Source organism: Haemaphysalis longicornis, unplaced genomic scaffold, assembly GCF_048455015.1.
Source record: "Haemaphysalis longicornis isolate Haplotype H1 unplaced genomic scaffold, Haemaphysalis longicornis Haplotype H1 scaffold_769, whole genome shotgun sequence".
NCBI classification, from domain to species: Eukaryota; Metazoa; Arthropoda; class Arachnida; order Ixodida; family Ixodidae; genus Haemaphysalis; species Haemaphysalis longicornis.
In genome coordinates, this window is record NW_027526438.1 from 1,340 (window position 1) to 73,428 (window position 72,089).

At 49.4% G+C, this 72,089-nt stretch overlaps 1 protein-coding gene across 2 annotated transcripts; it reads right to left on the bottom strand.

Annotated features, from left to right (window-relative positions):
* Positions 1-5,392: 5,392 nt before the first annotated feature.
* On the bottom strand, positions 5,393-51,110 carry LOC144148103 (uncharacterized). Of its 2 annotated transcripts, XM_077679691.1 has the most exons (5): positions 50,680-51,110; positions 41,779-41,859; positions 16,265-16,556; positions 13,596-13,779; positions 5,393-8,358 (listed from the first exon to the last, which is right to left on the bottom strand). In XM_077679691.1, the coding sequence occupies exons 1-5, from the start codon at positions 50,769-50,771 to the stop codon at positions 7,904-7,906; spliced, it is 1,104 nt and encodes a 367-aa protein (XP_077535817.1). In that variant the 5' UTR covers positions 50,772-51,110; the 3' UTR covers positions 5,393-7,903. The 2 variants fall into 2 exon arrangements, with proteins under 2 accessions (XP_077535817.1, XP_077535818.1); XM_077679692.1 differs by lacking the exons at positions 41,779-41,859; positions 50,680-51,110 and adding an exon at positions 30,924-31,301 and having other exon boundaries at positions 5,395-8,358.
* Positions 51,111-72,089: the final 20,979 nt, after the last annotated feature.

A 72,089-nucleotide genomic window follows, 5' to 3' on the forward strand; every position in this document is an offset into this window, starting at 1 on the left:
TACCTGTATCATCGCTGTTCTCTACTCGCCATGCATCAAACAAGTTAAGTTTCGCTTTTGGCTCTGCGTCGTTGTTCGTAACGGCGGCAATTCCCCTGCAAACCACTCGCCCACCACGCTACCTCGGTATGACGGAGGCGATTCTTGGACTCCTTTAGCCACTGTAACAGAGCTGCAAACAACTCATCACGTGACTCTGGTGTGGGAGAACACAATGCAAAATTATCATCAAAGACGTGGTGTTTCGATCTTGAATATGGCCGTTCCAGCATTTGACAACGGACAAAAACATGCCTCAAAGAAGACAAGGCTCTAATTTCTAAGAAAAATAAAGCACCAAAATGTTTTTGCCCATTTTCCCCCAACCCTACTTGAAACAAATTCAAGTTCCGATCATCGCCAGAATAAGCTTTTGATTGATATCAGAACAATGCAAACACGAGGTACCATCCATCCCTGTGAGCCACTTGCTGGTTTTTTATGCCTTCTACACGCCCGCCGGCTCACGCACGGATGTGCTATATATACGAAAGTAAACTGGAATATTCTTCATCAGGGCGGACTCAAACATCCGTTCCCACGGCTTTAGATTACTGCTTCTTCTTATTGTGGACAACGCTTTAGAACTCCAAGATTCCGCCGTCACCACCTCTAATCAACAACAGCGCCTTCTTGCCTCAGCCCTCTCTTCCCATCATACACTGTGTCGCAAAAACTGAGCACATGGCCACCTATCCTTGGCATTCTGGCGGCCAAATGATGTTATAGCGGCGACCATTACGCAGCCCCGAACGGGGTCTCCCTCCCCTCGAATGCCCCGGCCGCTCTAATGAAGAGCGCAAACGGTGCCTAATTGAAGAGGCGGCTTTTCCCTTTGATCTGAGCCTGCGTCGATGGGGGACTTCGCCTGGATGCCGGCCACCGCAGCGCACGACGCCATGAGCGCCTGCTGCTCACCTGACTCCCCCTCCAGGAGGCGGGGACGCTTCACACTTGCGCCGGGCTGGGGTCAAGGAGATACTTTGCGCTCCCCGACGATCGTTCCGCGCTCTAACCGCGACGCCGAGCTCTAGCGAAGATATAAGCAGGGCGGAGGAATCGTATTGTTGCGGCGCGTCGGCTACCGCACTCGCCGCAGCACTGGGCGAGGACTGGGCACGGAGGTGGACTGTTTCAGATGGACCATGAAGGCAAAACACGTTTCGTTAAGAAGATTGTCTTGTCCCAATAACAATGATACCAATTATAGCGCAAACTTCGAACAAATAATCTACATAATAAAGAAAGAAGACAGATGGAGCGGTGGCCAACGTTGCAGTGGCGGCACCCCAGCTACTTTCCGCCGACATCCCTATGACGTCACACAGTCTCGTTCGGGATATTGGCGGCCGCCGATTGAGAAAACATACGACTGGGTGATTGTACTGGGGCCTGTGGTTCCATTTGATTGTATTGCTTAAATTTTAACAAACAGGTAACACACTAACAGTAACAACTATGTTTTTATAGTGTCATTGCTAACCACATCTTGACACCGTAGCGCGAAATTTGACAGCCTTTAAGTATTTCTTGCGTTTTTTTTTTTTGCTTAACACGGTTTTCGTGGCAGCTAAAGAGCTTAGTGAGTTACCCGGTATTTGCGCCACTCAGTATGTTTGTAGCCATTGAATGGCTACAAACATACTGAGTGGCGCAAATACACAACACACAAGAAAGAAGACACAAACAGGCGCTACACTTGTAGACCTCAACCAACACGCCCAGCAACACGTTCTCTTGAAGTACCAATGGCTAGTTCTTTCAAATTGAACCTGGTTGTATTTTGACTTCATGGCCCCTTTCGGAAATGCGGTGGGAGGGGGGGGGGGCTGTTTTCTTTATGCCAACTTGTTTTCTTATGTCTTTATTATCGGTGAATAAAGTATCACGAAGCTACATGTAAAGGGTAATATTGGACGTGCGTTAGGTCGGACACAAAAGTGCAGTGAAAACTCGGTCCTGCTTGTCAGATGTCGAGCCCCGCAGAATAGCAAAGATATCTGAGGCTTAAACGTGGTGTAGTATTACGACTATTTTAACCTTCTTAGACCCGTAAACATATCTCGTATTTTACCCGCCGCGGTGGCTCAGTGGCTAAGGCGTTGCGCTGCTGAGCACGAGGTCACGGGTTCGTTTCCCGGCCGCGGCGGCCGCTTTTCTGATGGAGGCGAAAAGCAAAAACGCCCGTGTGTACGAGATTTCGGCGCACGTTAAAGATCCCCAGGTGGTCAAAATTAATCCGGAGCCCTCCACTACGGCGCGCCTTATCGCCTGCGTTGCGTCGGCGCGTTAAACCCTACAATCAATCAATCAATATCTCGTATTTCGCACTACGCACTGGAAGCGACACGGCAAGCTATTCCGTTTTAGTATCTTGAGCAGCGGTCACGTGGTCTAATTACTACCTTTACTTGCGACATGAAAACGGATTCCGTTCAATGAGCATGCTCGTTCAACCAGCCAATTAAATTCTGCTGTACAGTCACCCCACCGATGCTAAGTCTAATTTTATGCAGAAATGCATTAGAGCCGGGGGTTGTCTTGCGTACGTTGGCCGGCGTCCGCAGCGCGTCTGATGATGATTGTGGCATGATGCCCCCAGGGATTGGCCAACCAAACAATCCATCACGAGATAGCTTCGCGTTCAACCACCATCGTCATCTTCCCGTAGGGGAACCGCTGAAGAAGAAGAAGGAGAAGAAGACAAAGCTGCGAAGAGGAGGGCTGCGTGAGTTTTGGCTACCGTTACCCTCCTCGGCCGGCGCATCTTCCCGATCTGAACCCGGTCGAAGAGCGGCTCATCGCGCCTCGACTCCCCTTCATGAGCATCAGGCGGCTGACTCGAGGTAACGGGCAGTTTGGAATCAAGGGACAGGCGGTGAACGTGCCCATCGACGTATCGAAGGTTGTGCGGTGCCTTCCTCGCATGGTACCCGAGGACGCATCACACTCATCACACTCATCGGTGCACCCAATGCATTTCTGCGTCCTCACAATCCCCCTCGGGGAGGTGCGGGGGAATTTTTTATGTTAAAAATAGTGCTAACTGTGCAGCGGATAACGCTCTGCGAATAAGAACAACAAGAATAAAACTATGTTTCGTAATATATATTGCCACGCAACTAAATGGCCTCCTCAGGAACCCTACAAAACAGGCGGGGAAATATTAGGACGCGTGAAGTATTTACCACCTGGTTACACGCAAGCGACAACTCTCTCAAACTGTTGTATTCCTTTAATGAAACGTTTTTTTTTTTGGTTCTTCCTGCGGCAACGTGCTTTGCTTAAAGGCTTGTCTAACAGCCCCGCTGCTTCCCTCCGCGAGCGAGTTTCCTGAGATTTTGCTGTTTATCTCTGCTTCGGCTGGTCACCGGGATCAGGTGGCGAAGGCCCCATATAGAATTCCGTGAAGGGGATATTGCGCGTTTTGCGATACAATTTTTCCATCTGCCTTGCCGCCCGCATTACTCGCTGCCCAGTGCCGCTGAAACCAACGTGCAAACTGTGGCGAGCAAGTGAGGCATGATGGATAATAAAAATTATTCGGGACACTGAAGTCTTCTTACGTGCCTTGGAGGTCAAAGCCCATAGCACTATTGTGACGAGTACCTTTTATGTGCACGCCCTACCCTTCAGACAGCCGCCACGCTATTTTACCGCCCTTAATCAATCTTACTGAGCACTAATCCACCGTGATCAGCATTACGCGATTTTAGTAGCTCTTAATCCTTATCTTTATGCATGGTTGTCCACATTATTCCCATCTTACAAATAATTACGTCCACCCTTCATCCAGCTTAATCCACCTTGATCCTACGATGCTGATATCAATCTCTAATCAGTCATTAACTTCGATAATCACTAATCAGGAACTTAGTTGCCAGCCGAGTAACTAAGCATGTTGCTCGGCTGGCATGCTAGCCGAGCAACAGCGCAAAGCACAACCGCCCTCCTCCACTCGTCAGTTCCCGCTACATGCTGAGGTCACGTGAGTTTTTCGGTGCCATTCGTGTTGATGCGGATGATGACGATGGTTACCTTTCAAGTTTAATGAGGCATTAAGGAAAAGCCTTAAGGTCTCACCCTAAGCTCTCATCCTAGTGGTTGGCGCTGTGACAGTGCCAACCACTAGGACGAGAGAAGGAAACACCACAGCTCTGCGCTGTGGTGCCTGGATACGCCGTGTTGTATACACAGTATTGAAACCCTCTTCACAACATTGGGATTAGCGGTTATACCACTGCCTCCCTTTACCCAAAGGGTCAGATCCGGGCTAACCTACTAAAAGAAAGGGGGAGGGGGGTTGTCACATACCTTGCAGCATGGTCAGGAGAGGGGTGGGGTGGCACACAGTTGGTAGGCTTAGTAGTGCTATTTTCTAAGCTTGAGGAAGGGCAATCACAACTGTGTTATTTTTACTGTTACGGTTTTAATCATGTGTTATTGTGTTTACGCGCGTTCCATGCTCCTCCCCTCAACCCTAATTAACTAGTATACTCGGGAACAAGTTAAAAACCGCAATGATTCATGTACGGTATCACTCCGCGTAAGCGACGGACCCAGATGTCAACGGGCGCGCGCGTTTTGAAAGGAGATTACTATGAATGTGTGATATCGTCTGTTTTTTCTCAAGTAATCTGTTTGTCGTCGTTGAAGAAGTTTATAAGCCCATTAAGTCGGAAAAATCACGGAAACGGCTCGTGCCATGTTCAAAATATTCCCAATAACGCACTACTTGGACCGCACGGAGTAACATCTGCTTGCGGTGATGAAGCACAGAGGTAACTTCTGCTACCGTTTTTCAAGTTGTACCCAAGAATAGTCACCTCATCAAATGCAAACCCAGCTCAACTAGAAAGTAAATTCAGATGTCGCAAATAACAGGGTGGAACCAATGTCCTCGAGCGTTACTGAAGTGACACGATCAGAAAATTCGGTGGCAAAGGATGCATGCCGCTAAAAATTAGTAATAATAATTATAATCTTTATTCCACAGGAGGTGAGTGGAGAGGGGTAAAAAAGTAAGAGAAAGAGGGACCGTCCTGGGTGGCGTTCTAGGCGTGGCAGATAGGTAACAACCCGCACGCAGAGCGCCTGCCAGTCATCCAACCAGAAAAGGGAGAGGGGGACATAGAAAAAGCGGTTAGCTATAGGCATCACAGGCATCACAGTAGCGGGGCGGTGGGATGTGTAGGACTTAGTCCAACATCTCTTCATAGTAGGTGCGAATTTTCATTGCATGCACGTACAAATGAACTATTGATGGCATATTTCAGTGGTAACTAGCACCCCATTAGCACTCATGGCAATGTAAAAGGAGCTGGTGTGATGGTTGAACACAGAAAGAAAATATTGACAACTACTATCAATAAATACACTTTTATTCGTATCACAAAGGTGTGATGGTGCACAGCCAAGGCTGCAGAAAAGGACATTTACTTTAGCATTGAGAAACAAGCTTTGGACGACGCAAAGCAAAATGCGAAAATATGTACTCCACAGAACTTCAATGTACAAAAGGCTCAAAAATGGCTCCAGATACAGTACCATTTCACACACGAATAGGGTAAAGGCGAGGTAGGTGCTGATACAAATTGTTCATAATTAGCGGGGCATACAAATTCAGAATCCTCACATCTTGAAAAACGGCATGTTCACTATGTGCATGCATTTGCTCCAACGCAGTCACTGGTGCAAGGGAAAAAAAAATATAACACCTTACTTTTACTCTACCACCCCTTTGTTCTCATGGTACAATTTTCTGTCACATTGCATGCTAACAATTTTGACTTTGCAAACATCAAAAACCCAGGAAATCCTAAACAATGTGTTTGAGAAGGTAATCAGTCCTATCTGGTCCCTGTTAACTTCCAAAGATAGAAGAAAGTTCCTCCGACAAAGACCATATTTCGTGTAGCAAACGCAGGAATAATGTGTAGATGAACGTAAAGTATTTCAGTGCAATAAATATATCCAGTCATTATGAATGCACAGGGCACACCACTAAAGAAACAATGTAATGAGAACATGCCCTCACGAATTAGTCTTCCTGCACGTGTTTGCTACGGCAGTGTTAAGTCTTGCATAATGAATTCAATTTCAGCCTTCGGGACACTAATATTCTGGGAAATTTAAACAGCTAATTTCCACAATGAGTGTTGTGTTTATAATGTTGATCCACCCGGAGATTCAGACTTTACAGGATCCTGCTTAAGACCCCCATGGATGACTGTCCACTCATCAGGGCAGATGCAATTGGTGGAATTGGAATGTAAATATGAGAGAATAGGAGAAAATGAGTCAGCACTCACGGGACAGCAAATGTTGAACAGGACACCAAAAGTGGAGGACTCACTACAGCAACAACAAAACATTACGTAAAGGCTAACAATTCAAAACACTGAAGTCTTCATGGACATCACTTCAAGTCTTGCCACATTAAAGACTGAAAATAACAGTGCTGTACAACATTCAGAGAAGGAGGCAACACTGGCCACCACTCAATACATATATAAGGAGAAATATGAAAGAAAGATGACTAGTGTCAATGTAAACAAGAAAAAAGAAGGTATGTGCACCTTGCACACACAGTGAGCAAACTAGAAGGCATGCCATTAGCCACAGGTGAGATCAAAGGAAGAAGCTTGCATTCGTGTTTGTGCTTTTGAGTGTTGCAAGGCATAAAAGTGGATGTGACAAGCGTTACAGGAGCTTGGAATTGACCACAGCCTTTAAATGTTTTATACAACGAGCTACATCTTAGTTGGGGGGCACTCATACCCAGTTTGTCATAGTAGCAAAAAGGATGATTTCAAAGGCAAACTGTCAGAACATGCTGCTTCATATTAATGCTAATTTTAGCTATTAGATTTTGAATAAGCATAAGCAGTTGGCAGTCCTTAGTCATCCTCAGCAGCCTGGCTAGCTGATACTGAAAACAGGGGTTCTGTGGGAGCAAGAAAGATGCTAAAATTGGGTAATACAGGTAATGGGTGGCTTTGGCCTAGAAATCTCAGTTACAGTTGTTTTCACAACCATAGTTCCCAGCTGAGTTGGCAGTAAGCATCTTCGGAGAGTTTCCCCTACCGTATTATGCCGGGGCAGGAACAAATTTCGGATCTTTGGCTATGCAGTCACGAAAACACTGACATCCTGTTAAAAAGACGCGACCACATGCTTTATGCGCAAAATAAACCCAGTTATCCACTCCTAAGGCCGTCTTCCAATTGTGTTTTGCTCGCTCAAGCTGTATCCATCCTTAAAAGGCATTGGAAGTGCATTTCATAGTGACAAATTTATGATATGGGGATGCGACTTGTCAAATGATACCTGCTAATGATAAAATTGCACAATTTTCTCTTACCATAACACAACCCATATCTGTTGACCACATACCATACACTCATTTTTATAGCTGTGAACCGCAGTGCCTTAAAGATCAAGCCTATTATAGGGTAATAAACCAGGCCGAGTGCACCATCTCGAAGTGCTCCACTACATTTGCAGCATGCTTGACTATAAACTTGCGTCCAATGCAGTCGACTGACTCACCTCATGCTTTGTTCTTTCAATCAATATGTGCCTCAAATTGCACTGTACACCTGTAAAAACCCGTGTCTCCCATCTGCCTTAGCAGGTGTACCGAAGCTACACTGACGGCCCCAACATGCACGGCAGCCGGCTTCCCTGGCACCTTTTTCGTGTTGTATGGATGCTTCAACACAAAACGCTCTCGGTCGCCATTCAAATCAATTATATTTACATCTGCATGACAACGCGATTTCGGCGAGAATCCCAAGACACTGCCACAGCGTCGAACAAACACAGTGCCGTCCCTGCAGCCAAGGCAGCCGCATCGGGCACACTACGAATCGGCGAAGCCGGAGCTGACCACCCGTTTGAGCACCTCCATGAAGAGCGTCCGCTCCTGCTTCTCGGAGCGGAGCCGCAGTTCGCGCTCTTGACGCTCGATCTCGAAGCGCGCCTTCTCCAGGGCGAGCCGGTCCTCCTGCAGCTTGAGCTTGGCCCGCTCCAGGTCGAGCTCCTCGCGGCGAAGCTTGAGCTCCTTCTCCCGCACGCGCATTTCCTTGGCCTGGCGGGAAAGCAGGAACGACACCACCTGGCTGGGGAAGTCGGCCGGCTTGACGTCGCCCAGGGCCACGGAGGGCTCGTCAGGGCCCGAGTCATCTTCGGAGCCGACGCCGTTGTTGCTAGTCGGGGCAAAGGGCGACGGCTCGGCGAGGCGCTGCCGTTTGGTGGGGACGGCGTGCTCCTTCGACGACGGCGACGTGCCGTTCTGCTCGGGCTCGTTACCACCGCCTGCGTTAGGAAGGCACCATCACACATAAAGGTCAAAGGTTGCTGGTGGGATGCGAAGCATATAATCAATAGCGTAAAGCCACCTGTCATGAGAGGTCATCTCATAACTGGGAGAAGCTCACAGCTGCCCATCTGGCTATCGGTAAAAAATGGTCACTAGCAGCATTACCACGGGCCTAACTGCCTGGGACACGCCACCAACACGACTCACGCGGACAGCGGCAGCACACAGAAGAAACCGACGGAACGTAGTCAGTGCCATGGATGCGCGTTAATTGATTGTGAGGTTTAACGCGCCCACGCTACACAGGCGATGAGGCGCGCCGTAGTGGAGTGCTCCGGATTGATTTTGACCACCTGGGGATCTTTAACGTGCGGCGAAGTCTCGAACACACGGGCGTTTTCGCTATTTGCTTCCAGAAAAGAGGCCGCCGCGGCCGGAATGGATAAGGATGAGCGCCAGTCAGCATCTTGCACTCTTCGACGTGCTTTTTTACAAAAATCAGTCCAACGTATGCACTTCGTGAAAAGAATGCTGTTCCTCGAGCGGTGGGCCCTGTTGTACGTCGGACCTCGAAGCGTGAAGTTAGGCCCGACGTCGGGCTGACAACCTTTAAGCAAACGAGTTATACACTGGAACGTATGGGAAGCTTCACGAATGAGGCTGGCTAACGGTGTTTTTACACAATTCAGCGTCTGTTCGCCACCTTCATTGCAAACACGGCGGCGAAAAAACGTCGCCCGTTGACGCCGATTAGCATAGCGGCTAGCGTACACTACGCTAGAGCTGGCAAGTACGGAAACCCGACCTCGTATGCGCGCGCGTGCATGGCGAAGAGGGCCACCTCTCCTCAGAACGATTGTGCGGGCTCGCCAAGGGGGGCCGCCCCTGAATGCAGTGGCGTAACTAGACGGGACGGCGCCAATGGCAAATATATTTTCGCGCCCCTCCTGACGATAATGATAGTCATTACAAATATTACAATATCATCATTATTAAAAGCTGTTGTAGAAGCCCTAAGTTCGGTGTTGCAGGGAAAAAAATGCCAAGGAAATGCCGAGTGCTCGTGAGCGCGTGCCTCGCGGCGACCGCAGAGTCCCGGCTCGCGCAGTGGGTTTAACAAAAAAATTCCAGCGCTGTCGTCACGCGCTGCCGTGCATGCAATTCTTGGTATGAGGAACACGAGGATATCGATGCATATGACGATAACTACTACAAGCACAGTGCAAATTAACGACGGAACATGCAACTAAACAATTCCAAACTTGTGCAAATGCATGGTGATGTTTCCTTCAAGGCTCACGAAGAAAGAAATCCTGAAGCTTTCCTGTGGTTCAAGCCTTGCGCGACTTAGTGCAAGCTTGGCCAGTTGAGCTGGCGGAAGTCTACGATGCTGAGGATGACTTTGCATCCACCACTCGCCGCGAAGAAGACGACGACCTCTTCGATCCATATGACGACGATTACTAGCACCGCAACTGCGCAAATAAACAATTATACTGAAACTGTACTATGAGTGCGGCATTGGTCACCAACAGATTCACCATTCATGTCCTAAGCCTGAGTGTAAGCTTTCCTGAATTTTTAATATTAATGTAAGCGCAAACAATTCTAGGCACTATAGCTGGGCGACACTCCCGCAGCGCTGGACTTAATCTGGCAACAAAATCCCAATGCTGCCCGCGCGTCGCCTGCTAGTGGCAGTACCTTCCTAGTTTCAGTGACTCTAGTCTGTGCCCCCCGGCACAGCGTCCCTTGTGCGTCCCCCTTTTTCGCTCTTGTCTTCCTCAGCGCTGTTCGTTCGTTACAATGTACCGACAAAGGCCGGAAGTGAGCTAGCCGCCGGAAGTGAGCTAGCCAAACTAGCACTCTCCAAAACAAGTCCAAACTAGCACTCTCTTCAACGGCGACTTTTGGCGCTGCGCCGCCCTGCTGCCCTCCCAAGTAGCGCCCGGGCAGTTGTATCCCCCTGCCCCCCCTTTGTTACGCCACTGCCTGAATGCGCGCCTGCCCAGTCGGTTCCCGCGGTACCCGTCGACCCTATAGCGTAGCGTACGCTAGGGTCGGCAGATAGGCTGGCGTACCCGGAACGCCAGCCTATTTGCCGCGGAATAATAACGCTTTACCTGTGCAGTATTGCGAGCGTTCATGCACTTCCGCTTCTCTTCGGTGAACGGCGTGCCATGCGACAGGAGTGCTCGAAGGCCGGCCTAACATCTTTACTAGATTGTACATTTTGAGATACGCGCAAGCGAAGCGTGGGCGCTCGATTTCCATTCCCATTCATGCCCCGTCTGTTCCTGCGCCTTACGAGGGTTATGAGGCGCGCCACGCTGAACAGCCGCGCTGCTCTTAACCTTCCAAATGTGACGGCCTCAAGGTAATCGGAAAACTTGGGAAGAGTCCGGCTGCCCAATAGCCGACAACTGCCCTTCAGTCGCTTCGCTTAACGCGCCTGCGCGAAAAACCTTGAAATACGCGCGCCAAGTTGTCGATCAATCCTCCTGGAGTGAACGTAACTACGTTGTTTGTAAAAGCGCTGAGCCACGTGCGGAGAGCCTTGCAATTTAGTATGACTTTAGGGCTTCAGGTCGTCAATATTGTGGAAAATATACCATTCGCATGTCCTTCCTGAGCGGCTTGTCCAAGCCGTTGCAAAAGATGATAATGGGAGCGAAAAAAAAAAAAAAGGCCTCCGAGTGTCCAAATAAAGTGCGGCAAAAATTACCCTTGTGTAGCCTTCGCGGTAAGCCAACATAGCGGCTTAGATACGAGGAAAATCTGCAAATTTGTAGGAAAGCTCACGTAAGCTCGCAGATGCTGCGATCTAATGGATACGACGAGAAAAAAAAACTGTTGACGTCAGCCGATAAAAATAAGCGCGCACAGGATAAACAACTCTGCCTGTATACTAAACGCGAATTCCAAAAAATTATTTAAAAAATACAGTTTGCGTATATTCTCAGCGCTAATCGCGGACTTTCCACCCGCACCCCCCGCCAGCATCCGATAAGATCGCCAATACAACCCAGGAGACCGAAAGCAGGTACGCACGAGGACCAACAGCCTCCGTTCATTTGTTCGGGTGACAGCAGTTTTCCTTGTCACTAATCCGTGTATTTGTTGTCTACAAGCCCACCCTTTCCCAACATACCCCCAGCTTGTATGTCACCAACGTCCCACCAGGCGTCGTGGGACAACACTCACAGAATGAGAACTTGAACGAACTCTGCCCACGTCCGATATTTCCCACGAACACCTTAAGCTTCCAGCGTTTGAGATCTAGGAGGGCTGAAATATTATCGCGAGAGGAATTAGGGGTAAATTAGCCGTAGAGAAAAGTATCCAAGAAAAAACGAAAAAAAAAAACTAGCAACGAAGAAAGCAAATGGGAAAAAGCTACGGGGTGAAAAAAGGAAGGAGAGAAGGAAGTGAAGAAGCATAGAGGGGAATAAAAACGAGATAGGATTTGATGCCATTCGGGGACATGGTGTAGGACAGTTTTTTATTAGCCTCCGGCGTTCCAGTGATGCTTGGATTACGAGCGTTTTCGGTGCCTTGTCGAACTGCTCCACTACCACCTCGTCACTATGCTCTCCACTCCGCGAGATGGTTCGGAACGCTTAGGGTTCTAGGCTCCCGTTCATCACCCTTTCACTCCCCTTTCTCCAGCTTAATGGAACAAAAGAACCGGAAAGGGGAGGAGAACGAAAAGAGAAAGTAGGGAATGCAATGTAATCAAGAAAGCCATGAAAGCACAACCAGAGATGTAGAGGAGCGGGATGAAATGTTGGCTGCACATAAAGGGGGAAAAAAGGAAAGAAGATAGAGAAAACAGCAAAGGAATAGAATTAAAGGAACGGAAGGAAAAGAAGAAAGGATGGAAAAGGTCAAAGGATGAAAAAAGGAATGGCCCAGGAGCATTAAACTTTTATGACGATGACGTCCGGGCACCCCAAGCTCGAAAAAACGAGAGCTCTCGGAATAGCAGGAATACATTCGGCATGAAGGCAACAGGGGCCTGCGCCGGGCAACTGTGCCTAAAAACATGAGACGGCATGCTTCTGGACCGCGTTTGATGAACGTGACAATTTTATATTCCGCTACAGCTTAAGAGCGCAACAGGAGTTGCCCCTGTGTCACTGCAGCCGGCTGTTCCTCTGCACAAAAAAAATACGTTATAATTACTGCGCGTTATTTTGACCATGGCAGTGGAGGAACACTGGTTCTTCAGTTGGCGGGCATTAAAGGAAAAAAGGTGTACGGTCTTTGCCAAAATTTTGTAGGGCGCTGCGAGCGAGGGAACTTAATTCTTGCTTTCGTAGTGTGGCTGGCGCAACAAGTGCGTCGCGAAGTGTCCGCGCTGAGAAACAGACGGCGCGCCACACTTGTCTCGCCAGCCGCTTCGAGCAAGAGCGGCAGTTTCCCTCGCTCTATTTAGCCGCGCAACCAGCCGACAGCGGCAACCGCAGCGCCCCTGCTGGGCCGCGCGCCTGCTCTGGCCACGGTCGCCGTGGCCTACGACATTTTGACAAAGACTGTACTTGAGGTGCAGAATCATTTGAGGTCGTATGGGAGACACGTTCTGCGCGGTGCCGCTTCGGGTTGCGTGTGCGAGAGTGTGCCTTTTCGTTTCCTCAAATTTCGGGGGTTCTCTACAGTACGGTTTCAGTTGTGGGGGGAAGGGAGGCGGATTCGAGGCAAATAAGATTGAAAGGCAGATGGGAATTCGCGAGGTTCTGATATATTCGATGGCGTTTGGATGTTCGGGTTTAGACTAGAACAGTGCGGCTGTGGCCGAACTGCAACCCAGCACCGGCGGTAACAGTGGTATCAGGTGCGAATGGAGCACCTCCGAACTTATCAATTTCGTTTATCGGTGTTTCAGAACGCTGCCGGCCATCTCTCTAGTTACACGAAGCATGATACTTCCAAAAGCTTTCTGCTTCTTACGAAAGGCCGAATCTTTCGCACCATTGATAAGGAAGATCACAGGGAGCGGAGGTTGCATCGGCATGACACGCACGCACGCGCCGCTGCGATGCATGTTAAGTTCTAAGATTCCTCGTCATGCTCCCACAAAGGCTCCAAGACGGAGGATTCCAGCAGTACTGCTTCAGCGTTCCGCGTGCTTACGATCCCTCATAAGCAGACCAAAGCGAACGTTATGTTCATAGAAACGTACGTAGCACGGCACTATCGCGCAGCCTCCGATCGCGAAATGAATCCAACTCACCTTGCCGACTGGCGTACGAGTCGGCCTGGGAGTCCTCGTGCAGAATGACGCGAGGCCTGATCTTCTCCAGGTCGAACTCCTCATCATCTTCGTCGTCCTCGGCTGCTGCAGCAGCCGCGGTCACGAAGCCCCCGCCAATGCGGGTACTGTAGCCTCCCGCGCCGTCCTCGTACTGCTGGAGCACCTTAAAAAAAAAAAAACGGGATAGGATGGGGAGCAAATCTTTGCTTCGCTGTTCACTCCAATTAGAGTCTACTGAAGTGACAAGTCGTGGAAGCGACTTGTTGTCGCAGTATGCCAACTTTGAACCGAGTCAGCTTCGTAGTAAACACTGTCCAACACCGCTGTCGAACACCGCTGGGTTTCATGGTCCCACGGGACTCATGCACGCTTAAAGCAAAATTGGCTGTAGAACTCTAAGCCGATTGAACATGCTCCTGATCCTGTTAAAATACATTAACTCTGATTAGGTCAGCTACTCCCGGATACCCGGCTTTAACAAGCCATTCAGCGCCCCCCCCCCCTTCCCCTTCTCTCTCTCTCCCAGCACCGTGTGTATTCAAGGCAGAGAAGAAAGACCAATCAAGCTGAGTGCTTGGTCGCTCTAATTTTCATGCTGTACTGTGGCAATCGTTCAGCAGTGTGTCATGCATAGTACTGCTACCCTACTGGAAGGATGCAGGGACAGAATTTCGACAGTGACCCACACCGTGCCGTACATGCAGTGTAATGGGCAAACACGTAACGCGATTATTTTTGTAAAGTTGCGGAACCAGCATGCAGACCACTGACCAGGGCAACATAAAAACAGTTGGGAGGAAAAACTGTCGCAACTACGAGTGCCATCTCGCCAGCCCTGAAAAGCATTGCGACCGAAGGTAATCTGATGCCGAACCTACCAGTTCTGAAGATTTTTCATGTGGCAAAAAAAAAAAAAAAAAAACATACGCGGTAAATATGTCAAACACCATCATTAGCTGAACTAATGCCACTTTGCCTGCACAAAACTTATCAAGGAGTAGCCAGTTTCACAATGCGTTTTCACTATACGCGCATGGAGCTAAAAATGCGAATTCGAAGCATAACTCGTAGCTGTGGCGGGAGGGAGGCAAGCGGTGTGTTGTTTAAACTCTTCCTTTCTTAAGTTAGAAAACCGGGCATACTTTACTGACACTTTTCATCCCGGATAGTCGAACGGGGCGCACGCGAATGATGGATGAAAACCAGATGCACAACACGGACCGACCGTGCACGTCAGAAGCAAAAGCTTACACAAACACCGCGGCCGTTGAGAGGAGAAGCGGGGGGAGGTAACCTGGCCAAGAAGCACCGCAGGCGGTGGAGTAATTTATTTCCGTTCTTTAGCCCTGGCCGTACCACGGGGGCAAGGTCAAACTCAAGAATAATTCTTTGGCATCGCTTTCGCGAATTCCACGGTTATTCGCCACGTAAAGACGTCAAAGGAGAGCTCGCACGGTGGTACGACAGAGAAACAGCAAGGATATGCATCTAACAACGGGATACATAACGAGAGATCCGGGGGTACCGGAAGACAACGCATACCATGCGTTATGACGTCGGGATGGACCATAGATACAAATGGTAGCGATTGTCTCCGGGTCGCGGTGATAAACAGAATTCAAGCCACGCACGCACGCACGCACATGCACACACACTGACGGGCTTGTTAGATTTAGCCAAAACGCCTAGCATACAAGATGTCAGAAGAAATGTTTGGCATCTCAAAAGTATTCGAAATTATGGTTCAAAAAAAGGGTACAGTGTCGGCAATAAAAGGTTTTGCGAGCTCCGATAAAATTTCGCGGGCAAACTTGTTGCGTAGAAAATGCTTCAGCTGTCAAACGGCGGCTGAAGTGGTAAGTAAAACCCTTGTCCATGAAATTTAAGCGCTTGGTCACTTCATTCAGTTTCTTCGCATTTCACCGAGTGCCCCACACTGATTGTTTTAGTCGAATATACCGTCATCATACACATTAAATCAACGATGTCAGTCGGAAACGAATTGGAACCACACGGTGATCATCCCTTCACACCGACACAGACGCCCAAACTTTCTGACGCACAAAACGACTCTTTGCGCAGCTCCAGTGACCGGGAATGATCTGTATAACGGCAGTTTAAAGTGGGCGAACAGCAAGACGACGTCCACATGAGTTTCAAAATGCACAGTCACGAAACCAAGCACGACAGCGCATTCGAGACCACCACTGGAGACCATCCTACGAGGCGGTGCCCCTAAATGTTTTATCGACTCCGTTCTGTTAACACAATATGCTCCCGTGCAATGTACCACCATAGAGGCTGGCACCCAATCAATACCAGTCCTCGGACAGCTCTTCGACATGAAATAAGCGGAGGTAAGTTAACACTGCCCTAGAGACCACTGCGGCCGATAACAAGAAACCCGGATGCTTTTCGCGTGGCTCTTCTAATCACCGGTCTGCTCGATCGTGCACAATACCCAGTCTCACCCATCTGTCCTGCCTTCCCTAAAGGACGTTCCTCATTTTCAAATCCATCCTGAGCACCGCCTGCAGCCCGGTTCCCATAAAGAACGCCGTCGTCTCAACGCTGATGTACGTCTAACATGAGCATTGTTCACGGTACAGTATCTGGCCCAATTGCGGTTGATCGCAATTAACGTGTACCTGCTGCAGGAGCTGCTCCTTGACGGCGAACTCCTCCTTGGTGCAGAAGCGTTGCAGGCTCGGGTAGTCTCCCTTGATGAACTGGTCCAGCAACAGGATAGTCCGCTCGCGACAACGCCTTGAGCTGATGATGAACAGGTGCTCCAGGTTCTTGGAGATGGAGGCCCAGGTTGTGGTGGGAGGGGTGTCCTTAAACGGGTTCAGGTTCACCACCTCCTGCAGCAGGCGGATGTCGTGCTGGCCAGAGAAGCGGATGGGCCGCTTCCGCTTGTCAGTCTCCTCGCCGTTGCCGCTGCGCGGGAAAATTTGAAAAACAACGCGAAAACTGAATGGGCGCTGCCGAGCAGAGGTCGGCGAACTCACTCATGAGTCCACTCACTCAGACTCATTTGGACTCAAACTCACGCGTGAGTTTGAGTTTGAGTGAGCGCGAGGCTAGTGTGGCATGGTGAGTTTGAGCTTGAGTGAGTTTGAGCCGAGTGATCCCGACTGAGTTTGAGTCCGACTGAGTTTGAGTACGCCTGAGACCTAGTGAATTCTGAGTCCATTTTGAGTTCTGAGTACATTTTGAGTTTGAGTCCATTTTGAGTTCTGAGCACATTTTGAGTTTGAGTCCATTATGAGTTCTGAGTACATTTTGAGTTTGAGTCCATTTTGAGTTCTGAGTGCATTTTGAGTTCTGAGTGCATTTTGAGTTTGAGTCCATTTTGAGTTCTGAGTACACTTTGAATTTGAGTACATTTTCAGTTCTGAGTACATTTTGAGTTTGAGTCCATTTTGAGTTTGAGTCCATTTTGAGTTCTCAGTACATTTTGAGTTCTCAGTACATTTTGAGTTTGAGTCCATTTTGAGTTCTGAGTCCATTTTGAGTTTGAGTACATTTTGGGTTCTGAGTACATTTTGGGTTCTGAGTACATTTTGAGTTCTGAGTACATAGGAGTTTTGAGTCCATTTTGAGTTTGAGTACATATGAGTAGCCTAGCAGGCAGCTATGGTTGGCTGTTAAGTTTCATGCGTCACTGTGGGCTCACAATTCAGGTTACCTGCGGGTACGGCACCAATCGCGATCTGCATGATCGGTTGTGAGGGAGGGGGTGTCTGATTTTTTTTAGTTTCTTGTTGAATTTTCATGGCCATAAGCACTTGCTGTATACGTAATTTTCGCGGCTGGGTGCGTGAGTGATAATTGACTGGTGAGGTCATAAAAAAGGGTTGTCTTAACTTTTCCTCCTGACGGATCCACTAAGAGCGTGGGAAAGGGTGGTGCGAAAGCACACGGCGGCGCTGGCGTGCGGGTTGTTCGCCTGCTACTGTTAACGGCTTGATATACTAGGGGTCACAAAGGAAGAGGTGAGAGCCGGGGGGAAATGGGGGCGGGGGCTGTCCTTTCTGCTGTTTCAAATGAATTAGCTGAATTGACTGGGCAGCGCACCTTAAGACAGAATAATGACCACATTAGATAGGGCGAAAAGTGAAACTGATGAGGCTAAGGCGTGTAAGGTATCAAATGAAAGGTCCGGATTAACGGAATCAAGCGGGGTAAATAAAAAAATGCTTCCTGATTGTAGTCATCAGGCAGTCATAATGAGTCATAGATTGGGTTAAAATTCAAAATGATGCTTCGAGGGCATGTGGGGAATCAAATTCAAGGTCTCGATGTGGGGAATCATTCGGGACGAAAATGAGTTATGGATATATCATGACGTAGTTATGGTAAGTCATAGATTCGGTTAAAATTCAAGTTCATGACGCAAGGGCGTGTGGCATATCAAATTAAAGGTCTCGATGAGGGTAATCACGTGCTTCCTGATTATTATCATGACATAGTCAAAATGGGTCATAAATTAGGTTAAAATTCACAATGATGACACTGGGTGTCCGGGGGCATCAAATTGAAGGTTCCGATAAGGGAAATCACGAGGGACAAAAATGTGGTAGGGCTATATCATGAGATAGTCATGGTTAGTCATTGATTGGTTTAATTTCAAATTGATTCCGCTAGGATGTGATGGGTATCAAATTAAGGGTCTTGATGAGCGGAATCACGTGGGAGAAATACAAAAATTCTTCCTGGTTATAACCATTAGATTGTCATGGCGAGTCTTATATTGGGGTAAAATTCGAAGTGACCCCAATAGGGCGTGTAGGGTATCAAATTTATGGTCTTGACGAGGGGAATCACGTGGTACAAATAAAAAAGGCTTCGTAGTTCGAATCATGAGATAGTCATTATGAGTCATAGATTGGGTTAAATTCAAGGTGAGGCCGCTGAAGCATGTGGGGCGTCAAATTGAAGGTTCCAGTTAGGGGAATCACGTCGGACACCTAAATAATGCGTCCTGGTTACAGTCATGAGAGTGAGTCATGGTTATTTTGACTGGTATGAATTCCATATGACCCTGCTAGGGTGTGTGGGGTATCAAATTAAAGGTCTCGTCGAGGGGGATCACGTGGGACAAATATAAAAATGCTTTCTGGTTATAATTATGAGCATATAGCAAAAGGTATATAGAAAAATGTACACACTCACACTCTCACTCACACTCTCACTCTCACTCTCCCTCACACTCTCACTCTCGCTCACACTCTCTCTCACTCTCACACTCTCACTCACACTCTCACTCTCACTCTCAATCTCACTCACACTCTCAATCTCACTCACACTCTCAATCTCACTCACACTCTCACTCTCATTCACACTCTCACTCTCACTCTTACTCTCACTCAGACTCAGACTCACACTCTCACTCACAGGCACACTCATACTCCTACTCTCACTCTCACTCGCACTCTCAATCTCACTCTCACTCTCACTCTCACACTCACACTCTCACTCTTACTCTTAGTCTCACTCACACTCACACTCTCACTCAACTCACACTCACACTCTCACTCACACTCACTCTCACTCGCACTCTCAATCTCACTCACGCTCTCACTATCACTCTCACTATCACACTCACACTCTCACTCTCACTCTTAGTCTCACTCACACTCACACTCTCACTCAACTCACACTCACACTCTCACTCACTCACACTCTCACTCACTCACACTCTCACTCTCACTCACGCTCACACTCTCACTCACACTCTCACTCGCACTCTCACCCCCACTCTCACTCTCACTCTCAGTCATACTCACAATCTCACTCTCACTCACACTCACACTCTCACTCTCACACTCTCATCCACACTCACCCTCTCACTTTCACTTTCACTCTCACTTACACTCTTACTCTCACTCTCACTCTCTCACTGTCTCAATCTCTGTGAGGCCATTTTAGTTCTGAATTCATTTTGAGTTCTCAGCCCATTTGGAGTTCTGAGTTCATTTTGAGTTTTGAGTACATTTTGAGTTTTGAGTCCATTTTGAGTTTTGAGTACATTTTGAGTGAGTACATTTTGAGTTTGAGTACATTTTGAGTTTTGAGTACATTTTGAGTTTTGAGTACATTTTGAGTTTTGAGTACATTTTGAGTTTTGAGTACATTTTGAGTTTTGAGTACATTTTGAGTTTTGAGTACATTTTGAGTTATGAGTCCATTTTGAGTTTTGAGTCCATTTTGAGTTTTGAGTACATTTTGAGTTTGAGTCCATTTTGAGTTTGAGTACACTTTGAGTTTGAGTACACTTTGAGTTTGAGTACATTTTGAGTTTGAGTACAGTTTGAGTTTTGAGTACATTTTGAGTTTTGAGTACATTTTGAGTTTTGAGTCCATATTGAGTTTGAGTACATTTTGAGTTCTGAGTCCGAGTGAGTTCTGAGTTTTGCGCTCAATGTGAGTTTGAGTTTGAGTGAGCGCAGATGTGCTGCTCAGCATTGAGTCTGAGTTTGAGTGAGTGGTGATTCGAAAAAAAAAAAAATTGTGACTGAGTTTGAGTGAGCCGCGCCAACTTTGCCGAGGTATGCTGCCGAGTTCCAATTGCGCACCGGGTATGAACCATGTGCGGGGAACCCTCTTTGACGAAAGCCTACATGCTCCGGGATAGCTAGCGGTCCACGGTTGTTTAGGCAGCCATCGATGGCGGTATTTAAAGGGCCCTGAACCAATTTTGAACGTTGTCGATTCGCGCAATCCTAATGAAAACAGGAAACTCACTACAGGAGGGTCTTCGCCTATCGCTTGGTTCGCGTGTGTGACAGCCAGCACCGTGAAGGTCCCGAGATGCCGCAATTATGTAAAGCTCAAACTTCGCAAAATAACTACCACGCATAATTGGCAAAGTTAACATCTATTTATAATAGCGTAGGTAGAAATGGTTGGAGGAAATCGTCATCGTTAGCCTGTATACACCCACTGCAGGGCAAAAGCCTCTCCCATAGACCTCCAATTATCTCAATCCTGTGCTAACTGCGACCAATTTTGAAACTAAATGCCCACAAAAACAATAAAAAAAATCATTAACGAAATCAAATCTTATATACCGCTTTTACAAGACCAAACCAAACCGAAAACCTAAAAAAAAAAATCGCGCAAAGCACCAACCGCGTAACGGCTTGCATGTGCAAGAAATCCCTGAAAACGAACCGAAACATGAAATGAAAACGCCAACCATTCTACACCTTGCCCTCTACAGAAAAATGCTTTCGCGACGTTAACGCATGTAATTATAATAGTGTTAATAGAAACAATTGGCGATACAGCGTCGAGGACAACAGTCGATGAAAACGGTTTGTGCCTGCACAAAAATGCCCAACTGGTAAATTTAAGACGTATAATCGTTGTACTAGTGTGAACAAAAACAATTGGTCGACGGCAATTTATTAAAAACCTGAAATAAATGAAATAAAAATTTACTAACAAAATAAAAAATGTGTTCAGGTTCTGCTCTCAAGAAGAGGACAAAAACAAAAATGCCAGACAAGACACTTAATCGTTATACAGAGACAAGTGGTCGAACGCAATCTGAAAAAAAAAAAACTGAAAAAATTAAATAAAAATAGAAAATCAATAAAAGAAATGAAAACATTTGTTTACACCACCGCCACAACACCAAGACAAGAACCCGCGAGAACGAACCGAAATCGCGAAAAAGCGCTCAGTGTGAACGGCTTGCATCTGCACAATATGCCTAATTGGCGAAATGTAATCGTAAGAGTGGTCGGCGAGAGAAAAAAAAAATTGTACTTTAGAAAAAAAAAAGACGTAGATGGCGTTAGTGGTTTTCCACAGAACGAACAAGCATGCGTAAAAATTTGGTCCGAACCTATCAACCCGGGTGACCAGCCACAAAAATATCTACTAAGTACAAGCGGAAGGGTTATTTCATTTGGTACCCGAAACGAACAAAGGCGAAGTCACTAGAATGCAATTCCCGATGCACCCAATTCTACTGCCTTCCGTTGTAACACGAGCGTCGGCTTCAGAAAAGGCACATTCCTTTTATAACCAGCACACAATAGATGCGAGGTTAGCCTTGTTCCCTCATACACGAGCCCAGTTATGCCGCATACTAGGCTTCGCTCCGAAAGAAAGGAACATCAGCCAGTGGCCGCGTGAAGACACGTTCACGCTCGCGATCCAACCGGCAACGCTTTCACAGAGTTCTCCGTTCATTGACCTTTCCCACTTGACCGAAATGTCACCCACGACACAAGACTAGCAGCGATTGGTCACGAATCGGTCAGCCGGAAGCGCCACGTCCCACCCCCCACTTCCCATCCCCGGTACTACGAAGACTAGCAGAAATCGGTCACGAATCGGGCAATCAGGAGCGCCACGTCATGGGTGGGGATAAATAAAATCCAGCCCCATAGTCTTAACGATGCCGTCCTCCCGATCACCGTAAAAGGGGCGATGCAACGAGACGTACCTTCTCCGGGCGCCCTTGAGGACCGCCTCGAGCGCCGCGGCTACTTCAGCAGCGGAGGGCATGCTGGCTGCGACTCTTAGCAGGAGATGAGCGACAATGGCCAGCGAAGGCAGCAGACCGGTCGTGGCCCCTTGGACTGCGGCGGTAGAGGTCGCGAATGGAACGCCACCGTGGCGCCACGCGAGGTGCCACGAGACGAGGCGACGGCGCCGCGATCCCACGTGGCGACGGCCACTTCGTCGTCTTCGGATCGTGCTGGCCCCCCGGCGGGCCCAAGAGCGCGGTGGGCGAGCTCTGGCCTGGAACTCGGGGGCTGGAATGCTCTCGACGGTAGGCGAGGGGCGGCAGCTTCTGGGAAGTCGGAGGACCTTGAGCGCTGCATCCATGATCGACGATACTCTAGAGGGGGACTGCTTGTTCGGACGAGGGGATCGGGCTTTTTATACTGTTTGCCCCACGAGCAATGACGAGGACGAAGATGGCGCGAGGTGCATCAGCCTGTCATTACTCTCCACGTTTCCACTTCTTTGTCCTCTTCTCTGCTTCTTTTCTTCAGCGCACTCTTCCTGGCCAATTCCCCTGAGTGGCAACACCTCACCACCTGTCTGTGGCGCCGCCACTTCCCCCCCCCCCCCCCCCCCCCCCGCCATCGTTTCAGGACATCGGTGCCACCACAATCATCACCATCGTGTAACAAGCCACCACATTTTTTTCTTCTTTCTCGCATGCCCTCCGCGGAACGAGCTCTTAACAGTACGATGTCTCACGGAGCTCTGAACAGGTCTTCCTCTGAGCGCAACTGACTGAACTTCGCCCCCTCTAATCCGGAACCCTGCACACGCCTATGGTCAAACCATCTGGATCGCAAAGAGGGTCAAAGGCATACAAATATCACGGGCCTGCGAGCACACGACTAGAGCTCCATGCCCTGTGGATGGCGACACTCATGGTACGGACCGATATGGCGTGCTCACTGCGGACGGCGCGACAAAAAATCACCATAATATGCGACAACACAGAGACCACCAAACGGCGCCAAGGACCAGGCATCAATGGTTCACTGTGCCACCTCATGAAGGAGTGTAGAGCACTAGAAAACGAACCCAACGTACAGGTATATATGCATCGACTGGGTGCCGGGACACGCGGGTAGCCTGGGAAATGACGTGGCTCACGGGATGGCTAGCGCGCAAAATTCTGCGCTCAACTCGCTTCCCGACCGCCCGGTTCCACCACTGATTGAGGTCGAACCGGCTAGCCTGGATGAACACGGGATAACAAACGAAGAACGGAAAACCTACGAGACATGACTCCAGAAATGAACACCCTTTCCAAAAGGCTTACCCAGAGGGGCATAGTCTTAACCAACAAGGCCCGAACAGAAGACTCCCTGACCGAGGATGTGCTTCACAAAGGCGCTTCTACGTAAAGTGGCGGCACGTAATGACCGCGACACTAGATGCAACGAGTCAGTATATCCATTCTGGATCTCTTGACTAGCTGGATCTCCGAACTCGAGCATCACGTGAGCTAGTGGATCTCATGACTCGTTTGATCTAATGACTCATTGGATGCAGTGACCAGAAGAGCCACCGACCCACCGTACCCCTGCCAGTACTTGAAAACTCCACAGTTTACGTAGTTTTCGATTTGAAATAGAAACATTCGAACTCAATGCTTTTTTTTTGTTATTTTTCCCCTGTTATAGCTTCGTGGTACGGCAACAGCTTCTGATCGAACGAGCCCGTTTAATAAGGAAGTCAATCAGGACATTCTACCCCTCCTGTGGGATTGTGGGGGCCTCCACCAACTCCGGGCCCGACACGCCACACAAGTGCCATCATACGAAGAGTGGACGAAGCCCACGAATCCCAGTCATGCCAAGGAGACGTTACTCTCGCTGTGGGAGTTGGAAAAAGAATCAGGCGTAGCCCGAAGGGCCTAGAGGAGGCCTGGATCCCCTCCCATACAACCCCTCCCTTCTTAGGCCACTGGCCGCTCCTTTTCCAGTGAAGATTGATATATGCATACTTTCGCTCCACTTTTATTCGGAGGTCGGCGCACACCCTTTCCTCCGGAAGTTTTCGTGTCAGCTATCGCTGCAAAAGGAAGTTGCCTTCTGCGGCAGATGTGTACAGCTTGGCTGCAAAGGTCCTTTGTCTTTGAAGCACGAAACTCCCTAGCGCGAGGCGTAAACGAGTATCCCGGTGTTTTAGTAGCGTGACTACATGAAACGACGATTACGACGACGGGCAGGAGACGCGAACAGCCCCAGCCTCTAAGGGGCTTTGCCTCTAAAACAGAAACGAAACTATAACCAAACGAAACAAGAAGTCCGCAATTTGCCTTCGATAGACAAATCTGTCATCTACTGTCTGTTACAAAACTACAAAAACAACAAAAGCGAAATAAAAACTGAATATGTTGCCACGAAATCTTAATGGTGTAACTAATCCAGGGCCCTCGCACGATTAGCTAAAAAGAAAAGGAATGAAGTACCGAAATAGCAAAGTGTATATATTAAAGCATCCTCTCGCTATTATTGAAACAAAAACACAAAAAGAAAAATATCGGAAGTAGGAAACTGAGAAAAGCAAAAAAAAAAAACGAAGAAAACGGCGCTGGTTGGGTACACGCGTCCCTTCAATGCCACCAAAGAAACGTAAGGTTGGCGAAACAGAGAAGCGACGTAAGAACGCTTGCGCCGTGCCTATTGTTTCTGTAGCTTTCTTTTGGATGCCCATTCTTTTGCATCTCACGGTCACAACAAGAGCCTTAATCTTAACTTGATCACGATTCCAGAAAGTAATTTTACCTGCGCCTCATCATTCGCAATCGAAACAACCATGAATGAGGTTTAAAATGAACACTACAAAAACTGGCAACCCAGCGGGAAGTGTTCGACCACCTGATCCCTCACCTGAAGACAACCTTATCCAGCGGCTGTAGCTCGGACTGCTGTATTAATAGAGAGTTTTAGCATTCCTTGTGCTCCGTACGTTCCGTGCGTACCGTATGCACCGGGACCCGACTGGGCACTTGCGCATTCGTTCCGGTAGGGGGGCTTAGTTCAGCTGACTTGCCGCCTCCGCCCCGCCATGCGCGCGCATTCGTTTCGTTGGGGTTCGGCCCTCCTTGCCGTGCCCGTGCGCAGTCCGGTCCCGGTACGAACGGTACATACGGAATGTACGGAACACATGGAATACTAAACATTAATGACTGATGTGCCTGGACTGACTTGGCCCTATCTTTTATTCTTTCTTCTCACTTTCTCTACCTCTTTAACACTGTGCTGTATCCTTTCGCTCCCCTCTACCTCCCCTCCGCCGCACTGGGTTGTATCAGAATCACTAAATAAGCTAGGCTTAAGAGTAACGACACTGACGCACGGCGGCAGCCATTTTGGTGCCTGACGACGGGGTGGCCAGCTTTATGCGCCCTATCGTGGCTGACATTGACGGGCGGTATTGGTCCGGGCGCCGCATGGCAACCATGACAGCTGTGTTTACTTTTCGAAGATTTAGAGACAGCGCGCTGGTGCGATAGGGTCAGGCTCGGTTACGCTAGCGAAGCTTATTTATTGGATTTAGGTTACGCTGAGCCACTAATTAAGCTGCGCTTTTAAAGTGGCTGTAGGTTACACTAGGTCACTGTCGTTCTTTCCCAGCGGGAAGCGATGCAGGCGTTTTCCACCTACCCGCCGGTTGAAACAGCTTAGTACAGAGCAGCACGGCATCGCTACTCTGTCTGGGGGCTTGAAAACTCACTCTCAACGTGTCATACAGCCGCACTGCGCCCCGAAAATCACGACTTATCGAAGAGCGCGCGCGCGGCAACACCAGTATATTATCTCTATGGGCAACACAGAGGCACCAAAATGTCAGTGCCCATGGGTCTTCCCGGGGTAAACAAATGTCACATGATGCGGTTCGACCAATGATGCGGTTCGACCAATTCGGCCGGCATAGAACAATGACAGAAAAGAGTGCCGATACTCTGAAACCTCACCTAGTGGCTCTATAATCAAACGGGAACTTGTGTAGACAGTACAGAACCGTAACTATCCCTTGTAAGTTTGTATATTGCCGCGAACCATGCATTGGGTTTGTTTATTTGTGTTTTGCTTTGCCGCACGGCTGTGTTTTCGGTGTTGTGTGTGCCAAGAGAGGCGCGTGTTCCCTTCTTTCTTTCTGTGCCGCATGTGTTATCTCTTCTGATAGGGAGAGCGTTCCGAACTAACACGAGCAGCCTAGAATAATCTTGGTTGATCTACAGTGTTCTGGATACAATCAATTCGACTATTCCAGAAATCCTCGCGCCGAGTGATAAATTCCCGCTGAGCAGATGTCGCGGCATTCGACTCTCGACGCTCAACTACGCACGTCGCTTTCTTGTCTGCTGTTTCGCTGCCTGTGTATTCTTTGAGTTGTTAGGGGAGCACAAGTTCGCTCCAATAAAATTATTTTCTTTGAAAGACAACTGCGTCGTCTTTGGCTTCGTGACACATATGAACTGAACCCCAAGTTCATGCGCGATCAAGCCAAGCACTGAAGGAGGTCCCTTGCTAATTCCTGCAATATCACAAAGTATAACTGCTGCAATCGACGATCGATAGCATCAACTGAAAATGGTCGAAAAAGTCTATCGGATCTGTCGCGTTAGCCAACAACTTGTTCGGCAGTTCCTGATCCTGCCACGTTCAGAACTGTCATATCTATCTACTTTTTGTAGCTCTGCTGAATTGATATTGCTTGTTTATTTTTATTTTCCCACACCCCTGTATAATGCTTTGGCCTTGAGAATAGATATATAAACTGGCTGATCCCGGTTCTCGGGACTGCGAAAGTATACGTCTAACGTCGACGCCAGAGAGTCGCGCAGTTACCTCGCGGGCGGCACAGTAGCAGTCCCGGAACTCAATACGGTGACGCCCAACTATAAGACACCAAAAATATGTAATAGGTTGGCTGCAGCACATGCTCGTCCCTTTCTGTACACCACCACGTTCGGGGGCACCTTGAGACGTACGGGAATCTTGCACGGCCACGCCTTCTCCTCAACCAAACTATCAACTCCACGAAAACAAATTCCAGAAAGAAAGCGCCCAGTTATGCCGATTGCGCTAGTGGAGCCACGTTCGGGATCTACAAAGTCGCTCCTTGGCTAAAAGGGGAATTCCCGGAATCGCGCGCGCCGTGTAAAGGCGCAGCGGCAGCGCTGTTCCTGTCGTATATACACAATTTCCGGTTGACGCGCTCCAGCGCGTGCTCCAACTGATAATCACCTCGCTGCTATATTTATACGACGATACACGCACGCGCGCGCGCGTGCGGGCGTCCAGAAGACGTCACTCGGCAGCCGGAGGAAGGGGGCGTGGTGTCGTCCAGAGGTGAGGCCATGCCTCGGAGTTATACCGACAACGCGACTTCTTCATAGCTTCTGCGTGATCGTCGACGCGACTGCATGCCCACGCGCTCGAGACAAAGACGCTGCAATCAAAATAAGAGGCGGCGGGCTGTTTGTGCGCTGTCCGTTCGCTACCCGCGCGCACACCCACGGATTGCCGCAGCATAGCCGCGGTTTGCGTGGCGGTCGTACATACACACTTGGGAATCGTGCCAAACTTGAGAACGACATGGCGCACGGACCGGCAACCCGGCAATTTACTCGGCACGGCAGCAGCATGGGCTCGGAAATTAAGAGATGGTGACGCGGCCGACATGAGTGGACGCCCGCGTCAGCGAACGATCGCCGAGACGTTCGGCTGCCGTCTTTGAATCCGTGGTGGCAAGACTAGTTGACGCGTCCACGATGAAAACGAGAAGACGGGCTTTCGGCTGTACACGCGCGAGCTCTCGTGAAACACGACCTGTCCTTAGCTTCATTGCCTGTTTCGTTGAAGAACAGGCTGTAACATTAATTTCAACGGGAATGGCCGGCTATCGAACATACGTCGAGTGCAGTAATGCCAATAATCAAAATACACATTTCGAAAGACTATAATGGGCGGACTTGAGTCGTAGAGAGCAATCAGAAAATGTCATTGGCAATCTAAAGTCACCGTACGCGATGCTTTGCTAGCAGTATTACGGAGCAAGGTAATGACAACGTAAAGGAACTTAAATATTTGATGCCGCAGAAGTCATGCGTCGTATTTGCGCAGAAGACGCCTTAAAAAAGAAAAGAAATCCTATGCACGCTCTGAGTTGAAAAATCTGTAAACCTACATATACCCAAAGAATCATGTGCGCTTCCACCGCTTAGATGATGAAAGTTTGCCAGTGTGTACCGATGTCACGACGCGGTCCAAAGACTAGAGGAACCCTCTCAGAATTCAGTCCGCACGCCATTACGACAGGAACGTTTCTCGAGACGGAAATTCAGAGACAGAAAAGAAACCGTGCTGTCGCAGCTTCGTTCCAGCGTATATATGTCTTCTAACGAGTAATTTCCGATAAAGCTTGCCTTACAAGTCACAACGCACCGCGCTGCCAAGAAAGCAGTAATATCGAGCGTCGACCGTGGGCGTTGGGACAGGCCGCTGCATATTCAAGACGCTCTAAACTACTACGCTGTTGCCGTACGCGCTGGAAACACCGCCGATCCAAAAGGAGGAAAAAGACGGGTCGGGATAGCCAGTACTTTCCCGCGTATATATGGGAACGCCCGTTATGCAAAGGGCGGAGGCGTTGGCGGTTATTGCAACGCTGGTCGTTTGCGTTTCGAGTAATCGCTCACCGAAGCGTGTACAACGAAGCTCGCTTATTATGAACCAAAGCGGCGACAACCTTGGTCTTTCGGTTTCGTCCGCTGAAAACCTTCATAATTAGTCGAACCTATACATGTCGCGAACCCTCGGTCATGCGACATTTATTTGGTAGAAAGAGAGGTCGTAGCGAATGGACGTACGCTCAACTCATTATATGAAGGTTCCCAGCGGAAGAAAACGAAACCGGGAGTTCAGGATATGCGCCAACAACGCATCGTAGGTAAAATAAAGGACCGCGTTGCATGCCCGCTATCCCAAAATTCTATCTAAAAGTAGTGATTTCTTTTCCGTTCGCGGGTTCGATTCCCGGCCGCGGCGGCCACTTTTCTGATTGAGGCGAAAATCAAAAACGCCCGTGTGTACAAGATTTCGGCGCACGTTAAAGGTACCCAGGTGGTCAAAATTAATCCGGAGCCCTCCATTACGGTGTGCCGCATCGCCTGCGTTGCGTCGGCGCGTTAAACCCTAGAATCAATCAATCAATCAATCAATCAATCAATCAATCAATCAATCAATCAATCAATCAATCAATCAATCAATCAATCAATCAATCAATCAATCAATCAATCAATCAATCAAATCAAATCAATCAATCTTTTCCGTTCGAACCACTAGAAACAGCGAAAGGCCCGTCGATTTAGCTGTAGTGGCGAAATGCGGAGATTGAAAAGTAACATCTAAATAAAGGCAACGGAATTTCTTTCTGCGATCAGAACCACTGGGAACAAGAGAGGCCTATACATCTTACTGTGACGGCGATGTGAAAATGAAAACGCACGAATCTTATCGTTGTTATATAAAGTAACCAGACATCCCGATTTAGGTGGGGCACGTCCCGGTTTCGAGGCTGTGTTCCCGCTGTGCCGCAACCTGCTTGTGGGACGGTGTTTTGCCGTGCCTTCGGCCGGAAATATTGAAAACGCGTATCAAGCCATTACCTAAGCCCAGTGTCACGGATGAAAATCTCGAGTAATGAAAGAGCCAAAAGAAACCGTTTGAGGAGCTTCAAGAAAGCAGCGCACACGACAACAAACTGTTGTGTGTTTCCTGCTTAGTCCCAACGTCTGACCTGCTTTCTTGACGTTACAGTGTACTAACAAACCGTTCGGCCACCTTCTGCGTTACACGAACGGTGGGTGCACTTGCTTCAGCACTTATTTACTTATTCAGGAAATAACGTATCGCCGCTCGTCGAGCAAATAACGAGAGCATTGCGGAACGTATGAACTTTCAGTTAAAACAAAATTGCAATAAGCCTTAGTGTCCCTTCAAGCTATGTGCCGCGTTCTTCCTTACCCCCATCCGCCTCCTGCTTTGGGGCCCGAGAAATGCGGTCACTTCAAGCTTATATAGAGGACAGTGTTGGCTGTACCGCGTACAGCCGCAGCGTTGCAACCGATAAGCATACAAAGAAGTCCTGCGACGAAAGTTTGAAGGAAAAATAAACAATAAATATGCGAGAGCAGCTTGCGCATTTTTTTTTCTTCAGCGAGAGTGAGGAAATATCCCGCATGAAGGACTAGAAATGCATGTAGGCGCGCGCACGTCCAAAGCGCCACACAGTGCCTACCCCCCCCCTCTTCCTCCCCGCGCGTTTCGACCTGAAATACGGCAAATCAAATCACCCGAAGCGTACGCAGCCCTTTTCAAACTCTATTTGAAAAAGAAATAAAAGAAACGCGTGAAAGACGACTAAACATTTCTAGACGACGTCAGGCATGTTCTACACAACAGTCCACGCTAACCAGCGACCAACGACGCTTGCTTTCAACGGGATCACTGCTCTCGATCGAGAGGTTCCAGCAAACGTCGATGCTTGTAAATGCAACATAAAGAATGGGCTACAGACTTCAGGGGTCGTCGTGAAAAAATATCCGAACACTGCCCGACAGAAGCGACGGTACCGGACCGTACTTCCGAAGTACGCGAGGCTTCACATCGAAAGCTAACGTAGAGGGACACCAAGCGAAACAAATAAGCACACGGCACACGATACTGTGCAAGCCCGTGCGTGAACCCGCTCGAGCCCAGGCATTAACTTTGCCGTGGGCACAGCGGAAAGTCGCGCGTTTACCTCGAGTTTCTCGCCTCGTCGGCCTTCCTGGACGAGGCCTTCATCGGGGACCGTCCTTCGTCAGCCGTGCTGTTAGGCCGCTTGTCGGCAACCATCTCGGAAGTGCTTCACCGGATTCGCAGCGCACAGGTTCCGTACGCCTCAGGCAGTCGCTGCCAGTACCAAACCAAGCAGCTCATAGTCCGCGACGCGTATTTCGGCCAGGTCGTGGCGTCGCCAGCACGAGCTGTTCTGAACAGACGTGCACAACGCGATGACGATGCGGTTTCGTTGCTATCACGACGCCCAGATGTTGGTCTGGAAAAGCGCTCGCCTTGTGGCTTCTGCGCCCTGACGAACGTCGCCGGGAGGGCCTACATTGCTAGTCTGTTTTTTTTTTTTTTTTCCCTTCTTTCATTTTTTCGGCGAAGTCTCGTAGGTGGGCGTGTACGCATCCTCGGTCTCGTGAGCCCTTGGAGGGGGGCGCCTTATCTGTTCTTAAAGAATATAGGCTTCTGAAAGGGCTGACGTGGTATCGTAGATAGCCGTGAAGGCACGAGGCTTCCGAATTCACCGGACACTCTGCGCGCAGCACCATATATCGTTTGCAAAAGCATGCGGTTCCGGTGGCGTACACGTTTGGTAACGGTTTTAAAGCGACGCGATGCAACACGTCTCTCAACAGCTCCGACGGCTTATCTAACAGTTTGACCACAGGACGTCTTTAGTCCCAATCGCGAACGTAAAAAAAATTACTGGCGATGTTTGGGATTTTGTAACAATGTGAATGTGAAAGCCTGTAGTTGGACCTTCTGTGGAACTTCTGAACTGTCATGCTGCTCTCGTAGGGTCACCGCCGCAACTCCACCCATAGGCGCTTCCTCCCGTTGGCAGTTGCGGCGAACGGCACACCGAGATGCTCTACCCTCTCCGCCGTGACGTACTTTCGCGGTCTTTCCCGCCCGCGACTAGGCCCCGGGTCGTCACCCATAGCGATGTGGAATGAAACTCTGAGCACGCGCGGTCACGTATACAGGGCTCTTCCAGAACGTTCTACAGCCTGTCGCCCTTTCTCGTGACCTTCCACCGGCTCTGCTGTTTCCCTTTCTCAACTCGCGCTCCCCAACTCGAACTCCCATTTTTTGTTAAGAATTCTGTACATCACAACGTCCGGAAAAACGTCAGGCTTTCGCTTTCAAAAAGGTCAAGCGCGAAAGTAAGGAAAGTCGCGGTCAGTGCACGGACAAGGGTCATCATAAAACTCAACAAGACAAGGACGCATACCGATCCGCGCTGCCGAGACGACTGGCCAGCTCTTTCTCTAGACCGACGCAGTCCCTACATGGTACGGTATCGCGCTCCTCTTAACTAGGCGAAGCCGTATTTTATTCTTTCCACCTACAGACACCACGCAGACCTCTCGTCAAGAGTTTAAATAAAAAGAACTAAAAGCGCAAACGGTCTCTGAACTTTGTCGAAATAGGTGACGGGAGGTGAAAAAACAAACGCGTCCATAGGTTTTTCAGGTAACCGTACAGAGGAACCGGCGACACCCCTGAAACAACCCGGTTAATCAGGCTGGAGTGACCAAAGCTACGGCTAAACCCCATCACAGTTGCGTGCTTCCCAAAGGGGACGTTCCTCGGTCGAATGTCGCCGCTGGCGGATGGCTATCATAAACGGAGCTGGAGGGGTCCAGGCATTCACACACAAAAAAGAAAACAGTACTATGGCAACCCCACAACGCAGCAGGGAAAGCTCCCCTCTTCCTTGGACTTCTGTTAAGAGCCACGCACCCAAGTGGTGCGCTCAGCTGAACAGTGAGGCCCAAGCCCCTCCACAGAGGAGCGTCGATGGGAGGGCTGCAGTACGGCCAAGCCTTCCAAGCCCAAAAGCACGTCTGTCGATGCAAATAACCACGTGACTTTTCTCCTCAACATCTCCCCGTTCCCCGCACGAGCTTCCATGCTGATCCGATCATTTTGCTGCGACGTTGATGTCATTGTGCTAGTGTTACCGCTTCGATCGACCGCGGTACTCGTGAAAGGCGGCTTGATGGCTTTACGCAGCCGCACTACCTGCCGCAGTCGGGTTCGTGTGTACGAAAGGTTCGAGTTCCACGTCGGAAGAAGAGGATCGGTTACGCCTTCCGGCTTTTCCGCTTGCCACTTCGAATGACCCTATACTTGTTATAGAAATAGCGATTCAATATTTACCAGGAGGACGAATGCGGAAATATTACGTAAAACAAATCGTGCATCATTACAACTCAGGCAACGAAGCCACTGGTGGTGGGGGCACCTGCTAGCGTTTACTGAGTGATCCGCCCGGATCGACACACGTGACAAGGCAAGAACAGCGCCGATAGCGTCTAGCCCACGGTGGGTCTAGCCGCTATAACTGCTCGCGCGCCGTGACAGGAACCGCTATTATCAACGCGAAAGCGCTACTCGGTCAGGTAGGCGAAAGGCCGCACACTGTTGGCGTCCGCGAAAGGCGTCCCCGAAACACTTGCCGCAGCAACACTGGGCGGGCATTCGCGTTTTACACCACGTGCATCAAGAATTAAACACAGTGGAAAGAAGAGTTGCCATTGGCTGCGACGCATTTCATAGTGCATGCATCGGAAATGAAATACTAGACGCTGCCACCAACGTAGCATCTACAAAGGGTATGTTCGGGGCTTCCTCGCGGGCGTGTTACTAATGCCGCAAGCTGGCGCGTAGTATGACTTTTAGAAACGAATCGTATACAGTGGCGCCACTGTCGGCGCTGCTGCTTCTTCATCGCCCGAACTTTCAATACTTCGCAAGGCCCATCTCCCTCACATCATGTGTAGGAAAGCTACTGGAACACATGGTGCACAATCGCCTTTCTCCTTATATCGAAGATGGTGGACACTTCCCAGACACTATGTATGTATTTCGGCCAACTTATCCACGCAAGATGTCCTGCTGCAACTGAAAGAAGAGATCATTGATCGCCTCACCAATACCCACAAGAGATGCATTTTAACCCTGGACATCAAGGGCGCGTTTGCTAACATCAGTCATAAGGCCATCCTCCAAGGTCTAGCCTCCATTGATTGTGGACAGTGCATGTGCGACTACGTCGCAGCCTTTCTAACCTACCGTACGGCAACAATTGGCATCGAACACCTCCGCTCAACAAAATTCAATACAATTTCCCGAGGCACTCCCCAAGGCTCAGTTATTTCCCCGCTCTTATTCAATATTACTATGAAGGACCTTCCTCCCCTACTGAAAGATATCCCGCATCTTAGACATGCTCTCTATGCGGACGATCTCACCCTGTGGACACCAACAGGATCAATAGGGGAACAACAAGATTCTCTGCAAGCAGCCATAGATTAAGCCCAACGTGACCTTCACGATAAAGGGCTCGAATGTGCTCCGGAGAAGTCGGCTCTCCTCACTCTCTGCATCGGGACGGCGCACCAACGAAAGCGCAGCATTCCCGACCCGGAGCTTACCATCAACGACCAGACAGTGCCAAATGTATCTAAACTACGCATCCTAGGTCTTGCACTACCAAAAAATGGATCAGGCCTTCATACAGTTGCACCGCTTCAACAGACACTCAATCAGCTAATCCGCCTCATAAGACGCGTGTCAAACCGCCGATTTGGCTTGCAAGAGTCAGACACAGTGCGCATTGTCCAAGCCATACTCATAAGCCGGATAGCTTACGGAACCCCTTATTTGGCCCTGAAAACATCCGAAAAATCCAGGCTCGATGTCATCATTCGTCAAGCATATAAGACAGCCTTAGGACTGCACCAAAAAACATCGACGAAGAGATTATTGTATCTTGGACTACATAACACATGGGAGGAAATACAGGAGGCGCATCATAGCTCTCAACTGGAACGCTTACGCCTAACACCAACGGGACGAGCTACACTGCGACGGCTGGGATATGCCGTATACCGCCACTGCAAGACCATAAGGAGCGGGTTCCACTCCAACTCAGACAAGCCATCAGGGTAGCCCCCATCCCAAGAAACATGCACCCACTACACAACAAAGCTCGACGCATAGCAAGAGTACGAGCCATGAATAATAAATACGGCGACAATCCAACAAGGTATACGGACGCGTCTCCATACATAAACAAGCCAGCCCACGTCGTGTGTGTCGCCGATGCAGCAGGGCAAGTAACAACCGCCCTCACCGTCCGCACAACATCAACGGAAGCTGCTGAAGAAGCCGCTACTGCCCTGGCTATCACGACGGGAAAAGATGCAATTACAATTTTGACGGATTCGCAGGAGGCGTGCCGCAGTTACCAACGAGGCCGCATCAGCAAACCGGCGCTTCAAATTCTTAAGATTACTGCCCGCATACCTGAAACGCGGCTCATCTGGATACCTGGACACGAATCTCTCGAAGGTAATGAGGCGGCTCACGCCGCTGCCCGCGCGCTTATACACAGGGCCATTACCATAGAGGGACAAACACCGCTTGCGGCCCCCAAAACAGAACCGCTTGTCAGGTATGCTGACATTCTCATTTACTACCGTCAAAGCCGAAGAACCTTCCCGACTCCGCATTCCCAGTTAACAAGAGCAGAAGCCACCACCCTTCGAAGACTACAGACAAATACATACCCCCACAGAACCCTACTCCATGCGATTTACCCCACCCAATACCCGTCTACCTGCAATTTCTGTCCAACGCTCGGTACACTGTACCACCAGATTTGGCAGTGCCAGAAGACCCCAGGCCTTGCCCCAATAACCTCCCCCTCCTACAAGCAGTGGGTGAACCGCCTGACGAGCCCGGACCTTGGGATACAGCGTGAACTGGTGAAGAGGGCCTGGACCGCCAGCCGAGCTCAGGGTATCCCTGAATAGGGAAGCCCCCCACCGGGCGGGTGCCCTAACATCTGCACCAGCTTGACAAATAAAGATTTATTCATCATCATCATCTGATAAGCATGTGCTTCTCCGGCAACTTCCGCCAACCAATGACAACAGCCTGTTCCCGTGCACTTACCACCATCGCCATTTCCGATGCGCCAGTCTAATGGCCGCATTCCCTGTATGTCCTCCATTCCATGCGTTCCTTCGACTCGGCTAAGTGGAAGATGCCGCAATGCTTTTAAACGCGAAAATAGATTTCAAGGATCTCTTTGACTGGAGGCTCAAGTGGAGGAGGGGGTAAAATGCCAGGGTAAATCTAGCTTTAAGAACTCGAGGGAAGCCCGTTTAAGGTGCCATCGATTCTGACATTGAAGCAACCGGTAAAGTAGGGAGCGTTTATTTTCAACGCAATGCCGGAAGAGCAAAGTTGAGATACCTGAGCTTAAGGTACTTCAACTTCATTAATTATGGCTACACTGCCAAGCAACAACCGTTAACGCAATTATCACAGGGACCCGCTGCTAGGTTTCAAAATAAATGCTTTTGTCCTTCAGACGCCGTCTTTAATCTGATCGGATGTAATAAACAAGCAAAACGAAGCAGGATTCACGATTACAGAAGCCGTACCGTCAGCGCCCTCACGCAAACACCACACTGGAACTTCGATAACGAGCTAGCGTCAGTGCTCGGATGATGCGTGACACGCCACGCGGGGCCAAAAGGCGCAATATCCGACGCCGGTAGCCGCCATCTATAGCATGCTTTCGCGCGTCTCTTCGCAGCTGACAACACGAAACCACGAGGAATTCACACTGCATGCAACACATCCTGCGGCTCTCCGTCGCCGGCTCCGAGATAGCAGCACTCGCCGGAATAAGAGAGCGGAAGCGGCGGCGACAAGGCGACCGCGAGACGCTTCCCGAGGCTGCGCGTCACCTATATTCGGCGCGCAATGACGCGCGCAGGCCCGACGGTGACTAGCTTTTTCCGCTGGTGTAATTGCCGCGCAAATGCGGAATTACGCTGCGCTCCAGCCATACAGTCCTGGTACATGCAAAACATGCGCGACGACCGACCTCCTTGGCGACGACAGAGACCCTCCACCGTGGAAACAAGAGATCATGCTTGCATGCCCACGCAAGTTGGCGGCACAACCGAAAAGAAGTAACTGGGAAAAAGTTAACAGGATCATCTCAAGCTGATTTACTATGGCAGCTGTTCATAAACCGCCATACAATTACCGTATAAACCGGATTATAGGTCGACCCGGTATATAGGTCGACCCCCTACCTTGAGGTGGAAAAAGTTGACAAAAAAAATAATTCGGCACAGAAGCGCGCACACAATCTCTATATTTATTTTCGACTCCCGTCCGTCACTGCCACTCACTATGCGTGCCGAAGTCACTCGTCGGAGCACTCAGAGTCGTCCGAGGATGACTGCTTCGCACTGTCATTGTAACCATGTCGTCGGGCAGCGACTGCCCAGAGAAGGACACCCAGCTTGACACGGTCGCAACCGGCCCGTATGGGTCTTTTTGTTGTCACCGGCTATCCACTCACTGTACAGTTCGCGGAGCCGGTCCGCGGATGGCCTCCGGAGCGATCGTGAGCGAAGTTCCCGGACGAAGTCCGCCACTTTGTTCTCCAACTCGGGGAGCACCGCTTGACGTCCACGGGACGATCGGTTTCGGGGGTTGCACGAGCACAGCTGAGGTTTCTGGCTCCGCCAGTACCGCAGACTTTTCTCCGAAACGCCTAACTGGCGTTGCGCCGCCATATTCCCATTCTGCTCGGCGACTCAATCGCCACCAGCTTAAACGCCGCGGTGAACTGGCGCCGACTGCCGCCACTCATCCCGGAACAGACACGTACAGAAATGTACGTACGCACGTACAATAGACGAGTAAAAGACGAAAAACTAGAGAAAAACGAAAGCAAATAAAGGCCTGATAGTGCGAGAGAGCAGTCCAACACGAATGGCGATGGCGACGGACTACGCTTGCACATTGTTGCCAGACAACGATTTACATTCTGCCAATGACCGCTATATAAGACGAGGGGTGACTTTTGTGCGGATTTTTTTTGGAAAAAAACTCGACCTATATTCCGGTTTATACGGTACTCAATAATTCTCCAAGGATGATATTGAGTCAAGTGGCTTATGGCACCAAACGCCGTGGTCTCAGAAGCAATACAGAGTTTTAGCACTACGTATGGTCCGTACTGTACGTAGTTGCCGTCACCCGACTGGGCGCTTGCGCATTCGTCGCGGCAGGGGAGATTAGTTTCGCGGGCCGGCCCTCGCCATGCCCTAGCATTCGTCACGGTGAGGTGCGCTTTCTCGCCCTTCCCGCGCGCGCATGTGCAGTCGGGTCCCGGTCAGCACGGTAACTACGTAAACGAGGGAACAGACGGACTGCTAAAACTCTAATATTTGAGTTTTAGCAGAGCGGAGAACCGGTACCGGTACAGCGCCCGGTACACGGTATGTGCACCTACGCATGCGCCCAGCCGTTCTCTCCTCCTCTCAGCCCCGCACGCGCAGAGGCGCCGGTCGGTTACCGGGTACCGTACCGGAACCGGTTCTCCGTTCTGCTATAACTCTCTTTTGGTAAAGCCCGGTACTTCCGGTACGATGCAGAAGGGTGATTAAACGTGTTGATATGCCGCGCCTCACACCTAAACAGAGTTAAAAGATAACAAATCCCTTAATTTACGGAAATAAGTAGAATTGAAGTAAAGAACATTTGGGAAAAAAAAAAAAAAAAAAAACTTGCACTGCTGTGGATCAAACCGAGGCAGTTCGAACCCAAAGCTGTGATTCCCTCTCTGGACTACTGGGGCAGAAAAGCGGATTTTCTTGAGCAGTTGCTCAGCGCAGTAGGAGTGTTCTAAGCGAACCGGTAGACGGTGCTGCGTAGAGGACAAATCAGGATAGAATTTGAGGAGAGACTTCGAAAGAAGGAGGACAGAAAAAAGGCTGCGGCAGTGTTTAGGTACTTGTATATGAGGAACATGGACACGCGGTGGAGACAGTGGACCAGACAGGTGTTTAGACGGTACGGGAAGTCGGTAGGTGAAAGTGGGGTATCAGAGACAGTTAAAAGGAAGGTAAAGGCAGCCTCCCCCCACGGGCCTGATAAGGTGTCGGCCCCCCACGCCAGACAGTTTCTGGCCCTTTTCTCCCCTTCTTACCCCCCCCCCCCCCCCTCCACCCCTCCCTCCCTCAAGACCTCATCGCATGGCATGGCATCGCATCGCAGCGGAGACGACGAATTTTTCTCTGCGAATGGAAACGAAAAAAAAAAAAATATAGCCCAGCCTCACTGGCTTAACGTCGCGAACGCTGATGTTAACACCGAAGCTGCCTGGTGTTCCCTAACCGCAAGGCTACGCTTCAGAGAACTTCTCGGAGCAGCAGATCAATTCCAATTCGCGCCCGTTCTCCCGGCAACTCTCTCTGGCGCTCCCGACGACCGGCGGCATCGTCTTCCAGAGAGCGCGCGAGTTTACCCATTTTCCGAACATTCGAGTAACAACCACCAAGCGCACTCGTCTATATATGCGCATTCCTCCGAACCATCTTTCGGGTGCGCGCTTTCTAATTGACCGACTCCTCTCTTCTCGACTCCGCCCACCTGCGCTCGGCACCCGCTCGTCCTCTCCCAACAAACCTACATTTGTGCTTGGAGCTTGCTCTCCCTGTTTTTAACCTACGCCCTCTCCACATCGTTGCGCCCGCGTTACCACGCCTCGTCCCATGAAAGCGTCGGCCAAGAACAGCATCTCTGTTAAAAACACTGGGGACCGATAAGACAGGAAAAAAGTGACGCAGCTCGCACTAGTGGTGCAAGGCTGGAAAAACAGCAGAACTGGCGGCCCCTCTCCCTTCGTCGGAGACCCGGCTGTAGCACCTCACATGTACTTCCGAACTTGCCGCTGAAAGTTCTCCATGACTGGCAGGCCCGGATAGTTCTGTCCGCAGGCTTTCTCATTTTTCCCAAAATGGACCGCGTTAGCGCGCGCTGCAACCGGCTTCGCGAACCTGGTGTCTGTGCTTCCCACTTCAGGCGCAAACAAACGTGAACTGGAGAGTAGAAGAGCACACGAGAGATCTCGCCACGAACGCTGGGCAGAGTGTTCTCGAAGGTCGAGCTGGCCGACGCCTGCAGCATCTCACGAGGCGTATGGTAACGTGCGCACGGTATTTTTTTTCTTGGTATTTTTTTGGTAACTCCTGACGTGGCTGAAGTACACGCGCAAGCCTGGACGACGGCGGGCGCTTTTCACGAGGCGCACGCTCACGTGCGCTCGGCTGGGCTGAGTTTTCTAGTAAGGCTCGACGGCGGAACTAAAAATTTGAACAACTCTGCTGTTAAAACTGGCAATCAGGAATGAAGGTACACCAATGGCAACACGTGAGGCACTGCATTTCTCTTTGAAGCACGGACTCGCGTATTGAAGCACGGGCGGGCCTGAGAACACGGACATACGTGGGAAACCACAGGCAACAGGATGAGACCTGTGTATGCTGCGGCAGGGATCAGGAAACCATAGGGCATATTGTCATGGACTGCACAGATACACAACCACGACGCGGGACGATGAGGACAGGACGTTGAAGGAACAGACAAGCGATTTTTGTGGAGTACGTGTCCTCCTGGTCATTTGAAAGCCATCGTTTTATATTCCAGGGTAACCACGCGGGATTTCTGAATAAACAGGCGGGAAAAACTGAAATTTTGCACTGCAATTTCTGAAACCTGAAAGGTGGCGACACCTAGTGTCTAGTCGTGACACTATATACCTTACACGTCTAAATATTTCCGTCGATTTCAAAGCGTGATTCAAAACACGTATGAAGGAATAGGAAAGGTTGAACACTATTGTTGTTCAAGCCGGGAACAAGTTTTTAAACATCCCTTTTAATCTCACGTGCAGCAAAAAAAGTATGTTGCAGCACGGCTGACTGTCGTGGTTGCCAGCATCCCTTCTGGAGGGACGCGTGTGGTTGGTAATCTAAAAATTGCGATTTCAAAAGCTCCAGGGCGCTATCAGCAAAATCGTTTCGTGTTAAGGTGTTTTAAGTGATACGCTTTCATCTGGAATGAAAAAAATATATACCCGACAAAAATCGGTTGCCCGTCCCTTTAAAGGAGGAGCTTTGGTATTCGGGATTAGGAGCAGCCTAAACTTCAGCGAAATCGAGGCGACGAAGAAGCGGCTCGAGTGGTGGTGGAAGAAAAGGGAGAGGCGGAGGCGTAGAAGGAGTAATCAAACTAATGAGAATATACGACAGCAGGGGAAATTAAAAATATGCAAAGGCAGAAAAAGGGGAGAGGAATGGACGGAAATTCAGAACCGTCGGGGAGGGAGAGAAGGGATAGGGAGGAAACCAAGAGATACGTTTGTTTTAGGGGTAGGACAAGTAGTCGAATCTGGTTAATTCGAACTCGAAAAGACCCGAAAATTTGTTCGAATTAAAAGAATTAACGAAAGTTTTTGAAATACACGTAACTTTGCCGGGTTCGTCAGTTCGAATCAACAGGAAGTCCGAATTAAGCGAGTCCGAATTAATGACATTCGACTGTAACTTGAATAAAACAGGCCAGTCGGTTGTTGACAACCGAGATCCCGATACAAAAAGACAGCCTCTAATGAGCATCATCATCAGGTGGATGGCTTGTACCCATCTCGGGGCGGCATGTAGCGACGCAGAAACGGGGACAAATTCCGTTCGGCAGCGACACGTTCAATAGCGCGTGCCTTAGAAATAAAGCCCAGTGAAAAGAAGCGCGCAGAAAGACTTCAGAAAGACTTTTTCACTCTGGCCGCATGTGGTTCTCTCACCCAGCGGGGTATCACCTCACGCTAATGCGATGGAAAAACGTGTTGACCCGACGCGGCATGTCAGATTCATGAGACGGCCAGATGAGGCACGAGAGGGTTCTTTGCAAAAGAACACACGTGGATTGGTGCGTCAACTTACTCTGGCTCCGACTTCCTGGTGTTCCTGAGGGACCTCTCGTATTTCGGGTGCGAGTACGAGCCCTGGTCCGGTGAGGACGACCTAAAGAGCCGGACGAGAGCAAGAGAAAACATCGCTGTTACGTAATGTAGGACAGAAATAAGAACAATCACACTCTCAAAGAGATCATAAATACCGCATAAATGTATACTATATTGCTATAGTAAAACATGGTCCGTTTTACACACTCACACTTTGCGCGACGAGAACATGCATTAAAAAGGAATTTTAATTTCAAGGGGAATATTTTAGATTGCCTGCTCCCTAAATTAACCCGATGACGTACCAAAGGTCGTTATGACGTAAGTGAGGGGAAGGGGGGTACCCACCGGGCGGGTGCCCTATAATCTACACCTGTTGTTCTCAATAAAGATTTTAATCATTAATGATTACATGAACGCGCCAACAAGGCTCCGCCACAGTATGCATATTTCCCCCTCTTCTGCCCCGCAATGATTGCTTCAATTTCAGTTTCTTTCTTGGGGCAATAATCGAATGGAATTCATTACCAGACTCTCTTCTAACCGTAAGGTCAACAACTGTATTTTTGGAAGGTCTTAGAGTCACTACTGTGTAATAACCCTAGGCGCATTGTTTAGTTTATTGTGTCTATGGTGGCGTAGTGCAAATTTGTACGCACGCTGACTTTTACATGTATGTAGTAGTTCATTGTTGCACGTCTTTGTGCTTTAAGGCTTGTATGCAACTCAGTTGCATCCATGTTTTCTTCTTGTTTTTATTTTCACTCCTGTAAAAGCCCAAACAGGGCTGACAGTAGGAATAAATAAAAAAAAAACTATACTTCAACGGAAACCAAGCCATGTGGCAAAGTCACGCATGTTATGCCACATCAACCGTTATGTGTTCTGCTCTACGAAGTTAGGAACAGGCAACAGCATATGAAAAAAAAAAAGACAATTTTGAGCGGAGCGAAGACACGGCAGACAGGAGGCCCGCTTCTTCCTCCGCCTCTCTATTTGCACCCTCCACTTGGCTGAAGGGAGGATTCCGCAATGCTAATGCATCGGCAAATCGATTTCTAGAATCTCCTCACTGGAGGTGGAGTGGAGGAAGGACTCAGAATACCAGGGTGATGCACTCCCTAATGACTGCGGGTAGCGAAGTGCTCTTTGGTGCGACCCTCGCTTTGGGGGTGCCCTTGTACGAGGTATGCTACAATACAAAGCCCCTTCGCTTTGTCCGGCCTGGTTAGAAAGTGGCTGCTAAAATGGCGTACTCGTTTTTCATCGGAATAGCGCGCAGCGCCATTTGCAAAGTGACGACGGTGTGGAAGAAAGGCCTCCTCGAGGGAAGGCTCCGTTTGCACTTTCAGGAGCGTCGGCTCCCTCCCGTTCAACACTCGCTTCCAGAGGAAGGCATTCAGGTTACTCCGTGGCTCCCTCGAAGGGGCGTCTCTTGACATGACCCCCCCCCCCCTCTTCCTTCCCCGCGAGAAATCCCCCATAACTAATCCCCTACCGTATCGTCTTCGTTTGCACAAAATCCAAATCTACGCCCCTCCCAACCTCCGACACATCCACCATCCATTTTTCCCGTAGACAAAACGTGTGTTCGCACATGAAAGCTAAGGTCGCCTCCGAGAAAATTCTCGCTTGCACCATAATCCCTCTCCCGGTGTACTCTGTTCACGGGACTTGTGTAGACCGTATGTAGATGTCGGGCTCACGCTTCGCTTTTGCAGAGGGTGGAAAGCGATCTTCATGGCTTCGTCTGGATTACTGGCCTGCCTTTGGACTTGCACAAGCACAGAAGAGTTAAAGGGACACTAAAGGCTGAATGAAATTTTGTTTTAACTGAAAGATCGTACGTTTCGTAGCTCTCTCGGCTTTTGTTCGACGAGCAACGAGACATGCTGCGAAATAAGCAAACCGTTTGCTTATTTCGCAGCAAATAATGTCTCGTTGCTCGTTGCCAGCTTTGGCAGCTCTTAAAGCTGGCATTTCTCGCACCCACTTCCCTTTATTTTTTTTTCTTGATGTAGCCATTAAGCATGTCATTGAGTCGCAAACTAGGAGCGAGGCACCCTGCGCCTGTGCGATCTAGGCGGTCTCACGCTGGCCGCCGCCGACAACGTTTCGTCTGGCCGATGGTGCTTGGTCTTTTCTGATTTGTCCCCGGCGGAACGAGTAATGCTTTTTGACATACCAGTGATGTCCATGCCAACAACACCGCCTCAACCGCTGCCCAAGGCAGCGAGCGCTTCACGTATCACCTGAGGGGTGGGGTCTAGGACATTTCGGTGCAGGACGTACGTTTCGTGCGGACATTTCGGTGCACGGACATTTCGGAGCGCAAACTTTTCGGCGGCCCAATTATCGGTACTCGCTTGTTTGAAACACCTGTTAATTTTTATTTCAGCATAACGAGTGATGAACAATAATTAGCGCAGTGATTGCATCTTTACATTGATGCCGTATTTGATTGTTACAGTTATTGTTAGAAATTAAAATTTGTATATTTTTGTTTACTACCTTGTTCGGAGAATACATGTTTTACAGCCAAGAGATTGAATAATTATTTTGCTCTTTTTTTTAATTTATGGCAGGACGTTAATTTATATTCGCTCCTTTTTGCGGCAAGGCACATTAGCTAAGACAATTAGACGGTGTAATGCATTTTTATGCAGATTTGTTATCCAAAGAAAGCAGCTTTACAAACATTCGGTTGCCCCCCAAAATGCAGAAAATCTTATGAAAAGTTTTATGTACGCTACACTGTCGCGCTAAAATGAATTTGTAAATACTGTTGTCCCTACCTTTTTACAGACAAGTATATAGGATATTGTCGTGGAGGAAGAGCGAGCCTTTTTGGAAACGGGTGATAAAGCTCGCACGGGTTGTGTGTACAAATACCACTCATTCCAGGATTCCAGGATTAGGGCTTTGTTTGCACGCGTACTTTCATCTCATTTAATTTTTTGTCCCGGCCTCCACCCACCCCATCCCCACCCTCGTCTTTAGGTTTCCATCTCCCCCACATTTCTCTTTCACTCATATTATTTTCTGTTTCCCTTGAAAACCAGGGCTCCGAAATGTCACCGCATTGAGGCAAGAGAAAGCTATACGCTCACCATGAGCTCACACAACCTCTCTAATGCGCAACAAAAAGCCACCCGAACTTGAGGCCGCTGGGGACAGAATGAGCAGTATCGTTGGCGCCTGTCACCCCGTTGAGGAACAAGCTTGCTAGCTACACCCTTTCGCACGTTGCGGTCATACAGACGGCGCCCCTCTCCAGGAATCGCTCTTTCTTCGCCTTCAGTCGCCCCATTGGGAAAACTATTCAAGTCGCGCATATCATGACATACCTCGCTTTCTTCTATTATAAGAAGAAAAAATTGCATAGGCTGGTTTGACGACAGCTGGGACAGTCGTCAAGTTTTCGACATCCAGTTTACACATCGGACAAGAACAAGTGACATCCCCCTCTCTTTACCAAGGGGGCTGGTAGCGGGTGGTCCTCAGCCCCCCCCCCCCCTTCCCCCCCCCTTAAGTAACGCCACTGTAAGTGCGATCGTTGGTTAGTTTTTAAGTAGATCGACACTGAATGCAAGGAATACGAGATTGATAAAGTAATTAAAAGGGAATGCACGCACGCTTAAGCTTCCGCGTTTCCTTTCTTTTTTGCGACGGTTTTGCGGGAAAGGGGGGATGGGGGGTGGGAGGAGAGATCGGAATGGACTAAAAGCAGCAGCGTCTTGCAGCGTTGGGTGAAGTGAAATCAAAAGGCTTCGGTAGCACTGAAAGTATTAGGATTGTTTACATGAATATCATAATAAAGCAAAATGTTGAACGGGAGTAAATTAACAACGTTAATTTTTTAACATCTACTACCGAAATTGGATTTTACGCGCTGATGCTCCGGTTTAGCACCGGTTTAGCGTTCGTTTCCGTGCACGGCGGCGCAAACACAACTCTCGAGCGTATAAAATCATACCAACTGACAAAATTACATTATTAAAGCTAAAATGTCCCTAAAAAGAGTCCTGGGCCATCCCGCGCACCGCAATGTCCGCACCGAGACGTCCTGCATCGAGACGCCCTGCACTGAAAAGTCCGTGCACCGAAATGTCCGAGAACCGAAAAGGCCGTGCACCGTCCGTGCACCGAAAAGTCCTACACCGAAATGTCCGGATCCCTGAGAGGTGATACGTGAAACGGGTACGGCGCTGCGATTCCTCCGAGGCCGTTAGCGAGCTCCCGCGCTGGCGCCTTCTGGGGCGGTAAAAAGTGCGCCAGTGAAATGCGATCAGTTTCGACCGCGCTCTACGCTTCCAGCAGTTGAACTCGATAAGTTTACAGCGAAGACGTCTTTTTGTACGCTCCTTGAATAAACCACCCGGCACATATTACGGCCTGCGAACACTAAGATTGAGTATACATGCCCGGCTCCCCCGTGCAAAAATGTAGAGCTATGCAGCGTGTACGGATTATCAACAGCGGCTTCAGACAAACGGATAATCACAAGGTAATTACCCCTTTACCTCTCACGGTCAGCAAGGTTCTAACCACGCGCGGGCACGCGTTACCGATACCAACATCGGTGCGCGAAGAACGGAATATTACAAGCTCAAGCGGGTCGCCTAGACATCTTGTTCCTGTTGCTGCTTGCTGCCGGGGTTATTGCTTGCGGAAACTTAGGCGTTCAACATCTTAGATAATTGACTTTTCTAATTGTGCACCAATGTAGAGCATGTCTTTTCCAAAACGAAACTGATAACATCGTGACCGGCTTGAAACGGTAGTGAAGCAGCCTGTCTCGCAATGTATAAAAGCTGCAGTTTCTGTTTTTTTTTTTTTTAAATAAAATGAGCTCACGTGACGTTTTGATTTAAATTTATTTTACGCGCTCAACCACGGGGGAACCGTTCATTTGAGTAAAACACTTTTAGATGTTTCGGCAATGCGCTTTTGCCGTTCTCAACTTTTGTGACACCACAAACTGTGGTACCCAAAATATTATGGGGCGTCGACATCCGTTTTTACGCTTCTGGGGTTTTCTGCCTTATTAAACAACTGCTATTCGCGAGAATGGTGTATTTAGATTCCCAGCACCGTAATCTGTCGATTCCGGCCAACTTGCTTTTACCCTTAGTGTCCCTTTAAGTGCGCGGTTGCTTGACACTTTCATTCCGCATCTTGTTTTTATCACTCCAACTTACACGTCAACCGTCTTTATCACAAGCCCGAACATATGGTCATTTGAGGTTAAACGAAACGTGCATAAACGGTATACGGCATACAGTCAAACCCGTTTATAGCGAACTGCAATATGCACTTCGATTAGTTCGATATATCCAATAGTTCGATATAGCCGAACCCGCCTATAACGAGCTGATTGTTACGAGTTCGCAATCCGCGGGAGCCCTGCCCCCTACCCAACTCCACCATCCCCGCATGTAGAAACGAACACAGTAAAGTAGCCATTACCTCACTAAAAATAATCCATCTATTGCAAGTAATAAAGCTACTTTCTGCCCCAATTGCCTACTTTGCAAAAAAAAAAAAAAAAAAAGCGGTGATTTTTGTTTTCACTTTCGTTTTGGCGGCTTCAACTAGCATAGCATTCTCTACACGAAACATTGTTTGCACCAGTTCGAGTCCGCGTCCTCCAAAATCGAAGAAGCATTGGCGGAGCACATCGACTGCCGAAAGCGCTTCATTACAAGCGTCGGACGGCTTTCACTCGCGACATAATCAGGAACATTGGCGAGCTCTTCCCACAGTTCACCAATGCTGCTGACTTGGTCCGGACTCGCTGACTGGGCGGGTTCCGTCGTGAGTCCCGCGCGTCGGAAACAGTTACGGAAAGTGCGAGGGGCAATGTCTCAGTCGCGGCTCTTGCTCCGTGATCGGGGCCAATCCACATCTCAATCGCCGCTTCGAGACCATGCATTTCGGCGGCCATTCTAGGCGCACAGAGTTCGATATATCCGATGTGAACTTCGTCATAAGGAATATGTTTCCCATGTGTTTCCGTAACTGAAATATGTTTGTTCGATATATAGCATAATTCGCTCTATCCGGGTTCGCTATAGCCGGGTTTGACTGTATACCGGCAACAAAAATTTTCCTTCTTTAAAGTCCCCCTGCAGGACAACCTATTACAGCTTTCATTCATTCCGCCGTTCCCGGAAGTACATCGAAAGATATGAGTATAGCCAGCACGGGACAGCACTGCGCGATTAGCTCGTCGGTCGTAGCAGACATCTCTTCTTGTTTCGGCCCCGTTTCTGTTACGATTTCTAAAGGTAACCATGTAATGCGTTTCTTGGCAGCAACTGAAAGGAAACGGCCAATGACTACAATATGGTTGGGTGACGTCACTCAAGGCCACAAACAATGCCTAGACCAAGGGAAAGAGAAAAATCTTCTCAGAGTAGAATATTAATGGGCGTAGAGCAGTAGTACTTGGCTTGAGTTGCACCTAATCGAAGCACTAACCCCGCTTTTTGACTGCGTCCTAAAAACGTTACAGATTATGAAAAGAAGTTGGCATTTGTGTTGCAGGGCACCTTTAAAACATGGTTCACAAGACGGGCATTTCTGAAGGTTCCGTCACCCTTCTGCTGAGGGATCTGACACGTACCGATGACGAAAAAAGCCTCATATGCGTCTCGTTATAGAGCACCTAGTCAACATTTTTACATAAGTGACCACCATTATTAACTATGAACACAAAATTTTTTTGCTAACCTCACCCATCACCAGACATGCATGACTGCGACAGAGAAGAGAACACGGAACCTAGTGCAACCAGCACAACACGTTATGAACTACGGCACGACGCTAAGACAAGTAGTCTCAACCTGCAGTTTGCAGATATAAGCAGAAATTTGCATGTCCTTCATTTGATACGCGCGCAACGAGTGAACCCTCTTTTTATTCCAGACGAGAGATCTACGCTGAAACCCACCGGTGACGTCAGGAGGTGTCTTCTAGTGAGGGCTCCATATGCTCATGTTGGAGCAGTACAAAAGCAGTGCTGTGCAGGAAGGCCATAAGGTCCGATGCTCTTTGTAGCATGAAGAAAAATCCACGGCTGATGGAATGCTATTAAAATAACGTCTTCGAAGAGCTGACAAAGAACGCTGGTGGTTCAAACTGCCACCTAACAGATTTGCATGCTCTGTGCACTCGATGAACACATTGTCAAGGTAACGCTAAGAGGAGGACCGGGGTGAGGGGTGCGAGAATGGGCGCGAGACATCATTATAGTCGATCTCTTGGCAACGTTTAGAGGAAGCCTCCTCTGACAAGACCGAGAGAACGATGCATCAAGGTCATGGCAAGGCCGCAGGTGGAAAGCAACGTTACAGACGGGACGCAGAACAGTGAGATCATCCGCATAAGCGAAGACTTGCAGAGCAGATGTGCAACAACGACGCTGATTAAATCACTGAACAAACAGGCTAGGGCAAAGTACAGCCCCCTGGAACAGACAAAAACCCCAACGGTGCCACAAGAAAGCAGTTGCCCGTTTTTGTCGGACGGCAGCGGGTGGCCCGACCAGGTAATATAGCAACGACTTCCCGCAGAACCGCTAAGACTGTGACATGTCAAGCCTTAATTAATGGTAGGGATTTTACTACACGGACAACAAGGATGACGATAGCAGTGCCATTCTGTAGAATAACACTACTCAAAGTATACGCAAAACAAGACATACAAGTTACCATTACATTCTTTACAACGATAAAGCCGCCAAGTCCATTTGTAAGGAATAGTGTCGAAAATAAAAAAAGCTCACCTTCAACATCATTGTAATAAGCAGCACGATAAAGCGGCGTTGCCCTCACAAGGATTGCAACACGACATGCATTCGCTCTCCAGAACCTTGTTACCGCTTCCAGTTCAAGTTGCATTGCTAAAACAGAATGAAAGGACTGTCCGTCTTTCGGCAGTAACGTGGCACGAGTAGCGCAGAAAACTATGAACGCCTTCAGAACAGAATCGTAGATGTCATGTCACCAGGAGAACAGCCCGGTGTGGATTCGCAAGTAATTTTCTGCGTGCTCGCAGAATCCAGAATCGTCTACGCGAAACCATAGAAACAGAGTTCTTATGATATTGCTCCCACGTGAACAAAATGAAAAGCCGAATGACAAGCGCCGTCAAGGAAGGGTTGACAGCGCGCGTACGCAAGTGCGAAGTCGGAGCGAAGACCGAGGCGACCGCCTTTGGGCGAACCGTGTTCTTCAGTCGCTCAAAGGCGAACGCGCGAAGCGCCGACCCAACTGGCAAACACCGGCGAAACCGCCCTAGTCCAGGAAGCGCAAGGCTCTTCCCGCGGCAGCTGCGAAGCCCCGTGCGCGCGCGCGCGTGGCAGACCGCGCCGAGCGACAACTCCACCCACGACGCGGAGGCAGCAACAAGCGCGTAGCAAAGGAAAAGCACGCTGCTCCGAGCCCTGCCACGCTGCGGGGCTCCCCCCTCTCCCAGGCGCGGAGGAAGGCAGAGACGGCCGCCCGCGCGACAAGGCCCGAAGGTTCACCGGTGCCGCCGAGCGACGGCATCGACCGGACAGCGCAGGCCGGGGGGTTGCCGCCGCCGCCGCCGCGATGCCAAGACGCCGAATGGCAGCGGTACGAGCCGCTCGCGCCGCCCCGAATCGTTTGCCTGCGCACGTGTCAGCTCACAAGCGAACGAAATCCGAACAGCGCACTGTCAGCGTTGAGGGCACGACGTGTAGATACAGACTCCGACGCTGCAATGGGAGGGCGCCTCCCACAAGGCGTCGCGACGCCCGACAAGAAATGTATCGCGCACCGCCGTGCGTCCACGCTTGCCGCTCAAAGACACTCGCTCAACGGTGTGTTGCAAGTTTGCCTCGGCTTCTTACCTGTCGTCCATGGCGTCCGAATCGATGTCACGGTGTCCATTGCTCCTGAGGCTGGCTCGCGGCGTCTTGCTGGCGGACGACGTATGCGCCATGTTGGGAACTGGAGGAGAGGTCTAGTTCCTGCGGCGCCCGCTAGGGCCGACCCCGCGGGCCGCCGTGCGCCCCCTCGCTTGAGGACGCCGCCCTCTCCCTCCGGCCGGGACGTCCGTTGAGCGTCGGCGGCGGCTCCAATGTCACGCTCCGGGGTCCCTTCCCCCCAGGAGGCAGCTGCACGTCGCCACGCCCGGGGGACCGTCTGGCCAACACCTGTGCCTCGCGGGAAGCCGCCGGGCCCCGTCGGCGGTGGTGGCCGGGCTGGACGACGCCATCTTGCGACAACCCTGGCTGCCCGCCGGCTCCCGCGCCCCTTTCGGCTTGGGGAGGGCTCGGCGCGAAAACACGCCGCGGCTCCCGCCCGAGCGCGCGTGCGTTCGGCCGCGACAGCCACGCCGAAGTCGCCGGGGCTGGGCATGGCGGGGAGGCTTTTCTTCTCCATCTCCGCACTGCGTCCAGTGGTGCGCGCTCCGTCCGAAAGATGGTGGGACCCCATCGCCACCCTGCGGGCCCCGGCGAAGAACGAAGCCGCGGGGCGCCGCTGGTTCTTGATCGGCTCGGAGCATGCGGGTGCCACGCGAAGCTCCTTCACCCGTAAAGCGTGCGGAACGACGATACTTTCGCGTGCACTGTGCAGATGGATAGGGCTGACACTGTGCATTCAGGAACACCTCGAAGAAGGCGGAGAGGCATCCTTTGTTTAACACCGTTCGAGGGCAATCGTCGATCAACGTCTGCAGCACAACAGTAAAACACAACGCGTTCATTACGTTTTGTTGACGGGCAAAGCTAAAATCGCGAAGCGTCGTGTAGTCGTTCGGTTGCCTTGTCACAGGATAAAAAGAGCTCACCCAGGCACGCCTATGATAACGTTGATGGTGGCTTACGGCGGTTATTCCTCACCCAACTCTTTACACTTGTTTTTCATCGAACAATTTGCCCGGAAACACTCTTTGCACCAGACGCTCTGTGTCTTAAATTCAAGTACGTCCTGGTACGCCGGTCCAACAGTATAGGGCCAACGCGGCTTGGGTTAATTGGCAGAAGCACGTTGAACTAACCATTGCGGTTCGGTCTGACAAGCTGCAGCACGACGTAAAAACCGGGCCGTAAAGCTTGTAAAGGATTCATAAAGAAATGAAGCGAGACGGTAGGAATTTATCAACACCGGCTGCTCGAAGTCTTGCGTTAAAAAAAGGACGCGGAAATAAACAGACTCCGTACAGCGAGATGGAGCTGCCCGCGAAAAATCCCAGGCCTTGCATGTGCTGTCTAGTTCTATATCCCGTGGGTGCAGTTTCACGTTGTTGTGTTGTGTAGTTTGTCTAAATTGTCTGGTCGGCAGCATTGGACTATGGAAAACAAGTACCACCGCAAAACGAAGATGTTCTTATGCAAGTATCTGCAACAGTTACTATGTATCATTGAGAGAGAGAGAACGATCTTTATTGAAACTGGCGATGGCAGCTGAGTTGAATGGAGAGAGCACACGGATGAACAGTGCCGTTTAGAGCGTATGGATTGGCGGTTGTACCGCACCGTCGCTAGCTGGCGTACACCAACGAAGCCCGTGATAACTCCATGGTGCCTCTGCAGGTCAGTACGGCGCAGTAACGTCATAGCTACGAGATCGACAGGCGTACAAGTCCTCCTCCGGAGTATTTCGCCCCGCTGTGCTCTTCTTCTGTATACATGTTAACCCCTTAGGCTGCTCCGTGCACCGTTCATCAATTTTGTAGGGATGCCGTTAAGGGTGCACGCATGATGCGTTACGACAGAAACAGAACCGAGCACAGTCTAGTTCGCTATTACTCCTGTAGTGGCAGTTTGCGCCGACGTAAAGAAATAAGCGCTCCTGACAAACATGTTATCCGGAAAGGCACCCACAAATTTTCTGCTCCTGCAAGGAATCCTTGTATTCGTGTTTTCGTTCTCTGCGTGTACGTTGCAGTCCTTGTCGTTGCTCTTGCTACACATTTAGTCGGCTACGCCGTAGCATTGGGACCACAGAGCGTCAGTTCAGACTACTTTGTCGTGTAGGTAGCCTGTATGAAATTAAACCACGAAATTGTGACTTGTGACGATACTTGAAGAATTATTGAGCACTTTTGGGGCATTGGGCCTCAGACACCCGATGGATTTTTAAGAGGTGTCTGATTCTGATTTTTAAGAAGATTTTCAACATTTTTAAGATTTTTTAAGAAGCATTCACGGAAGAACCCACAGAGGCGCTGCTAACTTCAGTACAAGCTGAAGTTATCGTTGGTAATGATGGATAATTTAATTTGTTGATTGACTTAACGGCGTTCGGCTGAATGATACTACGAGGAGTCAGGTCGCTTTTGAGCTGGGGAAGGTCAAATGTGTCACGCGAGAATCTTGTCCACAAACGCTTCACTCCAGACACCAGTCGGGACCGGCTAACAGCGGCGAGTGCTTCCCTATCGGCTTACGCCTCACGGCGTTGTCGCTGCCCTTTGGCTTCGCCTACGTTAACTGCAGGAACTTGGCGATGCAGTCTGTTCCTACAGCTATTCCTTTGCACGTATACTGGAGCGGCGGCGTTTGTGTTTTTGGCTACACTCGCGTAGACAACGACGACAGTGGCAATGGTGAAAGTCCATTTCGTTAATTGTCAATATAATCGTCACCAGGAAGGGGGCAGAGGGGATGCAAACCAACACCTTCCCCCCTCCTCGCCTTCAAAAAAATTGGCGAAGCTTGCACTAAGCCACGCAAGGCTTGAACCGCAGCGAAGCTGGAGGATTTCTTTCAGTTAAGGTACTGAAGGACACACCACCACGCGCTGCATTAGGTTTGAAATTGTTCATTTTCATGTTCGGTCGCCGCTTTTCACTGTGGTAGTAGTCATTATCATATCCATCTACATCGTAGTCTTCCTCATGCAGGACTGGCGGGCCTGGATCGTTATGTCCGCTGGCTTTCGCATTCCTCCCAAAGTGGAACGCGTCAACCGGTGGCAACCGGCTTCGCGAACTGGGCGTCTGTAGCGCGAGCTGTCTTGCGCTCCCCCCTTGAGGCGCGGACGCACGTGAACAGTTTTAGGGGCGAAGCACCTTAGGACCTCGCTTTGTCCGGGGCTTGTCCCTTGGAGTCCGTGTACACAGTGTTGCGCATGCGCGATGAGCATTGGGTTGGGTTGGATTTGGATTAGATTTAATTAAATTGCATTGTATCGGATTGTATTGGATTGGAATGGTATATACTGTACACACGCGTTGTCACTCCTTTACATGCGCGAGTGGGCAATGCCGCGGGTTATTTCCGGTAAGAACGATCCCTAGTGCTTCGCCCACTCGTCATGATTCACTTCGTGGAGATGCGTGAATTTTTTTTTTTCGTATTTTTTGCGAGTGCCACGCGCAAACGTGTACGACGTCGGGCACTCCCCAGGCTCATAAGGCGCGTGCGCACGCGCGCGTTAAACGGCGGGAGTAACAATGACCCGGTCTTTTCTGACGACGCCGCACAGATTACGGCCAGCAACAACAGCTCCGCTGTTAAAATTGGCGGTTCGTGCTTAAGTCATCGCCCCTTCCCATCTCATGCGTAATTCCCTGCCCGGCGCCTGGTGGTCGGCAACGTATTATAGTCCGTAGTCTGTTAGCGCAAAGAAAACAGAGAAGACGGCTTGCAATGTCCAGTGGCTCCGAATGGGAAGACTTCATATTGAGCTGGGGTGCATGTCACACTTCCGTCAATTTAGGCTGGAAAGAGTTCTGCAAGTTCTCTCGTGCCCATCTCGTCAATGTCGAACGCGAGGCCATCTTGAAGGGACATCTCTTTTCATTAACGCAGATGGGAAAGGGTGCATTTCGTCGTCTGCAACAGCGGGCGGAAACGGGCGGCGGCGTGGATGGACTGCGGCTGCCCGCTCCTTCCCAGGACTTCTCCTGGAGACGTACCACGCCTACCTTGTGACTGTTTTCCCGTAGAAAAGAAAATGCGAGAGAATTGAACGTAGAAAATCTATGGCGATCCCATAGCACCAAAAGCTTTCGGCTGTGAAGGCGCTTCTGTTCCTCCATTCCCCTCTCCTATCTATGGCCCCGGATACATGGACTCGACGAGAAAGGGTCGAGTAGACTGGCTCGTTCCCAGCTACCTCGACCCCTCCCGCGTTTATATGAACCCCGTCCAAAGAATCGAGGTGAGGGGAGCGCCAGGGTTACTGGGAAAGGAGCTACCGCATTTTCACGATTCCAACGCGCACCCTCTTTTGCTAAACGGCATCCTTAATATTTGTGTGCGCGTTCCAATCGGGCTCAAAAACCGAAATAGGCTTTAAAGCGGCCAGTAGCATTCCCATGCGGAACGGACACGGAGTGCCCGCAAAATCCAACTCAATCCAACAAAAACAATCCGTCAACAGTGAGTGAATTTTGGCGCACTAATTCATCAATGACATGTCACATCTCTGGTCAGCTGTTGCACATTTTTTTGGGCTGCTGCAATTAGTCTGTAACGCCGAAAATAATGAAGATCAAGGCACTTGAAATCGCAAACAGCTTCAGTGTTTCCCGCTATGACGTTATTTCCAGCAGGAGGTGGATAAGCAACCTTATGAAGTACAATCATTCTGGGCTACCACAGCTGCATACGCCAAATAAAATATTCCTCTTCGAGGTACGTGGTGTCATGTCTTTTCCATCTGCGCAGTACCATCAGTGTCAATTTTTTTTTTTCGAATTTTCCGGCGCGAACTTACCCGCGCGTTATGATTGGGGGCGCGTTAAGACCGCGCAAATACGGTATTCTGCTCCCCGCGGCCCGCCGATTCAGCCCGACGAACCCCCTGCCTCCGAGTCGACTGGACTCGCCGCGACGGCTCTGCGACCCAACCCGTCCGCTTATACATGGGAGGGTTGAGCCCAAAAAACCTGTTTATTTCGACTCAACGAGCCCTCGTCAGGTCAATGTAAACGGGGTTTATGAAACTGTTTAAGGGAAAACACACGTAGACCTCCTAGCAAAGCCTGCTTAGGCGAAAACAGGAAAGCGTGTTCTTCTCAGCAACGAAACCACTGAAACAAGGGCATGCATTCGCATGTTCCCACAACGTATTGAAAGCATTATCAGTGTCGTAATATGTCGGTACGAAAAAAATCCGCGCAGAGAAATTTAACCTATATGAGTAGGCGCTTGATCTGATCGGATTTAATTGGGCAAAAATATTAAATTTATTTATTCATAGAGTAAAAATAACTTTAACGTCTTCCAGGGCAACACCGACGACAGCTTTGTTGGCCTGGTTGATAATTACATTCAAACATGCTTTTTTCGTTTGTCTTCAATGCTTCAATAGCATTGAAGGAATCTGGTGTAAGGTACGGCACTCCATAGGCATAGCTTGCATTACGCTGGCATTGTACGATTCTCTGAGGCCGCAGCCACGTTGCGCGATGCTGTAACTGTGTAAAACCGGCTGACAGTCTTCTTAAAAAAGAGGGGAGGGTTTATTATGTGGATTATGAAGCCATTTTTGGGGGACAACTAGTAAGTCCTAAATTTTTGTAAAATAGCACAGTTTCGATAAATTGTTCATTTATGATAAAGTCCGGGTCCACCGCAGTGTGAGAAGTTCCGGTTGTTAAAGGCAAGCTTGTAGCCTCTCACTGATATCGTCTCTAGTCCGCCCAAAATGCACTGCAGGAAATCGAACTTCCTCTGACGATGATGATGATCGTGGGTGAAGTGGAGAAAAATTGAAAAGCTGTGTGATGGGTTAACGCACGCACCTTGGATACACGTTTAATCGGCATAATCTCCCGTTATCTCCCACCGTTGTTCTTTCCCTGGGTGCTTCGGTCCTAGGAGTTTTCCATAGAGATGTTTTACTCGCCTTTCACTCATTTTTTGCGGCAACAGGCTGGCTGCCCTGCTAGACAGCTATTTTTCATTTCATGATTTTTCCCCCCTGACTGTTCTGTTATATACCATTTCTTTTTTTTTTTGTCTCAATCTTGCCTCCGGCTTTATTCTTTTTTTCTCTCTAAAATGAACCGGTTCACAGCCTAATCTTTACAGGCAGCTTCTTGGCCAATCCCCCGCGTGGGTATGCGCCATGATGCAAAGGTACATTCAAGCAACCAACCAATCGAGCCTGGGTCCCTCGCGTTATAGGAAGCCGTATACTATCTGATAGCCACTTGATAGCCGTTTCACGTGGCTCGTGAAGAGGCGTGCTGAGCATGCGCGAGGAGCAGTGACTGGACAGGACTGGACTTTCAGTTAATAACAAGGAACAATGCTCAATCGCAAATTACAAACAAACATGTTTTGCTTCGTGCACCCGTTGGACTCTCCCACTGCTCTGAAGAAGTGATGTCTAGTGCTTGGGGTGTGGTGTTCACTTTAACGGGGCAAGCCCATAAAATGTGTTCAAGGTCGGCCCCTGCTGAACATAGTTTACACTTATGTTCATATAGTCCGGCGTAACAATGACTTTACGTCACCGGGATCGGAGAAGTTTAGGACTGAAGTAGACGCCATATCAGCGGCGAATACAGTCTAGAACATATTTAAAATCAATTTTAAAGTGTGCAAAACGCAACCGAGCATCCAGCAGAGGACCACGCGCAATCGACATCCCGAGAATATTGTGTAAATAAACAACATCCAAACACGTCACGAGTTTGTGTTTGCCGCTTCCGCACTGCCGGCGTTTTTCGCCGGCTCGCCCGGCTCGCCGCTCCAATCGGAGGGCCGGAGGGCGGAGCTTCTGCTCTCGAGAACGAACAACCCCAAGGAGGTTGTATAAAACTTCTGGAGTGGAAGCCGCCCATAGCGGGCAACGCGGGGAGGTGAAGCCGGGCGAACCGGTCGGCGGCCATATTACCGTGGGTAGAAAAGGCGCTGCGCCGGTAGGGACGCTGAAGTGCGGTCGCGTTTTTTTGGCTTTACAAGGGAGAAAACGATGGTAAGCTAGTATATCGATTACGATATTTGAGGGCAGACTAAATTTTGCCTTACGCGTAAGGTTTTGACGTAAGATATGGTTCAAGCAGCGAGTTCGCCTGTGTATATCTTACGGTGGTCAACAGAGCTGTCGATGCGGGAAAAAGCGCAGCGCTATGCTAAAGGCACCACCCCTGATTTTAGTGCAATAAACGTTTATTCGGTATAGCTAAGGCTATAAACCGCCCGCTTAACATTAAAATTACCTCATGTTGCACGCCATGGCAAGAGATTCCGTGTTATAAGGTTACTATTAGCCGTGATTTCACGCTGGAAGTGCGGGACACGCGAAAGCGCGATTATTTGACGCTTGTTTCTTTTAGCGGCGTGGCTAGGATCAATGAATTCTTATTCATTAATGATTAATAAATAATAATGCAGTAGCGGTTCGAATGGTTTTTAAGCAGTACTGCAAGAATCATATCCATCAGGATATTGCAATCTTTATATGTAGTGCAAATGCACGTTTTCTGGTTTAAACAACATGCCCAGTTTTGCCCTTGCCGAAGACCAAATTAAGCACGAGCTTTTGATTGATTGATTGGTTGATTGATTGATTCATTGTGGGGTTTAACGCGCTGACGCAACGCAGGCGATGAGGCGCGCCGTAGTGGAGGGCTCCGGATTAATTTTGACCACCTGGGGAATCTTTAACGTGCACCGAAATCTCGTTCACACAGTAGTTTTCGCTTTTCGCCTTCACCAGAAAAGCGGCTGCCGCGGCAGGGAATCGAACCCGCGTTCTAGGGATGAGCAGCACAGTGCATTAGCCACTGAGCCAACGCGGCGGGTCTATTTCCAGCTTTTCAATCGTATTTTGCGAAATGGATTCGGCACACACTGAAGCTCATTAAAACAGGTTTTTTTTCCCCGCGTGCACTTTACAGAAAGCATGATCACCATACGTACGTGTCTCACTCGCATTGACTTTCTTTATTTTTCAAATCCAGAAGGTTACTTAATTGGATGCACGACTACATTAACCGCCCACGTTCGCACGATAGTAGTGTGCTATTGATAAGAAAGCTACGCGCAAGAGGTTACTCAATCACATTCACAACCTCGTTGACCGCGCAAGTTCGGACGCGAGCAGCGTGCTATTGATAGCAAAATCACGCGGACGAAGAACGCGGGAGAGCATTGCGGTGCATCAAAGACTTCTACGAAACAGCGCTAACGAGAAACGTCAGTGTATTCACGTATGGCCGGATGTAAAGGAAATGTATTAAACAAGAGTGCATTGATTTTTGACGGTAACTGCCTTAGCAATACTCTGCATTTAAATTAGTGCGGAAAAACAATTTGCGCCCCACATAGTTACAAACATGTGATTTCGCGCAGCCAAGCGACTACAGGACCACCACAACTACGAGCGAAAACATTCGCATATCTGCGTAAACAAGCGCGTACGGTATGCTCCGTAAGCGGACGGCAGGTGCTACGGCAAATTTTCCCTTTACATCACGCACAAACGGCGGGCAAATGTGCACTCATAACGTTATAATACTAGTAATGCCCTCGAAACCCAAAACAAACAGATACCCTCAGTACTTACAGATGAAAGGTGATCCCCGACGCCTTCTTCGCGCGATTAGCGCAGCCGAACGCGACGCACGAGCAGACCATTTCTGCTTTCTACACCTTTGGAGCATCCATCCGCGAACGAGGATCGAACGAACACGAGTTCTGCTCTTTGGCAAGAGAGAACTCGGAAGAACGACACATGGGGCAGAAAAAAATGTCATTGTGTCTACTCTTTATTTTAGTTGTTAGCGCCCAAGAATGTAAATAATTACCAGATGTGTGCGCCCCCGGCGCACGCACGGGCGACTTGGGAAGCGCTTAACTATAGAAACACGAAGAGGGGAGCATAACCGAAACCACATGCGGCGAAATGAACGCGCGCAAGAAAAGCTCGGTGCGCTTGAAGGTAGCCGCATGAGAGAATCAACTTGCAAAACAAAACAAAAGAAAACAAAAAAAGAACGGAAGCAAAAATATAACGTAACCCGCCGCAAAAACAAGTACATTATGCGACGAATGCAATGCGTCTGCTACCGCGGAACGAGTTTTCTACCCACGGCAAGATGGCGGCCGTCGGCGTCAGTTTTCGAGCACCATCTCCACTCCAGAAGTTCTATACAACCTCCTTGAACGACCCGATCGTTGGCGGCGGAGGCAGCGGAGGCGCCGTGATTTCGTCAGCTCATCGGGCAGCTGGCCGCGACCAAAGTTCTAGAGCGATTCCAGGCACTCTTTTTCTATTAGTGCTTATTTATATTGGACGCGAAAACGCGCCGGAGACACGAAAAGCCCATTCAGTGAGCCGCGCGGTCGCTGTGCAGGCGGCGGCCACGGCCGCGAAGTGGCCCAGGCCGGCGCAGGTAGCTCGAGTGATAGCTTGTTACCGCTGCACGAAATTGCACCCAAGTCGCAACCATGGCAACTTATACGAGACAGGAGTTAATGATGCGATGGCGGGTCGCATTAAAATTGTCATCTGCACCGCTTACGACAGCGGCACTCGATTCCGCCGCAGTGCTAAGCCGAACACATCTGTAGGCGGACCTGTAGGCAGACCAGCCAGCTGCTCCCAGCGCGCGTCTTGCCACCCACCATCTCGAGCGTCGCGCGTCGTTCTTTAGCCGCTGTAGCATTTGCACTCGCAGCGCCTGCGCCACATCCACGGTCGCTTTTTAATTAAGCGCCTCACGAGATCAGTACGTGGGGGCATTCGCAGAAACTGCCGTCGATGCGGATTCAACAGTGATACGGCGGCTCTGCTCTGTGATATCCCTCCGACGGTCACGTGGTCAGCCTTGTTCACACAAAATCCATCGTTTCGCGGCACCCGCTGAAACCGAAACTGCGACTGGCCGCATTGAAAATTCCTCTAATTAAACAACCGTCGCACGCTGAAGCAAATGAGGTTTCTACAGGTTATAAGTAGGTCACTAGCTACTTATCGCAACAAAAAAACAAGATGCAAAATTTTTGTGTCAGTGCCCCTTTAAAGCCAAACAAATAGTGCTATAGCTACTCACAAATAGCAGGAGCAGATCTCCGTACTTAAAGGGCCGATAAAGCGTCCGCTTTTTCTTTTTTTTTTTTCGTGGAATATGCCAGTAAAATTATGGATTTTTTTTTTACAATACCGCGTACGCGCGCGCCTTGTCATTGGTTAAATGTGCTGCACAGAGGACCACACAGACAAGGAAACATTGGTGAAATGCGGAAGTAAGGGTCTTAGTATTACCAGAGTCCTTCAATGCTTTGAAGGACTCTGGTTGAAGGACTCTTGTTGAAAGCATTGAAGGACTCTGGTACAACACAACTAAAACAGCGGGTGCACTAGCTCTAAATAGACACCTTACGTAACATATTGCAGAAGAAGAACATATTGCATATTGCAAAAATTACTGGCCGCTTGTTCACAGTACTGAAAACATTATGCACTAGGTTTTCTTCGAGTAACGCCATTGTTGTTTTTTAAAATCTTGGTGCGTGATAGCTGGGACACCCTGTAGATGAGACAGCTGTAGCCATGGGTTGCCGTAATAGTTCCTCTTCAGTTTGTCTGCAACACGGCAGGGAGGAGATTGCAATCGAAGCCAAATAATCCCAGGGATGCCTTCCACGGGGCGAGGCCCATAACATCAGCCTCTGCTGGATAAAAAAATTATTCTCTTTTTCTCTCTTTAAATAAACCAACTCGGGCTTTAAAATATTGTTAGATTCTGAAAATGCAACCTCTCTTTCCGAAGTAGCCAGACCATTGCACGAACTTTTTTTATATATATATACATGCACACAGTAACAATAGTAGAAAAAAATCGTTCTTTACTCAAAAATAACATGAATTCAATTTTGTGCGCCAATTTTTTTTTGCCTTAAGTATAGCTTATTTTTTGGGCGGATAACTTCGCGACAAAACGCCCTTTCAGCATAAGTTTTGTTCTTGTTTCAGCATTTTGCTTAAGCATAAGTGTCGGAAGGCAAAAGTTACGCTTAAGTTAGTTTTGTGAATAACCCGCCGCGCTGGCTAAGTGGCGAATGCGTTGTGCTGCTGAGCACGAGGACGCGGGTTCTATTTCTGGCCGCGGCGGCCGCTTTTCTGATGGAGGCGAAAAGCAAAAAAATTCCCTCGCACTTCCCCGAGGGGGAGAGTGTGTAAGTGCGAATGCACGGTTGTTGATTGCGCGATTACGGTTGATATCGTGATCTTAATGAGTAGTCGAGAGATTACACACACGCACACAACTACAAAGAAAGATATTTCACTCGTTATTGCTGGTACCGTTGCCCGGTCCGCCATCATCGTTATCGAGATGCAGGACCAGCGACCGCTCTCGACGACGGCGCGCGCTCGACTAATACCCTCCCGCGCCACGCGGCCGCTACACGAGCGCCCTCACGCGTCGGAATACGGAGCGCCCGCTACATGAGCGAGAGCTCTCCCGCCCGAAGTGGAGAGGAGGCGCCCAACACCCGCAGTCACTGAGCGGAGAGAGGAGGAGGAGAGTAGCGCCCGCCGTTACGGCGAGGGCTAAACGAGCACCCTCACGCGTCGGAATGCGGAGCGTCCGCTACGCGAGCGAGAGCTCTCCCGCCCGAAGTGGAGAGGAGGTGCCCAACACCCGCAGCAACACCACCTAGACTTTCAAGGCCTGCGGAGTGCCGCCGTGACGTCACAGGGCAGGGGCGGCCGCGCGCCGCCCGCAGAGCACGGAAGCGGAGGCAATGAACAGGTTTAGTGCCGTGTCACTGCAAAAATTGTGGGGTAGTAGTATTCTGTTTCTGTTCCCGTGCTTGGACATGACCCCATAGTTTGCCGACCATGTAATGCCAAGCTGTGTTGTTTGAGTAAACATATCGGTGGCCACAAAAATCGTTTGCGCTGTTGCTCGCGAATACTTTTTTGTCTAACCATTAACCGCACTAACTATATATAAGACAATAGTAGACTCCTCATTGATTACATTGTGGTGTATACAAGAGATTTAAATGTGCTGCACATGCAACTAACTCTCACGTTTTTCAGCTACAAGCGCAAATGAGGAGAAGTTGGGCAGTTTAGAAGTGAAGTTATAAGCACAAAACATTAACACACGAAGCACACGAGCTCGTTTTGGGTATTTTTTGGGCAGTAGAATGCAATACATGCTAAAAGACTCAACGTAAAGCTAAATTTGAATTTTACCTGTTCTTAGTTTAAATATGTTCTTTTTGTCACGTACCAACAGCATCATTACGAATATTTTGTTGTAACATGCACACCATATTCAACTTCACTGCCAATGGCCAAAAAGCGCTGTGAGAGCGTAATGCAAAGCAAGACCGACAAATAGGATTATTATACGACTAACTGGCTGATCATTCGTGGACGCCATTATAATGCCCCTGCCATGTTCTATTGTGCACGGAGGTGTCTGCAGGCGATGCCTGTAAAAAGAGTGAGTTGGTAAGAAAAATTTTCACCTCAATAACGATTTTAATTTTTTTTGAAATCCATTAGAAGCAGTCCTTCACACACTACGCTGAAACTCGAAGGGGTCAGGACTATTTATCGTATTTCGCAGGAAACGATGCGACCATTCGAACTATTGCGCTTATCCTAAATTTGAGGGCATGTTGCTCCACATTCAGACAAAAGTATCACCACAAAATTAATCGAATTTTTTTATGGACCAGTTCACGTCAATCCTGAGCCATTTACTTTTTGATACCGCGCGTAAAGTATTTATTGGGGAATTAATACGTCTAGATTAGTGAAACATGTGTTATTAGGACTGTCTTTGTGACTTCTCGGCAAGAAACCATTTTTTTGCAGCGAAGCATCCTAATGATGCCAGCTATCTTTTAAAAGCATGCAGATCGAACACTACAAATGCATTTATGATGACTTTAAACGGATTTATTGCACTAAAAGAACACCAGTGCTGCTGTGAACACAGTGACTCACTTGCTCAGCGTTTGAAGCTTTCTTTCTTTTGTTTTTGCGCTAGCGTCCGCGATCTTGTCATTCAGTCGGCAACAGAAGTTCTTAAGCAGAATGTTTGTACTGCACCACAGCACATGCTTCAGCAGGAGCTCACCCTGGAGTTCAGTGTAGGTGGAAAGTCTTCTCGGCGTATTGCACGTATCCATTTTCGTCGCTACTCGTCCTCTTGAGAAAACCGAAACACCGTCACTTCCACTCTGGTGTGTAATTTCCTCGACACCACGGAACTGATCACTTGCTCGGCATCAAATATAGTGCGCACCATCCCGGCAGAATGACAAATGACAGACACGAAAAGAAGCGTGGTCAGGATCATACGCGCAGTACCATGCACGTGGGTGCAGTGAGAAAAAAAAAAAGCTGACTGAGAACACAGCACTTTCAGTTTACATGCGCTGTCGAAAATAGTGCGGGGTAGGTATCATTCAACCTCCGTCAAACTTGCTTGCAAATAAAAGCTGTAACTTATAAACTTTTACGTTATCTTTGTCCACAATTTACCGAACAATCTGTTCTCATTCTACCGCAAAATATACATCGATATTTATTGTCACTGCGCGAACTGACACAAACACGGGCATGCTATGTGGCACTACTTGAACCTCTTTGCCCTGAAGGAAACTTGTTGTGAGGGGTGGCTATGAAAATTCTGGGAAGTTGTGGTTAGTGAACCCTGCCGCCCAGCCACTACAAAGGATAAGCCGGGAAGTTATGCTGAGTGGGCGCGCCTTTTCTTTTCGTCCCCTTCTCGTTGGGCTTTTGTGGGCCCCATCGGGAGGCAATTAACGTGTCTCGCGACAATGGCCGTCTTTCTGCTCCTGCACGTACCTACCTGCGCCGGGACGGGGGACAAAGGAAGGGGTGGCAGGGCCCACGGAAAAGCTTGCAGGCGACGCCAGCAGAAAAGTATTTGGGCTTTGCAGGGAAGACGACCATGTGCTTTGCCAAGAAGCCGACTTTTTCAATCAGCCCCCGCCCGCCCCAGCCCGATGACGTAGGCCGCGTCGCGCAAAAGAGAATTTCGGCTTTATAGTCTAGGTGGTGTTGCCCGCAGTCACTGAGCGGAGAGAGGAGGAGGAGAGTAGCGCGCGCCCATCTCCCCCCGTTGCTAGGGGAGACGGGGAGCGCGCGCACCCGCAGCTGTTGCTATGCGGACGACGGCGGCGGACGATTCAGGCTCGCTTAAGAAGTGCATTCGCACTTAAAACGCTCATGTGTACGAGATTCGGGCGCACGTTAAAGACCCCCAGGTGGTCAAAATTAATCCGGAGCCCTCCACTACACGGCGCGCCTCATCGCCTGCGTTGCATCGGTGCGTTAAACCCTACAATCAATCAAATCAATCAGTTTTGTGAATAAGGTCTTCCGAAGCCTCCTGAGGCGGTTTCTCGGAAGGCCAATTCTACCTACGCACCCTTGTTTTGAGTCTGAAATTTTTGGCCCATGTTGCTCGGTGTAGGCTCGATAATTTGGGAATATTTGGACATGGGCGTTTTCTCCTTCACTTCAAAGTGAACAAAGCATGGTGGGATCTGTCGGACTTGTTAGGAGCAGAGGTCTACATCATTCGAACGGCTGGCCAATAATAGCTCCGTGTCGTGTCTAAAAAGAAAGTGTAAGCAGAAAAATGCTAATTCAGGGTTGATAATAAACGGGAACGAGCCCAATCGTCACATGCCCGCTCGTCACTGGAAAAGTCGCCGTAGGCCCTTCTCAAGATGGGAACTCTCGGGCCAGGTGCCTTTTCGTCGCATGGATTTCATTGCACCGCGAACGCGTGAACAAAAGTCTTGAAGCGCTGACCCGAAATTGGCATTGAAAGCGGGTCTGAGGCTGGTTTTGTCAATAGCCCCGTTTACCCGACGAGGGTGCGTGAAGTCGAAATAAACAGTTTTTTTTTTTTGGACTTGAGTTGGATTGAGTTGGATTTTGGTGGGACTTCGTGTCCGTTCCGTATGGAACGGACGCGAAGGGACCAAGAACTAATCATACAGGAAGATCGGTAGCAGGCAGAACTAGCAATCGATCTGTCTACTCCTTTCTTGGTCCATGTTTTTTTCGTTTGTAGAATGTGTCCATCCCGATAGGGATTCCTACTGGTCTAACATGTGCAACAGAAACTGCACTGACACCGCCACCATAAATGTAATGGGGACGACGATGATGATGATCATTATTATTGCATTGTCCTCATAATCCCTATAATACTCACAGTTTTAGTCGTCGTCATCATCATCAACCCACCATCAACAACAATAGCAACAACAGTAGCACACAATTTATCCTGGAAAATATCTTCACAGCAGTACATGGCATCGGAGAGAGTCATCATCGGTTGTGGAGGGTAAAGGGAGGGCCAATACCTAGTATTTGCGCTCAAGCTCAATCTACCTGCCACTCGCGCGTGCACGAAAAGTTGCCGACTGGTTCGAAACCTGCCGCCGCCCTAGGCAATAGCTTGCTCGGCGGGACTCAAAAACGGTGTATCGCAAAAACCCTGAGAAGACATTCAAAACTTTGGAGTGGGCACTACGCGCGGTCGGGGCAGCATGATCGGTTCACTGTCCACTCTAGAACAAAGGCCTTTCAGGGTCCCCTCTAGCACGCCTTGGTACTTTTTTACTTGCTCTCGCCCCACAAGCCTTTTCCCTCTACGATAGAAGCAATTCAAAGGTCTTACAATCAATCGGGATTCATTGCGCCTCGACGACAGTGGCCAGAACTTCGGGAAAAAGGCTTAGGGTCTTCAATAACAGGCTGAAGGTTAGAACAAGGGTATAATGGCCGCCCCGCCAAAGTTATAGACCCTTGAAGACTCAGTGAACGCGCGCTCGATCTTAGTTCAAAAGCCGTGCATCCACGTGCGACAGGCACATACAGCGCTCGCGTCTCACATCTCGCGGGGAGTATGGAAACCTTCTGACACGGACCACGGCACCCTTTGGTGGCGGACCAAGCGCGGCGTCAGCTGGTTGCTGAAGAGACTCCAGAGGACACAAGACTCTCCCCGGTCGCCGGAGAAGCGCGCTTCACTCGTGGCGATCAACGACGCGTCATGCTCCCATTCTCGGCCGAGCGAGATCAACGCACGCGCGTGCGCGAGTGGTTGACGCACGCTATTCAGCTTTCACCCGTGCCGTCGCATGGTTTGCTGCGTCCACCCTCCTGTCGTATTTATCTACTCTCGCCTCTATCACTCGGTTTCGATGTTCACGCGCCGATTCTTTCTTTCTTTTGGTCGCAGCGAAGATTTTTGAATGTTGCGCGACACAGCCCGACCCACTCGGTTTCTTACTCCGAAGTGAGAGGGCGCTTGAGGAGAAAGCCGCTTTTGTGTGCCGTGCGCCACTGCTGCGGTGTTGCTCCGCAGAGATGCGCTTGGGCTGGCCGCCTTCTTCTATCTGGCGTTCCATTCATGCCTCCACCTTCGCGGCGTCTCTATCTTGCTTCATGTTTCGCGTTGTTTTCGCCGGTGTCACTGCGCGGGCCTCTTTGTGCGTCTCTCTTGTTTGCTTCCACCTTTGACGGAATGCCTCGAAGGTCGCATCACTACGCCGGGGAAGGCTGTTATTTGGGGCGAAACTCCCCTGTCACAGTGCACGCTGGGCTAAGCACGCGTGCCGAGTAATGCACGACCGCGGGGACATTGCTCCTCTTGCTGCTGCGTGCACGGCACGAAATGCCGACTGAGAAAGTGTGCGGGACCCATTGGAGCTGCAGCGTTCGACGCATCCTGGAGGAGGGCGCTGAATGGGAGACAAAGTGCACACTTTGTATGGTTTTTTTAAAGACGATAGTCTTTCTTGGGCTATTTAAACCCAGAAATTTTGGTCTATCTGTATGTCAGTCTGTCCGTCTGTCTGTCTGTGACTCGATTCAGCCAACCGGCCTATGCAAAACAATGCCTGCGCAATAGTCTTACATAGTCACAGCTAAATCTACCCGTCTATGTCCGGTGTAATGTTCATACTTGTCAACATTGTTGAAGAAGAACAAGACATTACGCAAATATGAGACAACAAATCAATACAGAAGTGATATTTGCAGTGTTCCTTTATAAAAAATCAGACATCCTTGACTTTTGCGAAATTAAATACTTCATCAACTGCAGAAAAAGAATTCACTCCGCCGTCGCCTGCTGTCGCCCGCGCCACTATAGCTTCTGGCGCCATTTTAAGAAATCAACCGGCAACAGTCACACAAGGTTCCACTAGATAGGTTCTACGTTCTGCTTGCAACGCACGTGGAGTAGGGAAACGCGGTTCTATAAACGTTGAAGTAGGGCGTCTTTATTAACGCGCGTCTTCGCCGTACGGCAGCGTTCGCATCGAGACACCCGGTTTGGAGGAGTGGAACGTGGGAAATTTAAAATGATTTAAGCAAACCTTTGGCGTCTTTACCTTGGGAGGAGCGCGACGCAAGAGGAACAACATGAGAGGTGAGCGGGAAAGCGAAGGGAGGCATTTACTTCGCAAAAGCCGATAAAGACTATCGTCTTTTGACGGCATTTGCAACGAAAGGAGCAGATACGCGGTCAATTTTTTTAAATGGCAGCGTCACTGGTACAGCTAATTGTGTCTTGGACAAGTGTTTCATAGAATTGTGCCGCGCACAGTTGGCAGCGGAACAATGCTCTGTAAGCGTAGACCATGATTACTGACAGACAGAGAGACATTGAACTTTATTAGGTCCGGAAGGTCTAACCTAGCGGCCCAGAGGACCGTCCAGAGTAGACGCGGGCCGCACCTGCGCGGGTGGCGGGAGGTTTAGGACCTCCGCCCTAACGCAGGCCTTCTGGACAGCCCGGAGTTGTGTGTAGTAGTATTCGCTGTGGAGCGCCATGATCCATTCTTCCTCTGTGATAAGTTCGCCTTCCTCTTGTAACGCCGCGCATTGTCATAGCATATGGTCTAAGTTACAGTAAGCTGCGTCGCAGAGAGGACAGTGAGGGTCAATGTCCGGGTGAAATAAGCTAAACCGGCTCCTGGTTGGGAAGGAATCGGTCTGAAGCATTCTAAAGGCTGCTGACTGTGGGTGTGTGAGAGCAGGGTGGGCCAGCGGGAGTGTTCTTCGCGTAAGTTGGTAGTGTGTGACTACCTCGTTGAACGTGAGCAACGCGTCTCGGAACTCTCTGGGGGCCTCGGGAGCTCGGCCTGTTCGATCGCCGCGGTTGACGGTTTCTCGCTCGCGATCGTGAGCGAACTCGTTGGCGTTGGGGAGGGTGTCGTGGACTCCGTGGCCCATGTGGGCCGGGAACCATGTGATGTTATGGAACGTCTCTTGTTTTCTTCCATGTAGAATCCTGGCTGCCTCTTTGGCAATAGTTCCTTTGAGAAAGGCTCTTGCCGCCGAGCCCTTACAAAAATATTGTATGGTCGGCTATAGAAAATCCTTTTTATGGTCGGCTTTAGCTATTTGGCCCAATATTCTTTAGACGTTTCTATGGGTGTCTTTAGCGAATCGTATCGCCATTCCAATGGGTGTCTTTAGCTTCTTCTATAGCCAGTTCTGTGGTTGTCTTTAGATATTCGTATCGACATTCCTATGGGTGTCTTTAGGTTCTTCTATAGCCGGTTCTATGGTTGTCTTTAGCGATTCGTATCGCCATTCCTATGGGTGTCTTTAGGTTCTTCTATAGCCGGTTCTGTGGTTGTCTTTAGATATTCGTATCGACATTCCTATGGGTGTTTTTAGCTTCTTCTATACATAGCTTGCACCGACGTCACTGTAGCGGCCATCTTGGAGCACCGCTTGCACGGTGGAAGGCCGTGAACTTATCTCCCCCTCCGATCTCGAGTAGCACTGGGAAAGCGGAGAGCGGTACTCCAGAAAGGGCTGTGGGGACGTCACATGCAAGCTATGTATAGCCGGTTCTATGGTTGTCTTTAGCTATTCGTATCGACATTTCTATGGGTGTCTTTAGCTTCTTCTATAACCACTTCTATGGCTTTCTTTAGGTCTTCTTTCGATATCGCTATGGCTATAGAAGAAGCTAAAGACACCCATAGAAATGTCTAAAGATAATTGGGCCAAATAGCTAAAGACAACCATAAGAAGGATTTTCAATAGCCGACCATACGATATTTTTGCATGGGCTGCAGCCAGAAGAGAATCGCCACTACTTGAAACACAGCGACAGCAGCAGCCTCTGGGAAATTATTAACACGCTGCCATGCCGGCATATAGCCGTGCGGATCTCTAGAACTTCTCCTATGGCACTTAGGTTGTGTGGCTATCTGCATTCTGTAATATATGCTCCATGAACACTTCAGCGATATAGGGGGAGTGCAAGGTTGCGACTGCAAACACGTCGCCAGTTTTCATTCACAAAAGGCTTAAACAAAGGCAAACAAGAAAAGCAAAAGCAAGGGGTTTATTCATCCCATTCATTACATAAAGGGCTACTATCTACACTACTTCGCCGCCAGTAAACTGTTGTTCACATACGCCGATCGAAACACACAGCACACGCATTCCAACACTCTGGCTCACGCTTACGTCATTCGCTCGACAGCCACACTACGCGGCACATTTTCCACGAACGCCCACCGAGACACCGAGGTGCTGGGTAGTCCACAGAAAATAGAACACTCAGAAGTCGTTCATTTCACTCAGTACTCAATGCACGAAGTTGCAAGTATGGTGGCTAAAATGGAAATGCACTCTTAATAAAACAATGAAGACGGTCGCACATAATGCAATAATAAAAAACGTTTTCCAAGTCCGTTCAATTAGTTCCTTGTACGTTTTCTCAGTTAGCCAAAAAATAGTTATATTTGTCTCATCACCGCGGCGAAATTTTCACTTCTGTGTACATTGCAATGCCCATGTGGTGCAGGGTAGCTTGGAAACGTATTCTTGAACACCAAAAAAAGTCCTGCATTTCTTCAGTTCGTAAGATCACTCACCCTGCTGTTTTGCGTACGATGAAATTCCTGTCGCGGTATCGCAGGTATCCATTTTCGCATGACTTCGGGTTGATGTTGAATTAATCGTAACACTGTCACCGTAAACACCGAAATTTCCGACAGCGAAAAGCGGCACATTTGCTTGCCGTCACACCATCAACACGAACACATTGCAGTCGAGTCGTAAACATTAGGCAACACGTGCCATGCCCGCGCACATGAGCAAGGAGACGAGATGTGGCTGACTGAGTACATCCTGGTATAAGCAGGTCCATCGCGCTAGCAAATAGTGCGGAGATACGTGCCCATCTTTCGACCTTTTCTAACTTGTTTTCTGGTAATGATTTTATTTGGCAAATACAACATCGCTTAACGTTTTGTTTTCTTCATCCGAAAAAAAACTATATCTGTTCTCAGTACTCAGGTAAAATTGTCTGTCACTACCATTGCTGCGCGCACGAATACTAACACAGCACGGAACGCCTGACGCTCTTTTCCACGAAAACTTCCCTTCGCACGACCGGGCTACAGCGTCGACGCGCGCGGCACTCACGCCGCACCTCCCCGGCCGGTCGTGGTCCCCTCTACCTTTTCAACGCTTCCCAGAACTTCCTTTCCCTGCCTCCTTCGGTCCAGCTTGGGTCGCTCTTCCCCTTTCTCAATGACTAATTTCAAAGTGAGCTCCGCGGGAGAAGGAATCCGGTTGTTCGCAGATGCCACCATATTTCTGACTGCGCCCGCAGGAACGGGGGCCGCGAAAGTTCTTTCCAATTTGCTTCGACGCTGAGAAGGCCGTTTTCAGAGAAGCCCGCTTTTTCACTTGACCGCGGCAGCGAAGGGCCGCAGAGGAAGAATTCTCCGAACTTGTACGTCTTTCGGTCGAGGTTCATTCGCAAGCTTTGCCGAGGCACAGTATCCAAAGTTGCAACCTGAATTTGAGCGTTAATCTGTCTGTAGCTGCCTTTAATCGTACTTTTCCCATATTGTTGGTATATTAGGTACCTAACGTTATTGAACAAATACTTTCATATAACTGGCCGATGAACCTCATCATCGTTATTCAGTCTGTGTTGTAGATGTAGCTAGGTAAATCATGAGTGTATAAATTACGCGTCATAAGTCATATTGGAACCAGGGGAATATAATTTAATGGTGTGCTCGAATTATACCTTTATAGGCTAACACTTTTTTATTAGCGCTGGAGACTTAGAGGCTTATGTCACTATGTAGTTAGCTAAGGAAGCTTTTATGGATGCAAGCCTCTAAATCCTGCGCCAAACGCTTTCCTAATTCCGGCTAAATCTTGCTGAATTGTCACACGTCTAAAGGTTTACAGTTATATATTGCGCTGTAGCCAGCCGCAGAAACTTTTATGGGTGCCTCTCTTTAGCTTTGGGGGTTATTCTCTCTAATAGCTGGCAGAAGACAGC

Excerpts from the sequence above, each read along its gene's own strand:
- LOC144148103 (XM_077679691.1), bottom strand. The coding sequence starts at position 50,771 with ATGGCGCATACGTCGTCCGCCAGCAAGACGCCGCGAGCCAGCCTCAGG. Across the intron at positions 16,557-41,778 it reads ACCAGGAAGTCGGAGCCAGA|CGGCAACGGCGAGGAGACTG; the intron begins GTAAGTTGACGC and ends TTTCCCGCGCAG. Across the intron at positions 13,780-16,264 it reads AGGAGCAGCTCCTGCAGCAG|GTGCTCCAGCAGTACGAGGA; the intron begins GTACACGTTAAT and ends TTTTTTTTTAAG.